This window comes from Manacus vitellinus, unplaced genomic scaffold (genome assembly GCF_001715985.3).
Source record: "Manacus vitellinus isolate BGI_N305 unplaced genomic scaffold, ASM171598v3 scaffold_1_pilon, whole genome shotgun sequence".
In the NCBI taxonomy this organism is placed as follows: Eukaryota; Metazoa; Chordata; class Aves; order Passeriformes; family Pipridae; genus Manacus; species Manacus vitellinus.
Genome location: NW_021939396.1, coordinates 34247698 through 34318513, shown reverse-complemented (window position 1 = coordinate 34318513; position 70816 = coordinate 34247698). Strand labels below are relative to the sequence as shown.

At 42.9% G+C, this 70816-nt stretch overlaps 1 protein-coding gene and 17 non-coding genes across 18 annotated transcripts; 3 read left to right on the top strand and 15 right to left on the bottom strand.

Annotated features, from left to right (window-relative positions):
- Positions 1 to 18489: 18489 nt before the first annotated feature.
- DNAJC5B (DnaJ heat shock protein family (Hsp40) member C5 beta) lies at positions 18490 to 50642 on the top strand. Its single transcript, XM_029959409.1, has 4 exons — positions 18490 to 18596; positions 40036 to 40249; positions 44363 to 44537; positions 50548 to 50642. The coding sequence occupies exons 1-4, from the start codon at positions 18490 to 18492 to the stop codon at positions 50640 to 50642; spliced, it is 591 nt and encodes a 196-aa protein (XP_029815269.1).
- On the bottom strand, positions 21363 to 21435 carry TRNAA-AGC. The gene has a single exon. It is a non-coding gene; the product is annotated as a tRNA-Ala (tRNA).
- On the bottom strand, positions 21756 to 21844 carry TRNAY-GUA. Its single transcript is given in 2 exon segments — positions 21756 to 21791; positions 21808 to 21844. It is a non-coding gene; the product is annotated as a tRNA-Tyr (tRNA).
- TRNAA-AGC lies at positions 22539 to 22611 on the bottom strand. The gene has a single exon. It is a non-coding gene; the product is annotated as a tRNA-Ala (tRNA).
- TRNAY-GUA lies at positions 22935 to 23023 on the bottom strand. Its single transcript is given in 2 exon segments — positions 22935 to 22970; positions 22987 to 23023. It is a non-coding gene; the product is annotated as a tRNA-Tyr (tRNA).
- Positions 24155 to 24230, bottom strand: TRNAY-GUA. The gene has a single exon. It is a non-coding gene; the product is annotated as a tRNA-Tyr (tRNA).
- On the bottom strand, positions 25603 to 25691 carry TRNAY-GUA. Its single transcript is given in 2 exon segments — positions 25603 to 25638; positions 25655 to 25691. It is a non-coding gene; the product is annotated as a tRNA-Tyr (tRNA).
- TRNAY-GUA lies at positions 28689 to 28777 on the bottom strand. Its single transcript is given in 2 exon segments — positions 28689 to 28724; positions 28741 to 28777. It is a non-coding gene; the product is annotated as a tRNA-Tyr (tRNA).
- On the bottom strand, positions 29950 to 30038 carry TRNAY-GUA. Its single transcript is given in 2 exon segments — positions 29950 to 29985; positions 30002 to 30038. It is a non-coding gene; the product is annotated as a tRNA-Tyr (tRNA).
- On the bottom strand, positions 32092 to 32164 carry TRNAA-AGC. Its single transcript has one exon. It is a non-coding gene; the product is annotated as a tRNA-Ala (tRNA).
- Positions 32478 to 32566, bottom strand: TRNAY-GUA. The gene is given in 2 exon segments: positions 32478 to 32513; positions 32530 to 32566. It is a non-coding gene; the product is annotated as a tRNA-Tyr (tRNA).
- On the bottom strand, positions 35579 to 35667 carry TRNAY-GUA. The gene is given in 2 exon segments: positions 35579 to 35614; positions 35631 to 35667. It is a non-coding gene; the product is annotated as a tRNA-Tyr (tRNA).
- Positions 36370 to 36442, bottom strand: TRNAA-AGC. The gene has a single exon. It is a non-coding gene; the product is annotated as a tRNA-Ala (tRNA).
- Positions 50643 to 55436: 4794 nt separating the features above from the next.
- TRNAY-GUA lies at positions 55437 to 55526 on the bottom strand. Its single transcript is given in 2 exon segments — positions 55437 to 55472; positions 55490 to 55526. It is a non-coding gene; the product is annotated as a tRNA-Tyr (tRNA).
- Positions 55527 to 55798: 272 nt separating this feature from the next.
- TRNAR-ACG lies at positions 55799 to 55871 on the top strand. Its single transcript has one exon. It is a non-coding gene; the product is annotated as a tRNA-Arg (tRNA).
- Positions 55872 to 57502: 1631 nt separating this feature from the next.
- Positions 57503 to 57575, bottom strand: TRNAR-ACG. Its single transcript has one exon. It is a non-coding gene; the product is annotated as a tRNA-Arg (tRNA).
- Positions 57576 to 57777: 202 nt separating this feature from the next.
- TRNAY-GUA lies at positions 57778 to 57866 on the top strand. Its single transcript is given in 2 exon segments — positions 57778 to 57814; positions 57831 to 57866. It is a non-coding gene; the product is annotated as a tRNA-Tyr (tRNA).
- A 2794-nt stretch (positions 57867 to 60660) lies between these two features.
- TRNAR-ACG lies at positions 60661 to 60733 on the bottom strand. The gene has a single exon. It is a non-coding gene; the product is annotated as a tRNA-Arg (tRNA).
- Positions 60734 to 70816: the final 10083 nt, after the last annotated feature.

Below are 70816 nucleotides of genomic sequence, written 5' to 3'. Positions count from 1 at the left end.
CTGATTAACATTACATAAACACCTTTAAGGAAACTGAAAATACATTATTATGAAGTAAGCAGAGGTTTTCCAGGCAGTGGCTGTTTCCATAAGTGTGCTGCTTTCAGGACACAAATTACTGGTTTTTAATAAATACAGAAGTTAATATTAGCCAGGTGTTGATTTCTTGTATAAGCTTACAAGGAAGACTCTTATAGAATCATAGAATGGCTTGGGTTGGAAGGGACATTAAAGATCATCTAGTTCCAACCCCCAATCTTGCCTCTGAATAATAGACAAAGCCTTAAAATTATGATGTAAGTCACATATTTTCAGCCTAAATATGTTTGTTACAAAAAGAATGCATGTTCTGTGACTTATATCCTGTCAGTTCCATCTGCTGTCTTCACCTGCCGCAAGTTAAGAGCTTGTAAAAAAGGCAAGAGGTTTTTATTGATTTGTGTCATAAAACTACAGCAACACCAAAGTGTTCATTCACAGCCTTTTGTTTGAATTAAGTTGTTCTCCTAGTGAACCGTGGAGTTCTTTGAGTACCACAGTGCTGCATGTCTTAAATGCATCATAGGACATCACGAGGTACCACAGTTCAGCTGTGTAAGCCCTGCATATTGTGAATTCTTTCTCATGGCAGATACAGCCATTAATAGAGACTGATTAGAATATTCAAATTTAGGGGGTATTAAAAACATTTCGATGTTTCTTTTCATATTTGCAGTTAATGTCTTTTACACATCATTATAATTTTCAGGGTGCTGTTAGCAAGGAAGAAGCGTTACTGATGGCCAGACTTATCAGAAGGAACAGCACTCACATGAAACTGGAGAGAGGGAAGATCACAAAATCAGAGTTAGTTTAGTTTTCTGGTTACTGTGAAAAGAGGATGAAATCACACAGGCACTCCAGCAAGACATTCTGCTGGGCTAACTGCATGGCACGGAGTGCCTCTCTGGGGCACAGCCAGCTAACACTGTCAGAACTGAACAGTCTGAACAGAAGAGGATGCTTTTCCCATGTTCTCATACAAAATGGAAAATAAGGATCCTCAAAGGCATAACATGTTTGTACTTTGAAAACACCATGAGAACACAGAAAATATTTATTTGTACAGGTAAATGACCAAGACAAGCACAAGAGATTTTAACTTTTCTTCTTACCTGAAGAAGTTATGTGATATAAAAGGCAGGGTTATTTCTGTAGACAAGTAGAAAGTCGCTTTGTTTGTTATGTCCTTGGTAACTGCATTTTTAGACATTGTTTTTGGCATGTGCCATTTCTTTGGCACATAACCAGACATATTTTTTTTTCACCCAGGCTTATTATCTGAGTGAATACTGTGTATTTCCATAGGAATTCCAGACCTCTGGCAGTTCATTTGAAATGTACTTATGTCCCTATTTGATGTGTCCCTTCCCTCTGCCTTGTCCTGGGTCTGTGTTGGGCTTGTTTAAATTTTTGTGGCAATACAACATTCTTGACTCCTACTTTGCTTGCCATCCCCTGCACCCCAGATATTTTCTACAGAACTTTGCACCATCCCCTCAGTGTATTCGTCCTTCCTGAGTGGGATAATTTGCACTTGCCTTTACCTGAGTGTGTTGTGATTTCCTCAACCCATTTTTTTTGTTGGTCAAGAGTAAGTACAAGTCCTGTCCTTCTACTTCCAGACCTTCCTGGCTCTCTGTCATCTGCAAATTTAATAAGCATGCTCTCAAAACAGCTCAGCAGTAAAGATTCTAAGAATGAGTGAGTCTAAGACCTGGAAGAGTTCTGAAGACTAGTGTTTAGTAAACCCTGTCAACCCTTACTAACTCCTCTGGGAATGGTTTTCAATCATTTTTGCACCCATATTGCAGTAGCTTTATCTATTTTATGGCCCAGGTTCATCTTTCCTGGCTTTTGAGGCTTAACCTGGAGACTAGTTGCCTAAGGCTAATTTCATAGTCAATAATTAAGGGAGAGACAGCAGGCCATTCAAGTTGTTCTTTGAAGTTGCCTTTCTCTCCACTGAGAAGCAGCAACACAGCACAACCTTTCTCCTAATTTAGTTGCTTCAGTTTGTGTCTGTGAAGTCGATCAGATGAGGTGGGATATGTGATTTTGTTTATAGTGGTGTCAGGGTGGACTGTGTAGAAGGACAGTGTCAGTAAAGACAAGCTAAGTCATGTGTACCATGTTCCCATTAGCTACAGGTTTTGTCACTCTGCTGGAGAGGCAGATAAAGTCCGTCTGACTTGTCTGGGCAGAGTGGTTGTTTGCTTTACCTTCAGTTTCTGGTATTTTGAATATTATATTGAAAACTGTTGAGAATATTTCCAATATTTGTAATAATAACTTCAGTTTCACTAAACAGACAGTGGCTAATAGAAATGTACCAATTATGCACCAAAACCAGCAAGCTGGAGCAGAAAGCTTAAGAGTGATCCCAGAGGATTTCAAGGTTTTTATTGCTTCCAGCCCTAAGAATTGTCCTTTATGCTTAATTTAAGACTTTAAGTTTTACTGACAATTTATAGTCTTCAGGAGCAGGGACTGACTATGGAAACAGGCTAACAAAAGTCAGTTCTGAGCACAGCTACAGACTGTCAAAACTTTAATATGGATTCAAAGACAACTTTTTCTAACTCCACTGAAGATGTTATTGGAAATAATTATTTCTTAAATGCACTCCTAAAAAACTTTAGCGAGAGTGCACACAGCTTAAATAGTTTCAGCCCCTGAAGCTCTGTTTTCTCAGTGATTATGGTTACCTGGACAAAAATCCTCATACTACAGTTAAAACGAATAAGGGCGTTGGTGTCAGCATGAGCCTGTGGAAAAAGCTTCTCTTTGTGTCATTTTTACATGCATAATAACAGCTGATGCACAGAATATTTTTAATATCAGAGTGGGAGGATATGAGAACCCCAGGTGCAGTTTCAGAGGTGCAGCTTACAAGTTTAATGGTGTTATTAGAAGCTGAAAATTCACAGCCTTTTGTGTTAGTAATGGAGGTGGGTTTGGACCCCTATGAACTGATGTAACAAAAGCATTGCACATTCACCAGCTGAATCACTTCTTAAGGTACCATTCAGTACTTGGTAACCTCCATGATAAGCTATAGAGCATCAATCACCTGTTCTGTCTTTAAAAAAATGTGGTGATTTATTTTTTATTGGGTTTTATAGCTTTTTTTAATACGTTGCCCCAATACCTCATTAAAATTGCATATCCTTTCTAGATTTGTTTACTGGTGTAAATTTTTAGCAGTCTTTACAAGGATTTTTCAAAGCAATTTTGACTTTTATTTTTTAAAATTTTCCCCGTGATTAGGGACTAGAGTTAGGTTTTGATTTGGAAGTTGTCTTTAGGTTCAAAATATTCCTGATGTCCCATCTGATCCTTTATTGACCTATTGATATATGGTAGAGGTGTCTTATAATATTAAAACTGAGACTATCAAATACTGATAGAAATTAAATAATGAGCTAAAGTTCCTGCTAACCAATGAGACTGAAGAACAGTGTCTTATTAATCTCACTGTGTTGTTGTCAAAAACTAAAGGAAAGCAGTTTGTTGTCTAAAGCTCAAAAATGAGACCTTTCTTGGGGTCCTGCCTTCTTCTAGGACATAAGGGACCTTACACTGAATTAATTCTGCAGAGGGTCCTTTGATGAAATGAGCTCATAGGAGAAGCAGCTAATGCAATTCCTATTAAAAAAAAAACCAAACCAAAAAGTATGAGGTTTAACTAGTCCTGGTTTTTATAAGACCAGTGCTGGTAATTACAATAGAATTTTTCAAAGAACATTTTAATTTTGTCTGGTTATATTAAAGATGAGCGCACTCCCTTGTTGAAGTATGATATTTGTATGAAAATGTAAAATAGTTGTCTTTTTATATATGCTAAAATTAGTGGAAGATTTCTAGCAACAAAAGTACACTTTAACAACAGTCTCCCTTTGGTGTTTGAAGCAAACCAGAAATGGGCATTTGAGTAACTTGCAGCATTTGCACATCTGATAATTTGGATGACTACATGCAGGAACCTAGCAGTCCTTATCTTACACCTACGTTCCTCCTGCATTTTGGCTTTTTTACTATTCAATTTCATTTTTATTGAAGTGCTATTTTATGCAATTATTCCCTCACAAAAAGAGTTATGTTGAAATAAATATTAACTACTATTAGAATGAACAATTACATTAATAGAATCACATTAGTAGTAAAAATGTCTACTAATTAGTATTCAAATTATATTCCACGTAGTTATTTTTCTGCCTTCTCTAAAGATACTCAAATATACTACTTCAGTTTCTCGATTAGATTTGAGCTTTCTTCAGAAATTAATGAGGATTTTCATCTTTTTGTTCTTGTTTTTTAGCTAATTGGTGGGACTATCAAAACGTACAGCAGTAGAAGGTAACCCCATTCAGACGAATAGAAGTCAGAGGATTAAATATTTACAGCTACTCTTGGTTTTCCACTATGTAGCATCCTGACATTTCTTTGTGAAGGAAAGAATGTGTTGGAGTTAGCATCAGCATGACTTCTCCTTGCAAGTCTGGAAAAACATCTGTCATTCTGCCAGTCTTCCCATTAACTACCTGAGCAAATGCAGCAAGAAGATTTCATTACTTTCAAGAGACTAGCTCTGCTTTTCTTTAGGTTTGTTCTTTGCTAAATCTTTTGTTTTTAACAATTGCAAAAAGGTAACTGGAATCCTGTCAGATTTACAACTCACTAAATTTCTGTGTGCTTAACCCAATTAAAACTGGAAGGAATATTGCCAATATGTCAACAAAAATGCAACAGGGTGATGATGGGAGAGAGAGTTTACAGAGAGTCCTGAATTCTTTTGTCTTGACCGAATGAACGAGAATTGTTCTTGTAAGACAAGTGCATACTAAAAGGATTAAGTCTGATAAACTTTTATATTCAGACAAAAGACAGTTGAAGTACTAGGAGAACATTTTCTGATCAATTTCTTAAAAGCAGCTTTACATTTAATTAGAGAGGAGTCTCTTGTATAAAAACTGAGTAGGGGGAATAGTGCACTGAAACACAGGCTGAGCCTCTTAATGGTGTGGAGTGCACTGGAACTGTGGTTTTAAAATATGCATTTTGCTAATACACATTGTCCTAAGCTATGTAGCTGTGCAGACAGGCCATGCCCCACCATCTCACTCCTCCTGGCTCTTTGTCCTACCAGTATGGATGCTCAGCTCTAGGGTAAGCCAAGAGAGTTTAGAGAGTTAAACTGGCAAAAAAATTAATCTTAGCTCTGCTGACCCTAGCGAAAAAAACCTCAAAAAACAACAAACAAAAAACAAACTGGGAAAGGCCAAACAGCACAGTTGGTACAAGGTGCAGGTGTGTAACTGGAGATAGGAATGCCCCTTTTAGAATAAGGCCATAATTAGACCACGTCATCTGTATTGTAAAAACTCACATAAGTCATGAGCATTATGTAAGGAGTTACTCAGATACTATATAATTCCATAAGTGGTTCATTTTAGAGAAATCTAGTTTTAAAATCTCACATAAATATATTCATTGCAATATATGTGTAACATATTGAAACATATAACAGGTAAGATTAATATATAACCTATATATGGAATATATAACGTCTGTGGTATATATATGTAATATGACACAAGACAGGCATAACAGAAATTGTGGTGAAAATATGGGTTAATTGGCATAAAGTATTAGTGGTACAAAGCATATCCTTAATTTTATGCATGTTCTTACATGCTTTGCTGAGCTGGGATTATGGAGAGCACCCTCTAGTCGTGTCAGAACATCAGTTAAATCTACATAAATCAATACTATGTCAGCAGTTTTCTAGATTAATTACATGACTAGAAGTTTGAAGAATACTTTTATACAAGTATAGACCTAAGAAAATAAGCAACTTTTATAATGTTTATTGTTAATATAATTCTTTAGTAAACAATTTCATACTAAAATGTATAAAATCTGAATGAATATACTAGTCTGAAACTTGTTCAAAACCTGCAAGATGGCATGTTTTATAGGATATCTAACACCAGGGAAAACCACGACATCTGTTTAGTTCTATGCAGGAGGTTTTACTTATACACTCAAGTTGTGACTATACAAAATAAGTAGAAAACCCATATTCTGTAATATCTATAATTTGTCTAAAAAGACAGAAAGAGTGTAAAACCTCTAAATAAAGATGCTGACACTTTACTGGAGACCACAAAGCATTGAGGCAGGCCCAAAAAGTCTAATTTGGTGATATAGTGCTGTGATCTTGAACTAGGTGATCTGTGGGCAAATGACATCTTACTGCACTTATAGCCAAGCTAATCAATTCCCAGATAATGGGAGAATTGACTTTAATTTGTTAGAAGTCAGAATTAATACTGATACACTTAAGTCAATACTATTTGCATTACCAATGCCTGGTTTTTTGCAAGGTGCAGAAAAAAATGTATGTTGTGAAGCTATACTCTCAAACAACATAGAAATTCAAAGCATAAATTGCCTTATAATTAATTTTCATTTATATTTTTGTTTTCTTGTCACTTTATCATGTCTGTATGCATGAATGTCCATTTGTGGAAACAATTGATGAAATAGATCTTTCTAAACACTACTTGGAAAAAAATTGAACAAATGTTCATCATGAAAACTTATTCATAATTGCTACTTATCAAATGTAGGAACAAACACTGTTTTGTCTGCAATTTCTAACAATACATTAATTTAAATTGTACGTGACTTTCAAATCATCTGTAAATAGGAAAAAGGAAGAATTGGTGAAATACGCTATTGCCGAGCAACAGCAGAGATGTGAAGCAACAGTAGCAGCATATACTGACTATTACCAAGTAATACATAATATGGATTCTTTCTGCTTGGATCTGACGTGCGTTCTGCAGCAAACCATTTCCCCTTTCTATGGTATAGACTCCATGCACACACTGGAAGTCTTTATAATACTGCTACATTCCAGCCAGAGGGTTCTGGTGGCCAATTTCTACTTGCTGTAAGAAGGAGAAGGCTTTTGCCCTGCTTCCCAGAAAAAGCTTCACATCTCCAGGTTTGTGATTTTGGAATAGAATGAACAGTGGAAATCTGGAGAGTTTGCTGTTATTTGATATTCTAGTTCCCAGTTGTTAGAATTGTACAAAGCTTCGTGCATGAGCTGATGCAGGGTTAACTTTGGCTGGGGACCGATGGTGCAGCTGGGCAACAGGAGTTCCCAAGGACTGTACATGCCTTCTTAAGTAGCTTAGGTAGTCTGCTGCTAGGAAACCACAGTTTGGGAATCCTTGGCTAATATTTGTAAATTGTTTTGAAATAATATTTCGAAATAACATGTAAAAATTTGAAGAGTTTTTTTTTAAGGAAAGCAAGAAAATAAAGTACCTCGCTTCCCCTGAAGTGAATCATCCTCCCTCCTACTTGGGAAAAGAAAAAAAAACACTGTAAAATTTAATATGAGTAAACCCCATAAGGTTCCCCAGGCACCTAGAGTAATTTATGGAAAATTTTATAAATGAGAGTTGCAAATGATTGGGTGTTCAATTTCCGCCAATCTCAATTGGGAGTTCTGTTACTGATTTATAGAGGGCTGAGATCTCACCTTCGGAATCAAAAGGACATTAAAAATTATATTGTAGCTTTTATAGCAGCCATAAAATTCTTTATTGAATTCTGTGTGATTTCCATAGAGTCCATAGGACTACTTGATACAATAAATGCCTTGTAATCCATTCATCTGGACTAAGAAGTATGAGTGACGTTAAGGCCTGTGAATATTTCCCTCCAAAGATTGTTTTCAAGTAAAGCATAATTCTTTATTTATTGATAGCAATTACCACTGAATTCTGTGGCCTGAATTTTCTATTGCAATCAATAGATAAATCATAAAGTTGAAAAGTGCAAGATGTTCTTTAGCAGGGAATAAATGCCAGCGCCCTATACCTTTATGGTTATACTGACCTTATTATGGACAAATCAGCCGACTTGGAAATAAGTAAGTACTAAGCAGTGGCCATAATTTTAATACTGTTTTCTTGTTCAGAAGGACAGCCCACGCTCTTGTTGTCACAGCTGCCTAACTGAAGTTTGATCACACAGCTGGATCACTGGTCACGCACCAGTGACCGCTCTGCAGCTTTGGCAGCTCATTGCTGTTACAGTAACTTTTTGTTTCCCAACCTTAAGCAAATTAAAGCAGGCAGCTGCAAAATCATCAATAGGTCAAATTCATTAGCTGTTCTCTCTATGAAATAAACAGGAAAATGAAGCTCTCCTTGGTCTTAATTAGTTCTTATAAAAGTTGGCAGGGAAACAAAGACATTTGTACACTCCTTTATTTTTATAAGAGACTTGCCTGAAAGAAAAACCTCAGACATGTAATTTCCTTTTTTTTTTCCCCTCCCCTGCTTAATGCTCTCAGTCAGAGGCTAACCCAGCACCCTCCCTCTGAGGGTAGAAAGAAAGGTGGTTTGGCAAGGGGTTATGCCTGTGTCTCTTTTGTGCGGATCAGGGCATGTTCTGGGGAGCCTGCACAAGCTGTTTCCACAGTGATAGGCCACACTCTGTATTTACAGTCTCCCATACAGGTAATTCATCTGCAGGAGAAGCTTTAGCTGAATGCTGTGGTTCCACAATCATTACCGCTGGCTCTCGGCCATGCCACATCACCCAGCAGTACAAATTTGATCTGGATCAGGTGTGGGCACATGATTACATTTTTGTCAAATTAGCAGAGTGCTTCGTGAGGATTTTATGCCGCCTGTTTGCTTTTATCCTGGTTGCAGAGGAACATGTGGTGCTGGAACCACAGAGGGTTAGGGCTGTGTGGGGAACCGATGCCTGTTGCAGCACTTATGCCGCCAGGGCAAAGGTGACTATCAGAGTTTTGTTAGAACAAATTGAATTGGCAGAGAGCATTTCAGCAGGAACAGCACCTTATGTCATGCAACCATGGCACTGTAAAGCTGGCAGCAGAAGCCTCCAAAGTATTTAATATACTGTTAAACATTGGCCTATCCTGTAGCCACAGATTAGTCCAGAGGAGTCTTAATTCTCCTTATTTGTGCTATTTTCCACAAAATTTACTTGTGCTTTGCACTTGTGTGGTGTTCTGGCCCCTATATACGTTTTAAGGTGCAGGTTTGTGGTGAGCTGAAAACAATGTAAGGCTTTGCTGCCGCTGAAAAGGTGTGATGTCACCACTTCCATTGCATCAGCTCTAGTAATGATGCCAGTGACAGAGTGAGTCAGACTAGCAAGCTGATTTAACTGAAAACTAAGAAAAGATAATACCAAGAAAAAAAATAGTGAAAGTTTGGACTGCTCCTTCATTGGCAGCCCTCCAATTAACTTGAGCCAATTGTGAGCCCATGTGTTCAGACTTTGAGTTTCAGCTCTGAGTATTTTCCAGCTGAAATGGGGTGAGGGGGAACCCTAAGAACAGTTGTGATCAATGGTTAACCGTGAAGCAACTAATTAACTAAAATGTTAGTCTGTTGAATAATTGTAAAATATTTCCATGGCTTTTTGTATACCTAATATGTGAATAAGAGCATTCATGTTAATGGTTGCTTATTTACTTTCTTGGTGAAATATTTAGGATAATGAAATAATGTTTTTGGAATTTTTGCTTTCTGACAGTAAGTGACATTCAGGAAAATAAAACATCTTTGCCTTCTGTCTTCTCATGCTTTAATCTGTAATTCCTCTATTCCTGGGATTGCTTATTGCTTTAATTCTTTGATTTGTAACTCAACCACTGAGCAGACATTCCTTTCTTGTTCTAGATAAGATAGTTACTGCTCAGCACTTTAAAAAGAATTTATCTTTCTCAACCATCAATTAAGTGAGCATTTCTAAGACAGGGCAATAAATCCAATGTGAGGATTAATGAAGCTTTACAAAGAAATGGCTACTGACTGCTATCTACCTGCTGCATCCCCTCCCTCCTGGGGACTATGTAGGTAAGGAGCTAGCTTGTAGGAATTTTGGAGAGAATAGTTAAGGGGTAGGTGCAGAGTGGAAATAAGGACTATGTAGGGATTTCCAGAAAGAGCGTGCATAGGCAAAGACTGCAGCAGATGTCAGAGAGTGCATTAAGAAAACTATGTGAAGGAGGAACAAGTGGAGAGAATTGTTTGCTGCTGGAGAAAGGTTGTACCGGGTGGGGAGGACTAAAAGGAACGGTTGACTCCTAAAGAGCAAATACTGTGAAGACGTGATACTGCTATTTCCTAATCTGTTTCTGGTAAAATAGCCTGAGAAATAGGTCAAAACACTTATTTATACTGTTCAAGCTAATCTTCCTGATTCTTAACTGTAGCTGATTAGGCTGTGCTAAATGAATAACCCTGCTATCACAAGTGTGAATTTGTTAATCTACAATAAAAAGTTGTAGAATGCTCTCTGAAATCACTACAGCTGCTTGCAAAACAAATTACCAAGGCACTCCCTAAATAAAGAATTAGGAAACTCAGTTCCCTTTTACTTGAAGTTCTAGAAAACTCACTTCTGAGTTGTCAGAGCTAAATAAACTAGGGACTTTCTAGCCTTTGCTTTTCAGAAAGTAATTTAGCTTAAAGCTAGAGATATTATTGAGATTGACATCTTAGTTATGGCTATCTTCGTGACTCTAAATTAAGGAGGATAGACAGAACTTTCTCATATACCACAGATGAAAATAAAATTCCCAGTGTATCTTCCCTGAGTATCTTGTTGGAAAAGTTAAGTATATTACTATTACTTAAAACATAATTTTGGGGGCCTCTAATTTAAGTTCTGTGGAAGAAATGTTTGTATCATGTCACTTAGGTAGTCTGCCAAGCCTTTGAATTGGATTTACTGGAATGAACTAGGAAGTTATAGTTCTGGATTGCTTCTCTGTGTCAAACTGACCATTAAAGGCATGAGCAATTTTGATATGCAACTGACTGTTCATTTAAGGCTCATGCTTCTTGAGTTTGCTACTTTTTTCCTCTACTTCAGTTAAAGATATTAAAAACCCGAGATATATTTAAAGTGAGATATTCTATGTGAATAGTAACAGAAGGTCACAATATGTTGAGAGAATTCAAATATATGAATGTTCTCTTATGAATACTTACTTCTTGTATAGATGGAGTTGCAGATGGGTTACCAGATGGAATACCTTCCTACCAATATAGTTACATGTATTTAAAAATGGATGCAGTGCAATCATATTATTTAAATCAACTCTGTTATTGCTTTTGAAGCCATAATGACAGTAACTATTCTGTAAATATGGCAAGAGGAATGTAATTTCTTGCTGTAGAGTTGTTGGGCTTGACTGAGATCTAAAAAGTCTCTCTTCTCTGAAAAAGGGACCTTAAATCAATTCTCTTTTCTTTAGGAGACTGTGTAAATATCTGACAGCATGCAGTACAGTTCAGGCTGGGCACTAGATGTCCAGGAGCATGTGAAACATGACTGGCTAAAAAGAAATGACAAGAAGAACATTTTGGGACATAGCTGACTCAGAAGAACTCTTCCCTTCTTTACAAAAATCAATCCCCATGCCTGAGCCAGAGGCCTAGCACATCTTGGCAGAAGCATTCTTTTCCACTTGTTCAGTCTTTTGCCCTTTGATTAGCTTGCTCAGCTGAGTGTTATTAATGTTGACATCACCATAGCATAATATTAAAAAATAAAACCAAAGAGAGATCCTACCCAGAGAGTGGAAAACCAGTACACACTACTCCTGTAAACACCCTTTTTCAATGCACATTTTCTCTCATCAGCCTACCTTACTTCACTTATATCCTCATGCTTTACTTGTGTTGGGTCTTTCTTTTCAGACTGCCACGCATTCACCTGTGAAAAGTCATCAGCTAGCAAGAGCTCTTGTTCAATCTCCTCACCAACCTTCTTTCTCTTGTTGCTTCTGGTCAGTCACCAGTATAAATTCCAACATACTTATGAACAGTCTTACCACTTTTTTGCAGAAGAAGGCACAGAAATTAGTGATAATAATACTAGGGAAGTTTCAAGGAAAGTAAACAGGGCCACCTAGAACCAGTTGCCCAGAACTATGTCCAGATGGCTTTTGAATATTTCCAAGGACAAAGACTCCACAACCTCTCTGGGCAACTTATACCAGTTCTTGGTCACCATTATGGTGAAACAGTCTTTCCTCATGTTGAGAGGGAACTTCCTGGGTTTCAGTTTGTGCCATTGCCTCTGGTCCTGGCACTGGGCACCACTGAAAAGAGCCTGGCTCCATCCCCTTGGCACACTCCCTGCAGGTATTTATTTATATACATTGATGAGTTTCCCCACCAAGCCTTCTCCAGGCTGACAGTCCCAGCTCTCTCAGCCTTTCGTCATAGGAGAGATGCTCCAGTCTCTTCATCATCCTTGTGGCCATTCTTTGGACTCTCTTCAGTATGTCCATGTTTCTCTTGCACTGATCTGGACCCAGCACTCCAGATGTGACCTTACCAGCACTGAGTGGAGGGGAAGGATCATCTCCCTTAACCTACTGGCTTTACTGAAGCATATCAGCGAGATAGTTAATTTCAGTCTCCAAAATACTCAAAGTGAAGTCTGAGATTTTCTTTCCCTGCCACAATTAGAAGAAAGATTCAGAAGCTGTAGGTTCTCCATAAAGGTCAAAGTGCTCTATCTGATCATTTGTATCTCCTACATTCTTTGATGTTATCAATTAACACTACCAGATCCAACAAACTAAGAAAATAATTCAGCTTTAAAAATTGTCTTTCCTTGCCTTGGAAGCTAAAAATTCACACCACTGTTGAGCAATGATGCCAGTCCCTTCATGCGTGTATATCTTTCAGCTCCAGGCTTTTAGTTCTTGAACTCACTATGAGCCAGGAAAAGAAGGGAGTGGTAGGAGGAAGGACTGGAGTGACTCAGAGTTCTTCAGTCCTTACCTCTGGTTGTGTGTAACTGGAGGCTTCTGAAGCAACCCCGGACCTCCTGTTCTGTCTGGGCCATGTTTCAAATTTTTTATAGTCTGATATTCAACTTTGAATTTCCAGACATGTTCTGATTTGTCTGTTTTGAAATACATGTGACATATAAATGAAATGTAAAGTATAAGTCAGACTTCTAGATATAGGGTCCTTTGGGAGTAGGACTGTCATTTAGTTTTGCACTGCCTACCACAGCAGTGTCACGGTACAGTGTCACAGCAGTGTCACAATACAAAAAAATAAAACTTAATGAGAAGAGTGAACAGGTATTAAATTATCTGGCTCTTCTTCTAAATTGCATAGCTGATCTGTCAGAAGAGTTGTGACAATTCAGCAAAGTTTGAGTCTTTTAAAGATTCTTTAGAATGTGTTTAGGATACAGATTCCTCAAAGGAAAAAACCATAAATTTCCTGGGATTGTGTTCGTTTCCTTCAAAGAAATAAGGAGTGCTTAGAAGAAAAGCAAGGCAGGTTGCAGAGTGGTGTCGGGTTTGCGCGGCAGAGGGAGCTGTATCCACACGGAATGGCAAGTCACGGTGTGTGCTAGGAATGTAGAGCAGGGATCTTGTACTTGGTAATGGGATGTTTATAAATAAAGAGGATTTGAGCCTGGAAGTGATTTTATTTTCTGCATGGTTTTTTTCCCCCTTAATTTCTTCTTACCATTTAAAAGTGTACATTTTGTTTTGTTTTGTTTTGCAAGAATGATAAAATAATTTCAAAGGTAGAGATCAAGCACACTGATTGAATAATCTGGTTTATTGTGTTCATACAATGTAGTAGAATTAGCTGTGACTACTCCGTTGTTATTGTCCTGGAAAAGATATTTTGACTGTGCTACTTAGACTTCTCATAACTATGAAAAACACATTTTAGGTTGAAATGTGCCTTGCCCTGTCCCCAAAGAAAACTGGAATTTGAGGGAATGTTTGAAAGGAAAGAATATACCTAAGAACAAGAGAAATGTTAAAATCATATTCTTCACATTAAAAACCATCCACTTAACAGGTTTTTTTATCAGCTGTTGTTTTATTTCTTTATTTTTTACAAATAGTGGGGGTTTATTATCATAATAACACTTTATTTTTTTAAAAAAACCCATTGATTTATAGTTCCAGTCCTGCAGTAGAATTCAAGAACAAACTCACTGACTCTAAGGTAGATTTACCTGGGTGATGGGGCTCCATAAATCCACCTGCAGAACTTTACATAAAAGTGAAATGGGTGTCCATGACAAGACATAGGTAGCAGTGCACTGTAGGGAACCCCTGTGGCAGGAGGTAAGGACTGGATACAGCCAGCTCCACAACAGACACAGGACACAGGTAAGCCCATCAGCCAAGCTAGTGAGAAACAGCCTTGTGAACACCAAGGTCAGAGAAGAATAAGAAGGAGGAGGTGTTCCAGGCACCAGAGCAGAGACTCCAAGATTCCCCTGCAGTGTGTGGAGAGGACCATGCTGGAGCAGGTATTTCCATTCTATCTGTGAAGAGGACCACAGTGGAGCAGATATTTTACTGCAGCCCATCCACCCCTTGCCAGAGAAGGTGAATATTTCCTGAAGGACCTGTAGTTCGTGGAGAGGAGCTATGTAGGAACAAGTTCTCCTGACAGGAAACATGGCATATGGAGGACTCCCACTGGAACAGTTCATGAAGGACTGCAGCCTGTGGAAGGACTCATACTGGAGCTGGAGAAAAATGTGAGGAGCAAGGAGTGGCAGAAAGGAATTGTTAAGAACTCACCACAACCCACCATTTCCATCCTCCTGGCTCTGCTCATGGGTGATGGAGAAGAGATGAGTTGCAAATGAAGGAATGAATTTGAGCCTGGAAACAAGGTGGTGAGGGGAAGGTGTTGTTTTAATTTTTGTCCTTGTTTCTCACCATCCAAATCTATTTTAATTGACATTGAATTAAATTAATTTTCCCCAAGTTGAGTCTGTTTTTCCCAAGACAGTAAGGGGTAAGGTATCACCGTATTTTTATCTTATCTGTGAGCTTTTTAGCTTGTTCTCTATTCCCATTCTGTTGAGAGGTGATAATGTGAGAGTGGATGGGAAGAGGTCTGACGACCAGCCGAGGTCAACCCATACAAAAAGATATAATTTTTAACTGGGTGATCTAGGAACTTTTTAAATTCAAAGGATGAACTATTTGGTTCCAAGGATGATATATCAAGAAAAATTAGAGGTTTTAATCTCTGGCATTTATAGTCTCCTGTATTCCAAATGGAAAGGAATGGTATAGCTTTTCATGGTATAATTCAGAGGAGAAACTTCATCAGAATAAGAGAAGACATCCCGCACCTTCTTTTTTGATATAAAAATTTACTAGAACTCAGGAGGAGTCCTAAAGGGACTTCTTCAGTTAATCCTGTTCTGGAAGACACTATGTAGTAAACCTAAGCCATGATGAGTCTTAAAGAAGTGAAATTTTCAGCAAGACTGTTGTATACTTAAAAATATTTGATACATTTGCATGGGGAAAAAGAGACAAACTCAAGACCCCGTCAAGAGTAAACACAGAGAACAACTAACTGAATACGCAGGCGTCCCATATTTTTCGGTGTCATTAACTTTTGGATACAGCAGCCTTTAGGCTCATGAATGTTTTATTCGTTCTTTCATAGATCTTCCTGAGAGATAACCAACTGGATACTGGACAAACAAACAAAAGGAGTAATCAGACTCCACTGACCTGTTTACCTTGATTGTGAAGGATGAAAAACAGCAGCTGCTTTCTGTGGAACCAGGCTTCTGGTGGCACTTGCTTCTTTCCTTTTGGATGATATTGGCATAAAGATATCAAGATATCGAACTGATAATGTTGTGAGTTTATACATGCCAGACTGTGTTCCACCACTTTCGAAGCAGGTATGTTATTTGAGTAACTTTGCCTTATTTTTCAGCACAAATCCAAATGGACTATGGGTATTGTAAGAAAAAAAAGTCATATTATTACAACCCCTGTATAAGATATTTAATCCTGGATAATATAAAATTTACGCAAAACCAGCTGAAGTTAACTGGGGTCCCATCCTCTTAGGAGATGTGGAATTATTACCAGAATTTGGATTGTCTTTTAATATGTTTCATTGTCATTCAAGGAAGGAAGCAACATTTTCTTGACTTTGTTCTACTGGAACAAAAATACATAGCTTGAAAACAGGATTCTGACGTAGTTTCAGCCATCAGGACTGTATCTAGCACTAAAATTGTGATTGTTGCATCCTCTTTAATAAGGAGAGTGTAACTTTTTCTAGAATAGTATTGTCTCATTGCAGTTTTAGTATTTTATAGGACTGCTTTAAATGAATAAGAAATAATTTTGAGTAGCTAGACCTTAAAGGTGATTAATCACTAGAAAACTGAACAGGCTAGTGAGTTTAAATTTCCATAGCTGATTGGGTTATTAAAATTATTTTATGACAAAGTACAAATTACATAACATTTTAGTTCTTCAGAATTAAATCCATTGTAACTTTAATTTTGGTTTATGCTTCAGAGTTGCCATGTAGCTGATCAGCACTATGTAAAAGATTTTTAACTAATGCTGTCTATCTGTGACTTCACATGGTTGCCCACCATTATCTGGTGCATTAACAGGGTTGATGTGCTTTGCTTGATTCCAGTGTGATCAAGATAGATCCCAGGATTATGTTAAATATGCTCAAAGCATACCATTATTAACAAAATAACATGGTAACTACTGCAGGTGGTAAAGTAATATCTAGATGCTCATATGCAATTTCATTCTTAATTATTAACATAAAAACTGAGGTTCAGTCCATTTAGTTGATGGATTGTGTACAACACTTAAAAGTAGAGAGGAATTTTTTTTCAGCTGATCACAGGACCCTAAATTGTGTGCTAGATGATCAGAAAAAAAAAGTCATAGTAAATATGCATAAATTTAGGTCTTTTAGTAAATCAATTACAATGTACCAGAATTACTCAGTAGATTATATTTCTCTGTGTACTTACATGGTATTTGATTTTCTTTTCCATATTGAACAAAGCTGAAGAACTTGAAAGTGTTACATGGCTGGTTCTGAACCAAAATGTGGCCTAGTAAATAATATATGAATAATGGCATGATAGTGTTTCTTGGTCAGCATTGAGAAGAGTGTAATAGCAGAGAGGGTAGTCTTGTCTAACAAAACCAGTTCTCAAAATTTTTTCTTATGGCTGGGGTTACAGCTCACTTTTAGGCTTTTTCTGTGATCACTTTTCAACATTTGGAGATGGGTGCAACGTTCAAAGAACTAAAGAAGTTGTGGTAAGGGTTTTGTTGTGGCAAGTCTACCATTAAAGATTTGCAGCTTTCTCTCATGAATCGTAGGTATCTTCATCTTGTGTTTTAAATTATGGTTTATATAGAATCATTTAGGTTGGAAGGGTCCTTCAGGATTATCTGGTTACAAATCCCCTGCCATGGGCAGGGACACCTTCCTTAGACCAGGTTGCTCAGAGCCTCATCCAGTCTGGCTTTGAACACTTCCAGGGATGGGGCATCCACAGCTTCTCTGGACAACCTGTTCCAGTGTCTCACCACCCTCACAGTTAAGAATTTCTTCTTAATATCTTAAGATATAGCCATTCCCCCTCTGACCTTGTCAAAGGTCCCTCTTCAGCTCTCTTGTAGGCCCTCCAGGTACTGGAAAGCTGCTAGAAGGAGTTTCTGCTGCATGAGTTTCTTTGTGTCACCGCCTAGCAATAGCTAGGCCTGGGTTAAAAGCATTTGGTTCTTCAAATACAAGAGAATGAACTGTGAAGTGCAGGAAGGTAGTCGAATCCACTCAGTGGAGAATCACTGGTTTGTCTGCTTCTCTTCTGTGCTGAAAGAAGGAACAAAAGATAGATCTGAAGTGGACTTAACCTGTCGGTCTGTGCGTAGCCTTTGCTTGAACTATACTGTAAAGGTACCTTGTTAAATCTATCACAAGCTCATGAATTCAGCCCAAAATCTTGTATCTCAAATAAGGTAGGACCCTGATTGATGTCAGTATTTCACATGCAGAATGTTGTGATAAAGTTACTTTTATAATGCGAAGGTCAATTCTTGGTATCTAGTTTCATTACCCAGGTCCAGATTCATTCCACCTGTCCTCAGACTTGTGAGTTAGGAATGCAGTCATAGTGAGCACACTATAGAGTTAATAGAGAGAGACATAAACAATCACAGATAAAACTAGGTGGGAATATAATGTTCAGTTATTAATGCTGAAGCAAATTTAGGCAATCAATTCAGTGACAGCAACATCAAGCCTTTAGTATGAACAGTGGTACTAAAACAAAAGCTTCTGTTCTTTGGCTTTTCCATTTTCTCATGTTTTTCTAGTTGTAAAATATCTCAAAGGACAGAGGATAATTAAGAGGAGATTTTATTCTAGATTCACTTTCATGTATTTTTAGCCAGTTACTGCCTCATAAAAAGCTATTAAAATGAATGATAAGAAATACTATCCATATATACTTGCAGTCCCTGGTGTTTTAAATTATATTTTACATTGGCAGCTTTGGTAATGCACTGCCAACATGGCTGAACAAAGGCAACGTGCTTTGTCAACATCAGGTGAAGCATTATATGAAATCCTGGCACTAGAAAAAGGAGCAACACATGATGAGATTAAGAAGTCCTACAGGTACGTAAAGTGTGCTTTGCAACAGGTCTAAAAATGCTTATGTGTCTGGCATGATTATACCAGGTAACTCTTTGAATTACCTGTGCTGTAGACATTCATTGCAACAATCTTTTCTTTTTTACCTGTGAGCCTGAAAAGAATCCATGATGATGCAATGTGAATCTATTGATTTCATCCCACAAGCAATCTGTGCTTCATCTGAAATGTTTTAATCTAACTGCATGAGAGGTCAGACTGTTAGGATAAACTAACACAGGCTGTGCTTGTGAAGCACAGTCTTCGAATACTGCACCCAGTTCTTGCTTTATAACAGCTTTTTCCTGAAGTATGTTGAAACGTAAAGCCAATGCAAAAAAGTGCTATAATGATAATTTGAGAAGTAGAGTCAGAGATATAAAGAGTTCAATTCATTTATCTTGTCAGAAAAAAAAAAAGAAGACCAACAGATTATTTGATTATAGCATGCAATATCCTTGAAAGGGAAAATTGCTAAGTGTAAGAGGGTTCTTCACTTTATGAAGGCAGGCATAACCAAAACCAATGCTTGGAATTTGAAAATTATTTGAGCTGAAAAAGGTACATGGTTTTAATTGTGAGTGTAACCAACTACAGAAAAATATGGCACAGAAAACGGTAGTTTCTCTATTGAAAAAGAAGAGAGGACATGAAGACAAGTTTTACCCAAAGACAAGTTACCAAAATGGTGAAAAATATTTTAGTGGTGAAATGTAACAAGACCTAGAAGTAAGACCAGAAGATTTTATGGGTCATTTTGCTCCTAAATCTGTTTGGCTGCTGTTGAAAGAGAAAGAACTTTAAATGTCATGAGTGAAATAAATTGTATTGGCAGTGAAATATATCAGACATGTACTTTCAGGTTTAAGAAATATTGTAAAGCTTTTATTACAGCATCATTCTGGGTGTTGTTGGTTGCACTGTATTGCCAGTTAAACTTTAATGTGGCTTGCTTTTCCTATGAAGTGTAAGAATATATTTGAACTCAGAAAGGGGTTATGAAATAGGTCTACTTGTGTCATTGCTTAGCTTGAATTTTGCCAGAACTCTGTCCTCCATGTTTTTGAACAAATTCATTTCTCCCCTTTTGTTCCTTTCTGCCCATGGAGGCAGAAGTAGTGACTGTCCAAACTTTTCACACAATGGAAGGAAAACTGTTGACATCCCATTGTTCTGTTGTCTTGCATAATCATACCACTGGGGAAAAAGCTTACTACATTATCAAATTCACTCATGACTTGCACCTTCTGTGTCCTTGTAGTATAGCCTGGCTGCAGAAACTATATTTTGTAACAAACCTCATGTCTTCCTGTTGCTTTTACATCTAATTTTCTGTAGAGGAGGCCTTCTTTAATCCCCAATGGAGAGAGTTGTCATGGAAGAACGTAGAAAGGAATTAACTTTATTTAGTGCTGAACATGAATACAGATGATTTACATAGTGATCTATGGCAAAACTGACAGTGGTGCTTTCTCCATCTCTATTAGTAATTAGAGAAAAAAAAAGGCTGCTTCTGACTAAAGTGGAAATGTCAGAGGGATTCACTTTTAATGAAGTAGCTGTAAATATTTGCAAGATAAAATGATGAGTCAGTCTCATAGATTTGCTTTAATTATCTTTTAATTTATGCTAATCCAAAAATCTGCTACTGAACTGGTATTCTTTAGTACAAGGTATAAAACCAGCAATACCTGATTCTGAGTTTCCTGCCATTATTAATTAAGTCACTATTAATCACACTACTACAGCCCGGGGCAAAATTTACTTTTTAATAAACATGACAGATGTACCTCTCTGTGCTTTTATTTGGAGTTTGACACAATCTAATTTATCAAAGAGTAAAGCTAATAGGCTTCTAATCAGCAGAATTTCAAAGGAGGTCTGTTTATCTTCAATACCATACAAAAATAATCTTTAGAATCTTTTTTTGGCATAATAACTTGAACTGTACTTTGACTTCTGGTTTCCAGTCTGACAGTGAAGTAATATGCATAAAGATACTGAATTTCTTTTCTTCAGAAGTTTCAAACATCCTGTTTTATAGACTATTTACAAAAAAAATCATAGAGTGATTTGGGTTGGAAGGGACCTTAAATATCATCTAGTTCCATTCCTCTGTCCTGGGTAGGGACACCTTTCACTAGACCAGGTTGCTCAGAGCCTCATCCAGTCTGGCTTTGAACACTTCCAGGGACGGGGCATCCACAGCTTCTCTGGGCAACCTGTTCCGGTGTCTCACCACCCTCACAGTTAAGAATTTCTTCCTAATATCTAATCTAAACTTAGCCTCTTTCAGTCTGTAGCCATTCCCCCTTGTCCTATCACTGCATGCCCTTGTCAAAGGTCTGTCTCTCTTCAGCTCTCTTGTAGGCCCTCTAGGTACTGGAAGATCCCAGTTAGGTCACCCTGAAAGCTTGTCTTTTACAGGCTGAATAATACTGGTTCTCTTAACCTTTCCTCATAGGAGAGGAGCTCCATTCCTCTCATTATCTTGGTGTCCCTCCTATGGACTTGCTCCAACAGGTTGATACCTCTGTGACAGAGTATAATGGTGATTAAGAAATTTATTAGGAAATATCTGAAGTACTCTGAATGGCATTTAATTACTGCCAAACAAGGAGGGATAATGTTTTGCCTATGCCAATGACTTATGCTACTCCTGATGCAGTCTTTGGGTATAACAAAGGCTCCCCACAGACCCAAGAGGACAAAGGACACTTATGTGTCCAGGTAATGGGAATTAAAAAGCACTGGAGAATGCGGGCATCGATCCCGCTCCCTCTCGCATGCTAAGCGAGCGCTCTACCACTTGAGCTAATTCCCCATCCTGCAGCTCTGCCAGAGGTCCTCTCCCCTCCCATGCAGACACCCCTGATTAAGGATGCCCTGCACCCAAAGCCTGGGCCTCCCCCTGGCATTGCTCTCACACCACACCACCCCCCTCACTTTCCTGCTGGAGGTGCAGACAACCCTGGTGGTCAGGACCAACATCTCCTGCCCAGGGTTCACTCCACACTGCTTGTCCAGTTTTATTCCTAAACTGAGGCAAGAGCTCAAGGCTGGGCAACCATTGAAGAGGAGCCACTTGGGCAGGGCCAAAAACACAGCAGTGCCACAGGATCTGGGCCAGAGCCAAAAGGACACTCCTTCGAGCCGGAGTTGAACCAGCGACCTAAGGATGGCCGTGGAAGGGAGCCTACAGTCCTCCGCTCTACCAGCTGAGCTATCGAAGGAAGCACAGGGCCATACCCACTGCCTCACCCATCACACACTCAGCCAGCACTTCCACAGCCATGGCACAGCATCATGCCTCTGTTACAACATCCTGCTTCAGACAGACTCAACTCCAACATCACAACACCTTGCTCAATCCCTTTAGCCCATCAATCATGCAAGCCACTAACAGAAACACTCCCTGCTTCCTTGGACATCAGTGATAGCTGGACTCTCCTCACTACCACACACAGCTTACCCATATCCTTCTGCAACTTCCCTTCATTCCCTTTCACTGTGCTGTCTTCTGCCCTCTGGTCAAGCATCAGACTAAGCAAAACTGTTCCATAACCTACACCTAAGCAATAGAAGGTCATGTGCAAGTCCTCTGAATCTCTCTTTCTCCAAGCTGAATATGCTCACTCTCCTCAGCCCATCCTTAAAGAGAAATCTCCATTCCTTGAGATCCTTGGTGGCCCTCCACTGAGGTTGCTCCATTTCATGGATTTGTTTTCTGTACTGGGCTTGATATTTGAGAACTGTCAAGCAAAGACAGAGAAAATCAGTTCTTCTGCCCATAGTGCTTTTGATACAGCCCCGGATGTTCTTGTCTTTTGTAAATCTGGGCACACCATAAATCTCCCCACAGCCCCCAGTGGACAGAGGGATCCCCACCAAAGGGCCCTGTGTCCAAGCAGTGGGAATGAAAAGCATTGGAGAATGCGGGCATCGATCCCGCTGCCTCTCACATGCTAAGCGAGCGCTCTACCACTTGAGCTAATTCCCCACCCTGCAGCTCTGCCTGAGAGCCTCACCTCTCAGAGACATCCACCACTGATTCAGGAGGCCCTGCACCCACATTGGCACTGCTCTCAGACCACCACCAGCTCATCCACTCACTTTTCTGTTTGAGGTGCCCCTTACAACCTTAGTGCTCAGAAGCACCATCCCCATCCTACAGTTCACCCCAAAACTTCCTTGGTTGGTCATCTTCCTAAACTCAGGCAAGAGCTCACAGCTGAGTAGCCTTTGAAGGGAATTCGCCTGGAAAGAGCCAAAAAGGCAGTGGCACAGCAGGATCTGGGCCAAAAGGACCCTCCAAAAGGACATTCCTTCGAGCCAGAGTTGAACCAGCAACCTAAGGATGGCTGTGCAGGAGAGCCTACAGTCCTCCGCTCTACCAGCTGAGCTATCAAAGGAAACACAGGGCCCTGCCCACTACCTCACCCATCACACACTCATCCAGCACTTCCCTCACCACTGCACACCATCTTGCTTCTATTCTAACATCCTGCTTCAAATTTCAAACAGCCCCAGCTCCAACATCACAACACCTTACTCAATCCCTTTTGCATGTCAAATCATGCAAACCACAAACAGAAAGCTCCACAAGCTCCTTGGATATCTTCTACAGCTGAACTTTCCTCACAGCCAAATAGAGCTTATCCATAACCTGCTACAACTTCCCTCCATTCCCTTTCACTGCGCAGTCTTTTGCCCTCTGGTCAAGTACCACATGAAAGGAGAGTCATTGCTTTATTCCTACAAACTGGAGGTCATGTGTAAGCCCTCCAAACCTTTCTTTCCCCAGGCTGAACATTCCCATTGTCCTTAACCCATCCACCTAGAGGAATCCCTCCATTCCTTGAGATTCTTGGTGGTCCTCTTCTGAAGTTGCTCCATTTCATTAATGTCTTTCCAGTACACAGGATCTCAAAACTGGACACATTAATTGAGATGACATTTTACATCTATCAAGGAAAGTGGGAGAAAACAAGGTTCCCTGTTAGATTGGCCATGCTGCTATTAATGCAGAATTGGATGTTCTCCTACTCTTTGTATTGTGGGTAGGCTGCAAGCACTCAAGGCCCCAAGAGGACGCAGGACCCCTGGAAAAGGACCTTGTGTCTAGGCAATGGGACACATGAAAATGGAGCACTGGAGAATGTGAGCATCAATCCCGCTCCCTCTCGCATGCTAAGTGAGCACTCTACCACTTGAGCTAATTCCCCATCCCGCAGCTCTGCCTGAGGGTCCTCTCCCCTCCCAGACACCTACCCCTGATTCGGGATGCCCTGCACCCAAAGCCTGGGCCTTCCATCATCCTACTCTCATACCACCAACAACATTCCTTCTATATGTGACCCCAAATAAACTCAGTGGTCAAGACCACAACTCCCTGACCAGAGTTCTCCCCCAAAATATCTTGTCTGGTTGTCTTCACGACTAAAGATCAGAGCTCAGCAGTGGACAGCTCTTGAAAAGAGGCCGCTTTGGCAGGGCCAGAAGTCAGCGGTACCGCAGGACCTAGGCCAGAGCCAAAAAGACATTTCTTCGAGCCGGAATTGAACTAGCAATCTAAGGATGGCCTACAGTCCTCCGCTCTACCAGCTGAGCTATCGAAGGAAGCACAGGGCCATGACCACTACCACTACCACTACCATCACACACTCATCCAGCACTTCCACAGCCACAGCACGGCTTTAGGCACAGCATCATGCCTCTATTACAACATCCTGCTTCAAACAGACTCGGTTCCAACATCACAACACCTTGCTCAATCCCTTTAGCCCATCAAATCATGCAAAACCCACAAAAAGAAACACTCCACAAGCTTCTTGGACATCATCTTCTACAGCTAGACTCTCCTCACGGCCAAACAGATCTTACCCATATCCTGCTGCGACTTTCCTTTATTCCCTTTCACTGTGCTGTCTTTAGCTCTACAGTCAAGAACCAGACAAATATACAGACACTCCTCTACTTGTGTATGCTGGAGGGTGATGAACAAGACCTCTGATTCTCTCTTTCTCCAAGTTGAACTTTCTCACTCTCCTCAGCCCATCCTCAAAGAGAAATCTCTCCATTCCTTGAGATACTTGGTGGCCCTCCACTGAAGTTCCTCCACTTCATTGGTGTCTTTTACAGTACTGGGGATGAAATTTGGAAAAGGCCACAAGTTGCACCAGAAGAGGTTTAGATTAGGAAAAAATTTTCATGGAAACAGTTGTAAAGTATTGCAACAGTCTGCCCAGGGAATTGGTGGAGTCACCATCCCTGCAAGTGTTAAAAAACATGTCACCATGGCACTTGAAGACATGATTTAATGATGAATCAGGTGGTAGTGCGGGGTTGATGGTTGGACTTGATTATCTTAAAGGTCATTTTCAACCTTAGCTATTCTATGATTCTGTGATCTGTCAAGCAAAGGCAGAGAAAGTCAGTTCCATTGTTGAACTGCTGTAGTGCTCTTGACACAGCCCTGGATGTCCTTGTCCTCTGTAAATCCAGGGCACATCATAAATCTCCCACATCTCCCAGGGGACATGGGACTCCCACCAAAGGGCACTGTCTCCAGGCAAGGGGAAGGAAAAGTTTTGGAGAATGTGGGCATCGATCCCACTGCCTCTCACATGCTAAGCGAGCGCTCTACCACTTGAGCTAATTCCCCATCCTGCAGCTCTGCCTGAGGGCCTCTCCCCTCACAGGTATCCACCCTGATTAAGGATGCCCTGCACCCAAAGCCTGGGCCTCCCATTTGCATTGCTCTCACACCACCACCTCCCCACTCACTTTCGTGCTGGAGGTGGCCAGGAACAACCCTAGTGATCAGGACCACTATTGTCCAGCCCAGGGTTCAACCAAGTCTGCCTTGACTGTTTGTCTTCCCAAACTCAGGCAAGAGCTCAAGGCTGGGCAGCCCTTTGAAAGAGAGCCACTAGGGCAGGGCCAAAACCACAGCAGTGCCACAGGATCTGGGCCAGAGCCAAAAGGACACTCCTTCAAGCCGGAGTTGAACCAGCGACCTAAGGATGGCCGTGGAAGGGAGCCTACAGTCCTCCGCTCTACCAGCTGAGCTATCGAAGGAAGCACAGGGCCATGCCCACTACCTCACCCATCACACACTCAGCCAGCACTTCCACAGCCATGGCACAGCATCATGCCTCTGTTACAACATCCTGCTTCAAACTGCCACACCTCCAACATCACAACACCTTGCTCAATCCCTTTAGCCCATCAATCATGCAAGCCACAAACAGAAACACTCCCTGCTTCCTTGGACATCAGCGATAGCTGGACTCTCCTCACTACCACACACAGCTTGCCCATATCCTTCTGCAACTTCCCTTCATTCCCTTTCACTGTGCTGTCTTCTGCCCTCTGGTCAAGCATCAGATAGCACTTCCTTTACTCTGTAATCTCCTACGAGCATGAAGAACATTTGTAAGCCTTCAGATTACTTCTATAGTCTGAACATTCTTACTGTTCTTGGCTCTTCCACAAAGACAAATCCCTCTATTCCTTGAGATTGTTTGTGGCCCTTCACTAACATTTTTCCATTCACTAATGCTTTTCCTGTACATGAGATCACTTGCTCTCAAGTGTCCTGGTGGCCTGGTCACTGCACTTGGTTCATGTGTGTCTTCTACGCAGAGGCACAAAGTTGGGCACTGTCATGTCTTTACTTCACAGGCAGTTAAACATCACACAGTTGCTCCCTCCCTACCTCCCCTGCAGTGGGATGAGGAAGAAAACTGGGGAAAAATAAAAGAGGTAAAATTCATGGATTGAGTAACCACCTCATTTGTGAGTTCTTCCCTTTCCTCCTCCACTTTCAGCAGCTTCCTCTCTTCCTCCTTTTGTTCTTGTAATGGCCCTGCTTTGGAGTAGTCTGCATTGTCCACTTCTTCCTCCTGTTCGCTCCTAGAAGAAGCTCCTTCATCCCTTACTAAAAGACTTGACTTCTACTTCCAATATTTCTTCTTGTGTATAGGGGCAACTGTTATTAGTACAGGTTGGTTCTTCGGTTCACATGCAGTGTCTGTCTCTGGGACTGGGATAGCCAAAGTGCCTGTCATTTTGTTGTCAGATACAAAGACCTTCTCTTCTCCTTGACGTTACTGAATAGTGTTGAACGGGGCTGGCTAGGCCTGAGCCAGGCCCCAGCACATTGCAGCCATTTGTTTCTCTCTGGAATTACCAGGGCAATAGCATCCTTTTCCCAAATATTTTACTAGTTTTTCAGGATTCTGCACTTGTTCAGGAGTGAAATTCCAAAATGTTAGAGATGCCCTCTGTCTTAGGCACTTGTCCATACTATCACACACATCCTGCCACTCGTAACTGTTCAGCCTCAGGGCAGATATCTGACTGGTATTCTTAAATAGTTGTTTGAGCCTAAACAAGGCCTGAAATACAATCAGGAGATCTAACAATAGGAACATACTGGTTTGAACATCCTGACAATATTCAGTTCTCAAGAGCTACTGTAATTAGCCTGAAGGATAAGGGAAGATGGAGGAAGGTGTCTGCCCCATAGGTTGGCTCTCCGGGGCAGAAAGGTAAAGGATGTAATTAGGAATAGTTTCCAACAGATGGCTCTAGAAGTACAGAGAAAACAGCAATGCTTGATTACAAATACCAGATTAGTCTCACAACCATCTATTTTATCATATCATAAGCCAGTGTTACAAAGTACGACAACATGATAACCTTAACCCAGTCCTCAAAGGTGATAAACAGCAAAACAGGGAACATATACAGCAAGTAAGATGCTACATAAGGCAACTCTGAGAACAGATTTAACACCTCTGAAAGCAAATAAATCAGCATTGGGACCAACTACTATTAAACTAAATGATGAATGCTTACAACAAATTTGTTTTAACATACTCTGGTCAGACTTGTCATTATCTAAACCCTTTGACCCCCATGCTGGGCACCAAAAAGAGCTGTCATGGTTTAACCCAGCAGGCAGTTGAACACCACACAGCCGGTCACACGCTCCATCCTGCACGAGAGATGGGAGAGAGAACTGGAAGCAAAAGGAAAATTTGTGGGTTGAGAAAAACAGGACAGAAAAGGAAGGGGGAAATGTCAATAATAATAACAGAATTAGAACATACAAAACAAGTGATGTACAACATAATTTTTCTACACTTGCTGAATGATGCCTAGACAGCCATTTTCCAAGCAGTGGCCCCCAGCCATCTTTCCCTCGAGTTTATATATTGAACATGATATGACATGGTATGGAATATTCACCTGTCTCAGCTGTGCCTCCTAGCTTCTTGTGCCCCCAGTCTCCTCACTGGTGATGTGGTGTCAGAAGCTGGAAAGTCCTTGACTTAGCGTAAACTTTGCTTAGCAACAACTATAACATCAGTGTTTTCAACATTATTCACACTCTAAATCCAAAACATAGGTATTAGGAAGAAAATTTACTCTCTCCCAGACAAAATGTATTTATAACAGGTATACTACTCTAAATGCCATCTATCAGATAATGAGGAAGGCCACAGAATACTTTCCCTCAATCCAGGGGCCTTGATGCTGTCAGAGAAGCCTGGGATGCTGTCATCTACTATGCTGCCCAGGTTTGATGCAAGCTTCCCACAGCCTCCAGAGGACAAGGAAACCTCACCAAAGGACCCTGTGTCTAGGCAAGGGGAAGGAAAAGCATTGGAGAATGCGGGCATCGATCCCCCTGCCTCTCACATGCTAAGCGAGCGCTCTACCACTTGAGCTAATTCCCCACACTGCAGATCTACCTCGGGTTGTCTCCTCTCCCAGGTACCCACCTTTGATTTGGGATGCCCTGCACCCAAAGCCTGGGCCTCCTATTGGCATTGTTCTCACACTACCACCCACTTGCCCTTGACTTTCTTGCTGAAGGTGCCCCCTTACAAGACAAATCTTAGGACCACTATCCCCTGCCCAGGGCTCACCCTGGGCAGCCTTTGCTGGTTGTTTTCTCTTGCAAAAGGAATGTCCCAAAGCTTGGACAGCCATTTGAAGGGGATGCACTGGGCAGGGCCAAAAGTCAGCGGTGCAGCAGTGTCTGGGCCAGAGCCAAAAGGACACTCCTTCGAGCCGGAGTTGAACCAGCGACCTAAGGATGGCCGTGGAAGGGAGCCTACAGTCCTCCGCTCTACCAGCTGAGCTATCGAAGGAAGCACAGGGCCATGCCCACTGCCTCGCCCATCACACACTCAGCCAGCACTTCCACAGCCACGGCACAGCATCATGCCTCTGTTACAACATCCTACTTCGAACAGCCACACCTCCAACATCACAACACCTTGCTCAATCCCTTTAGCCCATCCTATCATGCAAACCACAAACAGAACCATTCCAGAAGTTCCTTGGATTTCATCTTCTACAGCTGGACTCTCCTCAAACAAAGCTTACCTATATCTGGTTGCATCTTCCCTTCATTCCCTTTCACTGTGCTGTCTTTTGCCCTCTGGTCAAGCATCAAACAAATAGATAGCCATTCCTCTATTCCATAACCTTCTGCAAGCCTGAAGGTCATACAGAATGCCATACAGTCATACTTTGAATCTCCTTTTCTCCAGCCTGATCATACCCACTTTCCTCAGTCCATCCACACAGAGAAATCATCCATGCCTTGAGATTCTTGGTGGCCCTCCACTGAGATTGCTGAATTTCATTGATCTTCCCTGTACAGAAAATTCCTGGTGGCCCTCCAGAGGGCCATTTCTAGAGGGCCACATCTATTTCATTGATGTCTTTTCTGCGTAAGGGATCTCAAATTGGACACAGTACTTGAGATGACATTTGATGCCTTCAAGCAAAGAGGGAGAAACCTCTGTTAAACTGCCTATGAAGCTCTTACTGCAGACCTGGATGGTCTCCTACTCTTTGTATTCTGCGTATACTGCGAGCACCCTGGCAAAAGGCCTTGTATGCAGGCAAGGGGAATTAAAAGCGTAGGAGAATGCAGGCATTGATCCTGCTGCCTCTCACATGCTGAGCAAGCGCTCTACCACTTGACCTAATTACCCACTCTGCAGGCTCTGCCTGAAGTCCTCTCCCCTCACAGACACCCACTCTGACTCAAGACGCTGTGCACCCAAAGCTGGGCCCCCAAATGACCTCACTCTCACACCACCAATTCACCCACTCACTTTATTGCTGGAGGTGATCTCTGAAAGTCTCAGTGCTCAGGTTCTACCATCCCCTGCCCAGTGTTAACCCAAAACTGCTTATCTCCCCCATCAAGTGAAACAGTTCAAGGCTGGGCTAACCTTGAACAGGAGCAACCTGGGCAGGGCCAACAGGCAGCTGCGCCACAGGATCTGGGCCAGAGCCAAAAGGACACTCCTTCGAGCCGGAGTTGAACCAGCGACCTAAGGATGGCCGTGGAAGGGAGCCTACAGTCCTCCGCTCTACCAGCTGAGCTATCGAAGGAAACGTGTGATATGGCCACCTCACACACGCATCACACACTCATCCAACCGTTCAGCTCTCACACCACCCCCACATGTCTTCATGACTCTCTTTCACAGGAAATAAGAAAGACTTGCCTTGGATCACATCGTCTGTCAAGCCTACAGCTCCTCACCAGGACAGGCCCAGCCATGGAGGCTCTCTCCAAGTGAGCATCCAGAACAGATGGCGTTATAATCACAGCAAGACAGGGACAGCTGCAAGCAAGGAAGTCACTGCACAGGTCAGAGTGATGACCATGTCCAGTGACTGAGAGTCAGGTCCAGATTGACAAGCCAGGGCTTAGGTCAATGTAGCAGATTCATCTGCACATCAGATCTGGATCCAAGATCTCTCTGGCTTGATATTGCTATGGCTGTGGCCATAACTGAGCTATAAGGAGCACGGAAAGAGAGTGAAGGCCCAGAGGTGAACATAAAGAGAGCTCCTGTGATAATGGGTGGAGGTGAAGACCCCATGTGAGGCAGGTCAGGGCCATTCAGACCTATTCAGGTACTTGATGCCTGGATGAGATATAATGGTTACCATGCAAGAGAACTGGCAGTCCTCCACTCCACCAGCAGAAATTATTGGTGGACCATCAGGGTCCACTCCCTCCTCTCCATCCGTGACTGCATTCTCAAAGCATTCAGCTTGAGTGAGTCCTCAGGGCATCTCAATGTATACCTTCTCCTCCAAGCAGCCCCAGATTAGGGATCTCAGTGTCTTGCTCAAGACTTCAACCACTCAGATCATGCCAACCTCCAAGCATGGAGACTGCACAGGACTCCTGGACAATCTTCTTCTTGTGCCTGGCTGATCTGAGGTCAGCTACTGAGAGGGTCATCTTGGACCACTTGTTCTGGGATAGCCATAAAATGTCAGGTCCCTAGAGAGCAGTCCTGTACTGCTCACTCTGACACAATCAGTGTTCAGGATACCCTTGGGCTAAATTAAGGCAAAACAACTCCAAATGATCAATTACAAAGTTTCATTTATGGCAGCAGCAATTTAAACTTTTCTAAACAGCCCATGGCAGAACAGTGTTTTAAACTTTTCTGAATTAAACTTTTCTGAATAGCACTTGGCAGCAGCAATTTAAACTAGTAAGGAGAGGAAGAGAAGAAGAAGGAAAGACAGGAAGATAGAGATAGAGGAAAAGGTCCGGACCACCACCCAGACTTCCAGCGCTGTCTCTGGTTTGGTTCCTTTGGATGGTGGGTGCACACCCTGCCCCTCTCAGTTGCACTATTATTGACTGTTCCTCTCTCATACACATTTTGTTATTCTCAAGCTTTTCAGAAGGGGGTTAGGGGAGTCTCGTGGTTTTGATCCCCCTCCCCCCTGCCAGAGAGACAAGTGAAATGTTGTCTAAAACTTGGTTTTGGAGATAGTTATCCAAGATAAGGAAGCTGGTCCCAGAAAAGTGCTATCCTGCATCACAAGATGCTAACTACACCTTATCTTGTTAGCATGGAAACACTCCTTTTCTCTTCTGCCAAGTGTCTGAGATATTAGCTTTTTTAGGTTTTCAGTTTCTCATGGGAGAGAAAAAAAATGTGACCTGTCCTGCTTCAACTGTGGCCTGTTGTGTTTTATTCCTCCACCAATAACCACAGTAAAAGGCCTAATTCTTGAATCAATAACTTCTTGATAGGCATTCTGATAAGTGCTTGCTTATCTCCCCCACAGTCCTTTCCTATTCAGGATCTGCACAAGGCCACATTCAATGGCCTCTCCTCAAAGGGCAGGTGCTAACAAGTGTCCTGGTGGTCTTATTCTAAGGCTGTTGCACTTGGTCAATGTCTGTCTTATTCATGGGGGCCCAAAGATGGACACAATATTCTGGATCCCATTGGTCATACTCAGAGGAAAGTGGGAGAATCTGTTCCTTCCAGTCAAAGCCCATGGTGCCATGGCCATAGTCCTGGATGCTGTTCTCCTCTTTGCAGTGCATGACAAGGTCTCACTGCTTCCATATGACATGGGCCCCTGCCAAAAATCCCTGTGTCCAGGCAAGCGGACTGAAAAGCACTGGAGAATGCGGGCATCGATCCCGCTGCCTCTCGCATGCTAAGCGAGCGCTCTACCACTTGAGCTAATTCCCCACCCTGTAGGTTCTCTCTGAGGGCCTCTCCCCTCTCAGACATCCGTCTCTGACTCAGGCTGCCCTGCTCCTGAGGCCTGGACGTTCTGTTGACCTCACTGTTACACCACCATCGACTCACTCACTTTCCTGCTGGATGTGACCCCAGACAATTCCAGGACTCAGAACCACCATCCCTCACCAAGGGCTCAACCAAACATGCCATGGTTGGTCAACTTCCCAAACTTAGGCAAGAGATCAAGGCTGGACTGCCCTCTGAACAGGGCCAAAAACACAGCAGTGCTGCAGGATCTGGGCCAGAGCCAAAAGGACACTCCTTCGAGCCGGAGTTGAACCAGCGACCTAAGGATGGCCGTGGAAGGGAGCCTACAGTCCTCCGCTCTACCAGCTGAGCTATCGAAGGAAGCACAGGCCCATGACTACTACCTCACCCATCACAAACTCACCCAACCATTCAGCTCTCATACCACTTCACACATACCTGCATGACACTGCCCAGAAGGAAAAAAAGAAAGACTTGCCTTAGACCCATGCTGCCCAGAACATCTGAGGTCCACAACACCAAATCAAGACAGACCCAGCCATGGTGGCTCACTCCAGATGAGAGGCCAGAGAAGGCAGCACTGTCACAGCCAGGAAGGGACAACTGCAAACAAGGAAGTCACTGTAGAAGTCAGCGTGATGGTCAAGTCCAGTGAGTGCCAGGCAGGTCCAGACTGACAAGCCAGGGCTGAGGTCAAGCCACAACATCCATCTGCACATCCACATATGCATCAAGGGTCTTTGTGACTGAATATAGCCAAAGCTATGGCCACAACTTAGCTGGAGACCAAGACTCCTGTGGTGTAGCATGGAAAAAGAGCTGAATGTAAGTAGAGCTCCTAGATTAGGGCACAAAGCCACAGATATATGTGAGAGTAGCCATGGCAGGGAGCCTCCAGCCCTCTGCTCCACCAGCAGAGATATTAATGGAAGAGCGGGGCCCCATACGAGCTCCTCCTCTATGACAGAGCAGACAATGCAGTCAGCTTGGGTTCTGCCTCAGGACATATCTATTCAAATCTCCTACAGCAGCCTGAGCTCAGGGATCACTGCAGCTCGTTCAAGGCTTCAGCCAGTCAGCTTACACCAAGCATGGAGACTGCACAGCACTTCAGGGCACCCTTCTTCTCCTGTTTGTCTGACCTGAGGAGGAAAAAAAATGGAACCTGTCCTGCTTCCACTGTGGCCCATTGTGTCTCATTCCTCTTCCCATCACTACAGTAAAAGGCCTAACTGTTGAATCAATAACCTCCTGAGAGGCATTTGAAAGCTTCTTCTTAGCTCACCCAAAGCCTGCAATTTGTCAACATCTGTCTTTTATGTAGTATAATAGAATGTTTTAGGTTGGAAAGGACCTTTACAGCTTGTGTTGGCCAACTTCCCTGCTGTACGCAAGAGCCTCTTTCACTAGGTCAGATTGATTAAAGGTCTGTCCAACCATACCTGAGCTTTTGCAGGGATGGGGTGTCTACAAGTTCTCTGGGAAATCTGTTCCAGTATCTTACTACCCTCATCATAAAGAATTTCTTTTTATGTAATCTAAATCTACCCTCTTTTGTTTAAAACCTTTTCCTCTTGTTCCCTCACTACAAGGCCTGCTAAAAAGCCTCTCTGTCTTTCTTATAAGCCCTCTTTATCAATTGAAAGGCTGCTATAAGGTGTCCCTGAAGAGAAGGTCTCTCTTCTCTTCTCCAGACTGAACAACCCCATCTCTCTCAGCCTGTCTTCACAGGGCAATGTTCCATCCCCTCAATCAATCTTGTGGCCCTGTTCTGGACCAGCTCTAATAGGTCCACATCTTTCCCCATGTGCTGGGGAACCCATGGCTGGACACAGAATTCCAGGTGTGGTCTTACAAGAGTGGAATACAGGAGCAGAATCACCTTCCTCAGCCTGCTGGCCACGCTTCTTTTGATGCAGCCCAGGATATGGTTTACTTTCTGGACTGCAAGGGTACAATGTCAGCTCATGTCCAGTTTTTCATTCACCAGCACCCGCTACTTCTCCACAGAGCTGCTCTCAATCCATTCCTCCCCCAATGTGTATTGATTCTGCTGATTGCCCTCACCCAGGTGCAGGACCTTGCACTTGACCTTGTTTAACTTAATGAAGTTCACGTGGACCCACTCCTCAACTCTTTTAAGGTCCCTCTGGATGGAACCTCTTCCTTCAAGCATTTGAACTCCATCACTCCCCTTGTCATCTGTAACCTTGATGAGAATGCACTCAATCCTGCTCTCTATGTCCTTGACAAAGATATTAAATAGTATTGGTCCCAATACAGACCCTCAAGGGACAACACTTGATACTGGTTTCACCTGGACATTGAGCAACTGACTACAGTTCTTTGGATGTGGCCATCCAGCCCATTCCTTAGTCATTGAACAGTCCATTCATCAAAACCTTATGTCCCCAATTTAGTGACAAGGATGTTGTGTAGGATAACATCAAAGGCCTTAGAGAAGGTAGACGACATCCATAGCTCATCCCTTGGCCACTGATGCAATCGGTCCATTGTAGAAGGCCTATACTAGATAAGGACTGACTACATTAGTCAGTCATAATTTGCCCTTGATGAAGGCATGTTGGTTGTCTCTAAACACCTCCCTGTCTTCACATGTCTTGACATATCTTCCAGAAGGATCTGTTCTGTGAACTGAGCAAGGTGAATCTCACTGCTTGGTGGTTCCCAGAGTCATCCTTTTTACCATATTTAAAAATTAGTTTTATATTTTGCTTTTCTCAATCATTGAGGACTTCACTTGAGGATGCATAAAGATGAGCATGGATATTGATCAAATCCCAAGTAAAGAAGAAAATTAAAGTACCCCAAACCACAGCCCTTTCTGCTCCTGATACAACCCTGGGTGCTGTTGTTTTCTGTGCAGCCCAGGTGCAAATAGCTCCCAAGAGCACCAGAGGGACCCCTGCCAAAGGGCCCTGTGTTCAGGCAAGGGGAATGAAAAGCATTGGAGAATGTGGACATTGATCCCGCTGCCTCTCACATGCTAAGCGAGCGCTCTACCACTTGAGCTAATTCCCCACCCTGCAGCTCTGCCTGAGAGCCTCACCCCTCGCAGGCAGCCACCCCTGACTCAAGATGTCTTACATCCAAAGCCTGGGCTTCTCTTGGCCTCATTCTCACACCACCAACAACTCAACCAATAAGGTTCCTACTGGTAGTGATCCCAGACAACACCAGTGCTCAAACCCACAATTTACTGGGTTCTGGTTCATCCAGAAATGTCTTGTCTGATCGTCTTCCTAAACTGAGGCAAGAGCTCATGTTGGACAGCCCTTTGAAGGGGAGGCATCTGGATAGGGCCAAAAACACAGCAGTGCCACAGGATCTGGACCAGAGCCAAAAGGACACTCCTTCGAGCTGGAGTTGAACCAGCGACCTAAGGATGGCCGTGGAAGGGAGCCTACAGTCCTCCGCTCTACCAGCTGAGCTATCGAAGGAAGCACAGGGCCATGACCACTACCTCACCCATCACACACTCAGCCAGCACTTCCACAGCCATGGCACAGCATCATGCCTCTGTTACAACATCCTGCTTCAAACTGCCACACCTCCAACATCACAACACCTTGCTCAATCCCTTTAGCCCATCAATCATGCAAGCCACAAACAGAAACACTCCCTGCTTCCTTGGACATCAGCGATAGCTGGACTCTCCTCACTACCACACACAGCTTGCCCATATCCTTCTGCAACTTCCCTTCATTCCCTTTCACTGTGCTGTCTTCTGCCCTCTGGTCAAGCATCAGACTAAACAAAACTGTTCCATAACCTACACCTAAGCAATAGAAGGTCATGTGCAAGTCCTCTGAATCTCTCTTTCTCCAAGCTGAATATGCTCACTCTCCTCAGCCCATCCTTAAAGAGAAATCTCCATTCCTTGAGATCCTTGGTGGCCCTCCACTGAGGTTGCTCCATTTCATGGATTTGTTTTCTGTACTGGGCTTGATATTTGAGAACTATCAAGCAAAGACAGAGAAAATCAGTTCTTCTTTCAAACTGCCCGTAGTGCTTTTGATACAGTCCCGGATGTTCTTGTCTTTTATAAATCTGGGCACACCATAAATCTCCCCACAGCCCCCAGTGGACAGAGGGATCCCCACCAAAGGGCCCTGTGTCCAGGCAAGGGGAATGAAAAGCATTGGAGAATGCGGGCATCGATCCCGCTGCCTCTCACATGCTAAGCGAGCGCTCTACCACTTGAGCTAATTCCCCACCCTGCAGCTCTGCCTGAGAGCCTCACCCCTCAGAGACACCCACCACTGATTCAGGAGGCCCCAAAAGCACTGCAGTGTCTGTGCCGGAGCCAAAAGGACACTCCTTTGAACTAGAGTTGAACTAGGAACCTAATGATGGCAATGTCAAGGAACCTGAAGTCACCCACTCTACCAGCTGAGCTGGTGAAGGAAGCATGGAACCTGTTGCTGACTTTCTCTTATCCATAACATTGCAATATTTTACCTTATACAACGTACTTTCTTGTCTTCAAAATATTGCTACCTCCACCCTCATCAGACCTACCCTGGTCTGATCTCACCAGGCTGATCTCTCAGCCTAAGTGTCCCACTGACAGAGATCCTAAGCTTATTTCACTGACTTCATTTCCATGAGTGCCCTATCCATCTTGTCCAATAGCTGTTTTTCTGCTTGTTGTCATTTTTATCTCCCAAATACATCACATTGCTTGCTGCTGTGGAGGGCTGCAGCGGGCAGTGATCCTAAGGTGGTGAAAGAGAATGCCCATTCACCATGAGAAAAATATGAATGGACATAAATCCATGGTTTTGGCGTAGGAAGTAGCCAGCAAACTCCTGTGTTCATTTACTTTCCATTATTTTGTATTCTTCTATTTTTTCATAATGAATGCTGCTTATCACGTAACTAGGAATATCATTTTTCCAGGGACCCACAGGGAAACTTCTTTAGCTGATACTCTATGTCACATAGTTCTTGTCCTTACTTTTATTGTTTCTTCAGTTGTACCTAACAGAATCGTTTTTCTCACTCATACAAATTGCAGTACCAGTATCTAGATCTCTTTCCTGTTACTAAATCATCACCAATTAGTAAATGTTATCTCAGTGTGCAGAGAGTTGGTTTGGTAATGTACTATTTGTAGTCAAGACAGTTTTCCCAAATCAACATAAGAACGTATGACATCTTTTGTTAATTTTTGAAAGTAATCCTGTTAGTAGTCTGAAAACATTCTAAGCAAAGTGAGTGTGCAACTTAGGTTTTTCATCTTTTCAAAGCTACATTCTGTTCAAATTCTTATTTTTTATGAGATTGTTTGAGATATGGGGAGGACAGAAGATGTCTTTGGGTCTGTGGAAAAAGAAAGAAAGGCTGGCAATTGATTATCCAATGCCTGCAACACATATGGGTTTTGAAAGTAATATCTCTTCCTTCCTTTTTTTTTTTGTCCTAATTCTAATTACTGGGGTTTGTTTTCAGCTAAGAAAAACGGGGTAAATTGCATAATTTGCTTAAATACTTGGATGGCACATAATGTCATTAGTTATGCATGATTTAGCTTGCTTTTCCAGTTCTTATGTTTCATGTTTTATTATGTTTAGGGCACATGTTAAACATGACCAAAAATTTAAGTTTAAGGTACAATATGAATGGTATATTAAATATGATTGAATGTGATCCCCTTCATGCTATTAGAGACATGTTTAAGGAGTTATTTATAACCTATGGTTCTATGACTTGAGTTCAGCAGAACTGAAGAGATTGTTGGCAGAGGCTGTTCCCAGGCTCTTATCAGTCTTGATATCAGCAGAATGTCTTCCAGGTGGGAACTGTCATCAGGAGCAAAGCAGTTACATTTTACTGAAGGAATATCCTGTACTGGGAGTTCAGAGGAAAATCAAGTAGGACGCCACTCTGAGGTTAAATTTGTTAGAGGAAGTGTAAGCACACTACCTTCGCACCACAAGTATTTTTGCTCGTAGCAGTCGTGGCTGGCTCCTGAAACACTCAGAGATAATATTTACAAAATGCATCATAGCTTGACTTGTGATTGAATCAGTTTAAAATACTACTACATGACTTTTGAGGCCACTAGAGGTCAGCACTAGTCATTAAATTAATGTCACGGAAAAATCTTATTTCCGATTCTTCAAAGTGAGTGGTGATTTCTGAAAAGATACACTTCTGTTTATGCTTGTTTTGCAAGTGTGTGTCAGCTCACACTGCCAGCGCTTCAATATGGCTGGTAGCAAACTCTTTCTCCTCTATGCTGTGCTTCCTCAGCACTGTGAGCCAACAGTCACACACGGTACCTTTCAAACTATACCTGTCTTTGGATGCCATAGCGCTGAGTACAGTCAGGGGAAAAAGGCAGTATCCAGCCCTGTCCTAGCAAAGGCTTCCCACCAGCATAAACAGCCCAAACTAGTTGACACTATACTCTCATGAGACCTCACATGGAATAGTAGAATCATAGAATCAACCAGGTTGGAAAAGAGCTCCGAGATCAACAAGTCCAGCCCTTGATCCAACACCACTGTGGTTACTAGATCATGGCACTAAGCGCAACATCCAGTTTCATCTTTAAAAGCCTTCAGGGACGGTGAATCCACCACCTCCCTGGAGTACTGCATTTTGCTCTGGGGACCCCAACATAAGAACATGAACCTGCTGGAGCAAGTCCAGAGGAAGGACATGAAGATGATCAGAGGGGCTGGAGTACCTCTCCTATGGAGATAGAGTGAGAGAGTCAGCCTGGAGAAGAGAAGGCTCTGGGGAGACCTTAGAGCACCTTTCAGTACCTAAAGCAAGACAGCTGGAAAGGGACTTTTCACAAGGGCATGTAGTGATAGGACAAGGGCTAATGGCTTTAAATTAAAAGAGAGTATGTTCAGATTAGATATTAGGAAGAAATTCTATACTGTGAGGGTGGTGAGGAACTGAAACAGGTTCCCCAGAGAGTTTGTGGATGCTCCATCCCTGGAAGTGTTCAAAGCCAGGCTGGATGGGGCTTTAAGCAACATGATCTAGTGGAAGATGTCCCTGCTCATCATGGGGGGGCTGGAACTAGGTGATATTTAAGGTCCCTTCCAACCCTGACCATTCTATGATCCTATGACAGTCATCTTCCACAGCTTTAAGGACCAACTCAGAAGTGCAGCAGTGGGAAATTAGGCCTGAAGACAGGCACTTGAAACCAGGGTTAACTCATTATGCTTTTCCACCTTGTGCTTCAGAAAGATGCTTTCCTTCTATTGCAACTCCTAACTGTGTTTTCCATCATCACCGTCTGGGCTTCTGCAAACACAGACACTGTTTACAAAATTTTAATATAGTTATAAATCGGCAATTTAATACAGAATTTTCTTTGCCATAAAGAAAATAATGTTGCCTGGATAAACAGTGTAATCATCATGTTTTTAAACAACCTTTAAAAAATCTTTATCTTTGTTGAAACCTGCTAAATTATGCAAATGAGTTGGCAATCATAATGCAACAAATGCCTGTGAATTATTATCATGCTGCAATCTGTGCTTTCAGCATGTATCACCATCTCCTTTAACACAGTAGCTGACTAGGTATCAATACACAAAGTTCATTCTCAGTGTAATAGAAACACCTCTTTTATCAAAACTTTCATGTTCAATCCCTTTGTGTCACTTTTCTTCCACTGAGTACATCAAAACTGGAAAAAAGAAGCCTGAAGACACTGTTCAGAATTGTTATATCTATATTAAAATATTTTTGATAGGGTTTTGTGTCTGTATATATGCACATATACAGAAGACTTATTTTCCCTCTGTTTTTTTGTTTATTTGTTTTTCATGTTTAAGAAAACTGGCTCTGAAATACCATCCTGACAAGAATCCAGACAATCCAGAGGCTGCAGAAAAATTTAAAGAGATCAACAATGCTCACGCAACCCTGACTGATCTGTCCAAGAGAAATATATATGACAAATATGGATCATTAGGGCTCTATGTGGCGGAACAGTTTGGTGAGGAAAATGTCAACACCTACTTCATGCTCTCAAGCTGGTGGGCAAAGGTAATCTGTTATTTTCTGTTGGAAATCAAATGTTACAATGCACATGGACAATTACATACAAAAGGACCCATTGAAAAACATGGTTTCTCTACAGGCTTAACAAATAATAGGATCAGACTCTAAACTGCTACTAAAAATTTAAAAAAGCAACAACATTATCTGGAAAATCGACAGAGGCAGAATGTAATGTAAGCTTAGACTAGTGCTACTATAGAAAGTCATTTTTTACTTGGTGAATAGTTACAGTACATGTTTTGTAACACTTTTAAACATTCATTAGATTTGAATCTAGTGCTCCAGGATAATTTTGACTTTCTTTTCAGTAATGGCTAAAAAAAAATGACTCATTATCCAAAAACAAGAAGTCTCACTTATATGATAACCACTTAATAAATTATTACCCTACAAATTTAACTGTCTTATTTGCTATATACAGCACACAACATAAGTAAGCAATAATAACACTGTGTTTATGGCATCATGTATGTGTCCTGGTGAGAGAAAGGAACTGGAAGAAAAGCTTGGAAGAATGGAATAGAGGAAGAGAGTAGGAAAGGAAGAGAATGATATATCAAAACCTTGCATATTGCTCAAGGTAAAACAAGGCTGTTCTAGTTATAAAGGAGTTGGGTTCACACGGTCTCATCTTACTGGTGTCCTCTGATGTTTGTATATGTCAAATTCAAGTGCTTCTGCAAATATTGAAATATTACAGATATGGAACAAACAGAATTGCAAATGTGCAAAATCCATGCTGTCCCCACCTGTTTGCAGCAACAGAAGCATAGGAAACAAAAGACTGTAATGGAATACATAGGAAAATGATCTGTACTGTTTGAAGCAAGCACACTATGAGACCTTTTATCTGCAAACTGTGGAACACGGATTCTTGTGTTCAGCATGGATCAGGCCAATGTTGCACTGCTCTGCAGTCCCCTTTCAAACTGGGAAGTCACCTGGGCACTTTGTGGGCCTGAGAAGCCATAATTTGTCTGCTGAATCTATATGAGATGGACACTGCTCAAATGCAGTGAATGAAACCTTTAAATTAAACTTGCAAAGGCTCAGTTGCCCCCTCAGAGACAGGTTGGAGGCTGCCTGCTTGCAGCTACTGTAGCTGACCCTTGCTGCAGGCTGGACATCCCACTATAGCTGCTGAATGGATCATTCCCTCTTTTTTGCTGTCCGCCATCTCTTGCAGCCCTTTTGTCATGTTTTAGGTGCCAGGAAGCATTGCCTTAGTGCTCAGAGAGCAGCAGCGTCTTTAACAGTCCTTTAACAGTCTTTGTAAACAAGATTTTCTTCACTGTTTGCTGCTTTTTTTTTACCTTTTATTTGCTCTTCTACTTACTGATCTTTAATGGAGATGTTATGAAGGATAAAATCCTCTGGGGTTAGAAAATCAGAAACAGAAATAACAACTGTGACTTTGACTTACATGGAGAGCAGTGGAGAGTACAGAGAGAAGTTAATAAGTCCCTAACAGCTAAAGGAGGAATGTGAGTATTGTTTCAAGCAAGCTGTATCCCAGAAGTGAGACAAGATGTGCTGAATAGCAAAAGTAATCAGTGCTTCCCGGGTTTTATGAATTTTGTACAAAATATCCAAAATATGTCTATAGACTCATTTGAGGATTTGAGGATTGTCACTCTCTCTCAACCCAAAATCTTGCCACTTTCAAAGCATAAAGAGGCAACCAAATTGCGCTTTTTTTGAATTATAATACTATTTGAGTCTGATGCATCATCTACAGATAACCGCTGAACCCCTAATTTTCTCCTTTCTGGTAGAAGACAATAGGGACCACAGCCTTCACTTGTTATCTCCCTCTTCAACTGCAAACATTCCCCTTCCCCAGCGTGCTCATACTCATAAAATCTGACAGTTGTGAAGGGGTTTATCATTAGCAGTTAGGAAACCCAATGGAAAGGAGAAATGCAAAATGAAGATTACTTTTTTTTCAGAGTGCCAGACTTCTTAGCAGGCATATTAAACTGGAAACATACAGACATGGGTAAGGGGAAATTGAACTACTTCTTCACTGGCAGGCACAGGGCTTGTTCATTTAAGTATTTTAGCAAAAACCAATTCTCCCTCTACCATGAAGACAGTTTATTAATCACATCAATAAAATGATTCTTGATTTACCACCTGTGATAATATAGGCACAAGAAATCTTGAAACACTAAAGTTATCATTAATAAATTCAAGGGTTTTTCCCCCTCTGTATACTTTTTTATGCCTTTTTTTCATTCTATACATAGTGGTGATTTATTCTCCATTATGGCATAAATGATAAACAGTCAGACAACTTATTTTAGGGATTATGGCATTTAGAACAGTTTTAGGTGTCTATTGGAAGGAAAATATTTTAAAACAAAAAGTCAGTATCCTTTTCATTTAAAACCACTCTAGATACATGCCTATTAATATTAGGCCTATAAATAGTCTTATTACCTTCAAAGATGCTCCAGTCGGCCCCCACTAATGTTGCCTGAGACATGCATACATAACAATGTTATTTACATAGCTCCACTGTCAAAGTTTGACAATATCCTGACATCTGTGCTTATTTTCTCCCTCAGCAGCATGTTGTCTTATGAATATAATGAATAGTCATTAAAGAGCAGACTGTATAACCATAACGCTAAAGTCTGGCTATACCTCCAACCCATATGTACCTGGTGGCCACAAAGCTCTGCTGCTTTTACATACACATTTACAGAATCATAGAATGGTTTGGTTTGGAAGAGACCTTAAAGATCAAGCAGTTCCAAGCCCCTGCCATGGGTGGGGACACCTTCCACTAGAGCAGATTGCTCAGAGCCCCATCCAACCTGGCCTTGAACACTTCCAGGGATGGGGTACTCACAATTTCTCTGGGCAACTGTTCTGGTATCTCACCATCCTCACAGTAAAGAATTTCTTCCTAATATCTAATCTAAGCATATTCTCTTTCTGTTTATTTCTATACATTAGCTTTGATTCGCTTTTCAGGAATGTCACTGGATTTCCTTTGGTCTTATACCACTATGTCCAAGAAGAGATGTGGAGTTTTCTCCTGTGTCACAGACATCTCACTGCAGGCCTGGATCCATCCCAGGTCAGGAGCCAGGCTGCTGTCATGTCCTCATGGAGCACAGAGTGGCAGTGGCAGCCTAAAGGCTCCTCTCCTGAAGGTCCCCCATCCTATTGCTGTGATGCAGCACACACAAAAGCAACTTGCAAGCTGTGCTGTGAGCCTGGGCAGTGACCTGGTCTGGAGGAAGAAAAGCTCTGTAAATTATTTTTTTTCTGGCTCTTGACTCTGACTGAGATCTCTGGTCTTGGCCCCAGGCCATTGTGTTGGCTCTGCTGAAGCCTCTTGCTTTGTGCCACAGGGAAAAGAGTGAGTAAAGGGCCATGTGGGTGGGAACTTCTTGCTGTCTGAGTCCGCAGATCGAGAAACCATAGACTGAGGAGTATAATTTAGGAGATATCACCTGTGTGGTCCTGTACAGGCTAATGTGGAGAAAGAGATACACCCCCAGTGGGCAATTCAAATCCTCATGTGGCTGAATTACCCTCTGGAGGAGTTTTCAACTTCCCTTTGACTATGTGGGGAGCCCACAGGGGCTAATTTGGATGCCTTAGTTCAGTGCCTGAAGTTATGTGGGATGCATCTGGGTCTTTCCTTCTTTTTCTCTCAGCTTTGTTATTGACAAGAATCTGACAGTAAATAAGTGTTTGCAAAAATGATCTTGGGCAAATGAGTCATTTTAAAGATGGAAATGAGTCATTTTAAGGTGGGTGGGGTTTTGCATACTGCCTGGAGGGCTTTTCTGAGGGCCATCAGCTGAAGACAGATTTTCAAAAGCTAAGCATGTGGGGGGCCTGTTGGTTGGTGTCTTCTTTGTGGATGTGGTCCTGAGTGACAAGTAGGAGCTTGGTGGTGATGAGGGCTTTGGGATATCTGGCCCTTGCTCAGGCACTGGGCCAGCAGCTGGACTCCTGAGTGTCAAGTACTTGGGAACCAGAGTTCCTCTGATGATCTGCCTTTATTTGTAAGAGGCTGCCACAATTTTGAGCAAGGTCACTGCTAACAGGTTTTTCGTCCCGCTGTGTTTAACCCAGGGCCTGTTTGCAGTCTGTGGCTTGCTGACGGGCTGCTACCTCTGCTGCTGTCTCTGCTGCTGCTTCAACTGCTGCTGTGGAAAGTGTAAACCCAAGGCACCCGAGGGGGAACAGCAGGAGTTTTGTGTGTCTCCAGAAGATTTGGAAGAGCAAATTAAGAACGACATGGAAAGAGGTGTGTATTGTAGGGGCTTACTGTGTGGCAAGGCTGTTCAAAACAATCTTTAAAGCCTGCAGTCCAGATGTTCTGCTCGCAGTGCTGAGGCTGCTTCCAGACTTCAGTGGAGATGTGCCAATTCACTCTAGCTAAGACCATGACCCAGTGAACTTCCCAAGTTATGTATTAATGCAAAAATAAAATTATGGCACTAACAGCTAAATATCTCCTGTATCTCTTATGAGAGGCTTAAACATTAAAAGTCTCAGGACTTATCATAAGAGGCGATGTTCACCCTGTAGCCCCCATGCCCACATTGCTTCATATCCTAGATCCTGTACTCACACATTAGGCTCTGCTGGAGTGCTGCTTGTCATATCTGATTGGCCTGAATAAGCTGTCGTTTGGGTTCTATTTATGTAATATTTATCCCTGCCTATGATGGACTAACTGTACCCACTCAAGAAGAGGCTTCAAGAAAAGATGCAATGTTTCCAAGTGTAGTTGCACAGTAACCCAAGAGTTTGCATAGAAGCTGCTGTGGTCCTGCCCCTCTCCCATCCAGCCCTCAAGCTGCTCATTCTCTTCTGCACCGGCAGTAGCAATTCTGCTACTTTACCAGGCCCCAGATCTCAGATAAAATCCAGGTGAGAACTAAGCCTCTCAAAAATGTGTGTAGTTCCTGGCCCATTTAATTCCCTGCTGTGCTCCACGGTGGGACAGGCCAAGCACCAATTCAGGAGCAAGAGTACCCAGACAGGAACATGGACCTGGGGAAGATGTTCACAGTAGGTTACCTTCTTTTCTTGATTTTGCTGCATTCCCTCAGCTACATGTTCAGGTTTTGGCTATACCAAGGAATGATGGTGGTGATTTTCTGATTGGCACTAGTGTGGGTTGCATACTTTGAAAAAACAGCCCTGTCCTAATCTGCTGAAGAGAGGCAGAGTTTTGCCTTCATCTTTAGGGGTAGCAGAAACATCTCGAACTGGTTAGCTGTGTACAAGGTGAGACGTACAATGATTCTTGCTCCAGCAATATGAAGCCAAGGTACCAGGGGAGAGGACCTAGGACACTTTTCAGTTGCAAATTTTTACAAATTTAGGATATCAGGATTATGCTTTTTTATGAGGAAGGACCTAAGCAGTCAGCTCACTCTTTCTCTCTTCCATTGTTTTAGAAGATCTTCTACAGTTATATTCTTACATTTATTATGCTTAAATTAGCACTGCCAGATTGCAAATGTCATGTTCCCTTAGCAGGAAAACATTTTTCCCCCCCAACTTTTCACACAAATTTACCCTTCCATAAATATGTAACAAAACACTTGTAGTAGTTGAAACAAATGCTATTTTTATAACTGTTATGCCAATGCGTGGTGGTGTTTTTAAGTTGCTTTTGCCTAGAGGCATATCAAGGTAAATACAGGCAGCTTAAAAATCGATCATACTTGATCAGTCTCTGCAAAGGCGATAAAAACTATTAGTGAAAACTTTATAATCACAATGCATTATTTGAAACAAATCTAATAAACTCTATGTCTTTCAGCACCTGAAAAGTACAAATCTAAAACTGGTCTTGCTCTTCATGACCCTGTGATACCAAAATCAACTTTGAAGTATGAAGATGGAAGATGTTTAAATTCTGACTTTCTTTTTGTTTCTAATTTGGCAGGTATTTTGCTCTCTCTCAAAATCCAGCACAAAATTCCTCAGTGGCAGAAAAAAAATTGCTGCCTCCTTCTGGCACAAGTACCAGGAGGTATTGGTATTCTTTAACTTTAGGCCACCTTGACATCCCTTTACTTCCACCAAGTCTCACTGAGATACCAACTTAAAAAATAATTTAAAATGTTTAGTGAAGTATCAGTCTGAAAAATTAACACAATGTGGAATTATGGTTTTTAAAGTATTTAAAAAACAATATTAAATATATATGTATATATATTTAATATTATATATTTCTTCAGAAAGAACAAAACTAGGTCTTTGCACCTTCTCTTCTCTTCTCTTCTCTTCTCTTCTCTTCTCTTCTCTTCTCTTCTCTTCTCTTCTCTTCTCTTCTCTTCTCTTCTCTTCTCTTCTCTTCTCTTCTCTTCTCTTCTCTTCTCTTCTCTTCTCTTCTCTTCTCTTCTCTTCTCTTCTCTTCTTCTCTTCTCTTCTCTTCTCTTCTCTTCTCTTCTCTTCTCTTCTCTTCTCTTCTCTTCTCTTCTCTTCTCTTCTCTTCTCTTCTCTTCTCTTCTCTTCTCTCTCTTCTCTTCTCTTCTCTTCTCTTCTCTTCTCTTCTCTTCTCTTCTCTTCTCTTCTCTTCTCTTCTCTTCTCTTCTCTTCTCTTCTCTTCTCTTCTCTTTCTTCTCTTCTCTTCTCTTCTCTTCTCTCTCTTCTCTTCTCTTCTCTTCTCTTCTCTTCTCTTCTCTTCTCTTCTCTTCTCTTCTCTTCTCTTCTCTTCTCTTCTCTTCTCTTCTCTTCTCTTCTCTCTTGCTACATTTTCCTCCCAATCAAAATCAGCACTCCTCAGTAGAGTAGAATTCTCTTTATTTCAAAATTATTAGAAGAGAGCAATGTATCAGTAATAAAAATGAAAACTTTATGACAAGGGTAAGATGAGCATCTTTTCTACAGCTGAAGGGAAAACAGATACTGCATTTAGAAAAAACTGAATGACAACCAGATCAAACTGTACTTCCTCCCTTCCTTCTCCCCCAGCTTTAGGGATGCTGGCCAGAAAGATGCACCTGATTTTTAGAATGGAAAGGATTATGCTTTTCCACCTGATATTTTCAAATGCTGGTCCATAGAAATTAATACTCGTGCCTTCTTTTAGGTAAATAATAGAAATGCTCCTGCATGTAATTCAGAGACAAACTGTAATCACTCCTGCAGCAGATTTCATTTTGGAAGAGGAGATCCTATTAGGATCCAAATTCTTTGCATGCCCTCTGCCCACAGACTGAGCATTCTTGCCAGTAATTAATTTCCTTGCTTCCTGCTGTCCCCAGCATCTATATTATTGCTAACCAGAACTTTTTTGCTAAGGTCAAAATGCTCCAGCTAAGATTTTCAAGCTACGCTTCTCAAGCTAAGGCCACACTTAAAGTTATCCACATATTTTGCAGTCACTCATTGCTTTTCTGAGGACAAAACATCACCATTTCTGATGCTAAAACCCTCAGAGAGCGAGTCCCCAGCAGCTGTTGCTGTGGGAGTGGAGATTTAGACTTCATCTATTGAATCAACACAACGATGATAATTTTCAGTCCCTCACATTTGTCATTAACAAAATTGAGGTTTTTAACAGTTGACTTCATTCCTCAAATTAACATACCATAAAACATAATTATTAGTGAAAAAAAAAAATGTGTGGCCAAAAATGAGTGATCCGTTCCCTAAAATGTCAAAGCAAAGTGAGTTGTCACTGAAATCAACACAATCATGTCAAAGGCATCAGTTCTATTGAAATGCTATTTCTCTAGAGAGAATTTCTAGGGGAACTCATACTCCTCTAGATGAAGGTTTTAGTCAAATATTTTAATCAAATACATATATAGTTTTAGTGCTCAGCTAGTACAATATTTCCCTTGAGAGATTCATTTTAGAGCATGCATTTCCATAGGTAGCATGACCATTAAAACTAAAGAAAATTAGGGGTTTGCAAGCCCTGGCACGCACTTAGCTTACAATGATTTCTTCTCCCAACTATTGATTTGTACTAGAAAACTGTGGCCTAATGTACAATGGAAGACCAACAATTAAATGTTATATTTGTATTATTATATTTTAAACATGAAATTTTTTAGGGTTTCAAATCAAACATGACATTAGAAAGGTGCAAGGTAGGGTAATCTGTGGTGTCATGCCATGATGGTAAGGATGGCCTGTGAAAATACACTGGCAGGGGGAAGTGTCACTTGCTCATCTGCTGCACGGACACATGCAATAGTTCATCACTCTCCCACACACACAGGGCAGGTTGACAGATTTTGCTTCCACTGAAGTTGATGGCAAAATTTTTGTTAACTTTTTGTTGTCCCAGAGGAGGTGGCATTGGAATTTGGATTGCCTTTGTACTTCAGACTGTAATGAGGCACTCAAAGCAGTTTGGCAGGTTTGTTCTCTCCTTTTTGGTTATCGTTGTAAGAACAGTGCAAGGCATTTTACAGAAAATGAATTCTGGGAGAGAAAAAAAAAGAAAAAGAATAAAAGAACCTGAATAACAAAATACTTTCCCAACTCAGAAGCAGTAAGTTTTTATCACCTCATTGACTCCTCCGCACTCCATATGATACAAATGTAGGCGAACAGTGAGCAGAAGCTATCTATAGAAAGCAGTTTAAACTGTGAATTCTTCCTCACCTCCATTCTGCAGCTTGCCATTAGCAGACTATATCTGTACAGTTTATTATCCCTGTTCTGATTAAAAAAAACCCATCATAAATCTTAGAAAGGTGTAAGCAACAAAATGCTTGGTGAGAGTGTCAGCTCAGAATTGTCTGCAGATCAGCGGGAGGCAACACGACAAATTCGCACTGGGTCCTGTTCTCCTGTTGCACACCTGGGTATCACAGCAAAATGTACTGCTAGTCTTTGCCCTCCATCAGCGATCTCCCAGCAAATGAACAACTTGGAGGCAGCAGAGGGTGGGAGGGAGTGCTGCTTAGAAAACCAGAAAATACACAGCAACTTAAAAATGGATTGGAACTGCCAAACTAATACTAGCCTGAGCTGAGCTCGAAGCATTAATTACTCATATACTTTTAGAAGTTATGAAACACGTCTGTCTTTGACCTTGTGTCTAAATATGGAATTGCCCATACAGAGAAGCTGCCTGGCATTTAATCATTCTTGCCTTTCACCTTGACAGAGTCAAAGTTGTTCTACCCCCACTGAGGGGAAGCCGTATGGCATGCAATTAGATTCCTACTCTGGGTTAAGTTACTCCTGTACGTTACATCTTTTGCCCATGATTCATCCCGTCAACTGTCATGTAAACAGGAGGAAATGTCAGATGAGGTTTTATTCTGAACATTCGGTCATTTGGAAAAAAAAGTTATAATTTTTATTCAGTTACTGTGAAGGCTCTGTTAGTATCAAGATATAGATAGTCTAGAATTTTTCATGTGAAACACTTCACTAAGATGGCTGAACTTTTAAAAGTCAGTCTCTGAGACCTGAGCCCCTTCCTCCCCACCAAAAAAATGTGGATTGGAAAGGAGCCCAGGAGAAGGGCAACCAAACCTTGTTTATTATCAGAGGGAACACAACAGCCATCAAGGAACTATGTAAAGACTTCACTTTCCTCCACTCAACTTTCTCCACTCTACAACAAATGCATTTTTACAGATATATTGGAAAAGCAAACACAAAACTGTACAGAATGAGAAAGTACACAGTAGTAAGGATTTAGATAGTGATAATATGAGATTTCGGTAGTTCCAAACTCATTAAAATAGTAATTCTCAGAGTCCTATTGTATATATATTACATAAGACTTCAAATTCAATTTAACATTTTTATTTAACTAGCTGACTTTCAGGATATATGTGATTTCTTCCCTGTCAAGTGTATTACTGCTCATGCATTTTTCCCCTTTTAACTCTCTTCATTCTTTACTGTTAACTTCAAGACTCATTTCTGTCCCATTCTCACAAGCACTGCCAAGGTTAGTGCTTGCTGACTCACAACAGTACTCATTATATTCAGACATTTGCAGGAACAAGCACTTGCTATTGGAACAGGCAGGAACCTTGAGCCTGCAATGTCTGCAAAGCACCAGGTACGGCAAATGTCCAGTTTAACAGCAGCAGCAATAGTCACCCAGAAACCTGCCATTATATGAGGACAAGGAGTAAGAGCATTTGTAGACTCGGTGTGGGCATTGCCACCTCTTCAGTAGCCACACAGCTGTCCATGAAACCAAGACTAAGCTGTAACCAGAACCACAGATGAAATGCTGCAGTGCTAACAAGAAATCTGACTTGGTAGCAAGTGGAGGGTTCTTACATTTTTGTTTGTCCTCCTCCCCAATTTAGATGGAGAAACTCCTATCGTGCTTCAGCCAACTAACGTAACGGAGAAGACGCAACTAATTGGGGACAGCCACCGGAGCTATCGCACAGACTCCTAGAGCAGGAGAGTATGACCTGTTGGTGCTGCTCACTGAGTCTCACAGCAAGAAAAAACACGCGATAAGTTCTGCAGCCTGTGTTTGTAGTTGTCTTTAAGCTAATCAAGAGTAAACTGAGAGTTATTTCCTATCAAGGCAGAATCTTCCTCTAGGCCACTTCCAATAGGTTGATAACCTGCACTGTGCATGGAGATATCTATGGCCAGTACAGAGCTCTACAGACCAGCATGCTGGTCTCTCACGGCATCAAACTGCCAGGCTCAACATGGTCTTTCCCTCTAGTAATATTCCCTTTGGTATAGTTGCTCTTCTCCCTGCCCTTAGCTATAGTTTCACCTCCCAGACACAGTCCCGAGTATCTTTCCAGACACACTGGCTCCACCTCTCCCTGTTCCAGGAACTTTCCTTGCATGCAGCAGTTTTGCTGGATGTGAAACATTCCTGTGAGGGAGCCCAGGAAGTGCTCTTTAGCAGACCTCAGGGGGAAAGTTGGTGGCAAGACAGACAGGGCTCTCCTTCCCAGAGGGGAAGTGCTCTTTGGAAAGCAGCTACTGGCTTGCTGGGACCCAGCTCTGGCAATTATAAACCTGAGCCAGGACAAAGTGCTCGGGAACTCTTCTGCTGGTGGTTACTGTTCAGTTCACTCCAAATCCAGGAGCTTCATTGAGAAGTACACACTGGGTCTGTGTCTTCCCCTGCACAAGCTGAAAACCCATGAGACAGGGGGCAAATGCCACATGGAGAGGAAGGCTGGCCCTGGGCTGCCCCAGACCTTCTCTCCTCTTCTCACAGTCCTGTGGCAAAGGTCCCCCATTTGCTTCCCAGCCAACAGCTTTCTGCCAGCTGGCTTATTCCCCATATCCCTGGTTTCTGGCCCCACTGCCCTGCTGGCACTGGGCTGGGAGCCATCACACCAGTGCAGGCACTGGGGCTGTGGGAGCAGTGAGGACTTGGCAGGGAAGGCAAGCAGCAAAGGACTGAGCGTTCTCCTCACCAGCTCATCGGGGCAAGACTGAATCCTCTCCTCTCCCCTAGGCCCAGGGGCTTTAAGAGTACATGACATGATTTTAAATTAAGAGTTAGAGATGAGGTGTGCGTTTAAGTGTACCACTCCACAAGTCGGTGGAGATATATGTGGGTATAGCTAAATCAAGCACAAAGAAATTAGGCCACTGATTTGTAAGAGCTAAAGGAATAGATCTTAAATTTAGCACTTCACTGATTTGACATAGTAGTTTAAGTCCAAGATTTCTCCTTATTGATCATGTTACATCAGTCATTGTCAGTTCTGTGCATATACTATTTTTGTGTGCTGTGGTCTAAAGGGGGTCGCATGTTCCACTAAATTATACAAACCAGGGAATGTATAACTAGTCAAAAGTGTTATTCCCGTGCTTAGAATTGGATCCCACAGTTGTGAAACATTATTATCTTCCTTCTATTCTCACCTTCCACAGCAAATGTCATCCAGCTGCAGCTAAATATATGGGAAAAGAGTGTTTTTTGTAGCACCAGTTGTAATTCCAAAGTCAAGAAATACTACTTTCAACATTTCTTTAAATGTCCCATAACACATGGACATTTTAAAGGCCATTACTTCCAGTTCAGGTTATATATCTGTTCTCTGAGTGCATGCACTGGGGCCAGCCAATGCTCACATTGCCCTCAGAAATGGCCCTGGTATTCTTCTTCACAAAAGAGGGAAGGTCTTGGCATGGCTGAGGCTGCACACAGGCCCTCACTTCCCTCCTACCCATGGGCTATTCTTGGTCCTCACTTGCACATTGCAAATGATTTTGGGGACCACTCATTGGTACATAAATCCAGATCGCCCTCCTGCACCCTGCACCCACTCGGCGCAAACACATCTTTTGGCTTTCTTCACTATTACCCTTTGCAGGGTGTTTGCTCTGGTGTAAGACCTTATCCCTGAATGAAGGAGTAGGGAGACTATGTAGTATATAACAAATCTGCAAGCAAAGAGATTTCCTAAGTTTCATTGTCTGGGAAAGAAATTCACCGTGAAAATGTCCAAATGTTACGTAGTGACTGTTTCCAGCAGAGAGTTAAAAGAGGCATTGGGAGAAAAGTCTGGTGTAAAGCTACATCAAACTATATGTGGAATCCTTTCCAATGTGAAATCCGTCCCCCTGCTCCCATGAAAGTAATTGGAAATTGCACCTTTGATTTCAACAACAGCTACAGAGCAGGCATAAAGCCAAGGAGGAAAGAGTAAATCCCGTAATAACAAAAGCAACTGGAGAATTTTTTCACATGCAATACCTTCAATGTCCCTCAGGAGCCCACTCTATGGGCCAGAGCCAAAGTTCACTGAAATCAAGGAAATGATCTCCATGGGCTTGAGATGTACCACAAGTCATGTGGTTCTTATTTACACTTTTTAAATGAGAGATTTTTCTTGGGAAAGATTTATGATTTGATCTCACAGTGTGATGCAAAGGTGGACAAGCTGCTGCATGTTTGCAAATCCCTTTTACAGACATAGAGATTTGTACAGAAGAGCCACAATGCATTATCTCAGCTAGCAAAAAAACTCAGAATAAATCAGTGACCAAACCTCTGAGTGGGTTGTCCAGGACTTGCAGCTTAAAGATCTGAGTATCTGAACCCATGGCTTAATATCAAACAGCAAACTTAGTTTTTAGAGTACCAGGGCATTTGCCTCTCTCATTGATGTGAAGATCAGCTGTTCTGAGGACACGTAGAGAAAGGGTAAATCAGGATTTCAGGACTTAGCTTTTCAATGAGATTTTGTTTGCTTTTCAGAAAAATTCCTAGCATGAATATATGCTTACATGATCTGTTTCTGCGTACAGTTCAACTGCACACCCAATAATCTTCTCGAAATGTACAGATCCTCAAATTTTTGCTCTGTTTTGCTACATTTATTTATATGTAAAGAACCATGTATTCTAATCTACCTTGGCTGTCAACCACTCTGACTAATAAAGGTTGTATGTATGAATTTATGTAGCACTCTCTTTACCTTTCCACACTAACAACTTCATTCCGGTAACAGCAAGAGAAGCTGTTGAGACAGCTGTCCAAAATTGTGGCTTTGCAAGTGGCAACTCAGGGTTTCCCCGAAGAGGAACTAAGTCCTGGATTGCAGCATCTGTGCCTACCTATGCAAAGCAGCCAGAGCTATAGCTGCACGTTACAAGTCCTTTATCCAATGCAGAAAGCTTGACTACATAAAAAAAAAATCATCAGTGTGACAAAGTGATGTAATACAGCAGTTTTACAGGTATCAGAGCCTCTATGAAACAATTTCCCCAGTGAAGGGTGTGTGCAGAGAGTGAAACCATGATGCTGCTGAGGACAACAGCAGAAGTCCAGAGACATCCAGCATGTCACTCAGGGGTTTTGCACCAGTCCAAGAGCCAGCACAGAGTGCTAGATAAGTGCTACAAGACAGGAATATTTCTCACTAGGATGGTATCCAGTCTCTGTGACCACAGAAGCCCAAGCATTCGAAAAATGGACAAGGGGCAACTGTTTTGGCTGGATGTATTCTCAAATATCCATCCCTTTTTGTGTTTAGATATTAACACATACCCAGATTCACTCAAAATACCAAACAGAAGAGGCATGATAGAAGATTTAGGCATACCACCATGTAACCAGTTATTTATGTAGTTTGTGCATTTTTCTCCCCACAAGTTTGTGAGATAAGCCACTCTGTTTAATCTGAAAAGCTTCAAATATAATTGTATGCAATTTAATTTCATTACTTACCTTCTATTAGAATGAATACTGGTATTATTTCAGTCAAAAAGACTTACATCTCTGCCTCTTTTTAGAATAAAATCTAAAAGAAATCTAAAGAAAAATTAAGAAGTATACAAAACTGAGTACGGTTAAAATTATTGATTTATTTTTCTGTGTTATCATTCCTGTAGAAAAGATGATGTTCATTGTGCTGTTACAAAGCAGGGTGAAAGACCATAGACGACAGCAACCCCCTTCCTTCCCTCCACAAACTAAAGTCAGCTCAGTCATCACATCCGGCTTCTCCTTTTGCTTTGAGAGATGAACAGGTACAGAGTTTCTTACTAGAGGACTCAGTCCTTTGTGCCAATGTCACCTGTCCCAAGGTTGGGAAGGCAGTAATAATGGTAGCAGACACCTACAAGATAATAGAAAGACACTAGTAAAGACACACAATTTCCCACTAAGTGGGAGAGTTAATACATGCTAATCGTAGAATGGTTTGGGTTGGAAAGGACCTTAAAGATCATCTAGTTCCAACCCCACTTCCATGGGCAGGGATGCACCCACCAGGTTGCTCAGAGCCCAGTCCAACCCAGCCCTGAACGCTTCACTGGGCTGAATCTGAAAACGTTGTGGCAGTATGTAAATATACAGATACAGCCCTATTCTGTAAAAGTGGAGTCTAAACATTCGGAAGAGAGGAGGCTTGGAAAAATGACCCTCAGCATTTCAACATCCTAATTAACTGTGATGAGATAAAGGGATCTCAACAGGTATCCTCCTGCACGGGCTTGCTTTGTCGTTAAGTTGAAGTACGAACAACGTACACCCTGTTTTCCTTTAGAAATTCACGGGGTGTTGGCAGTCCCACATCAGGCGCGGCACTCGCAGTTCCCGCAGGAACAGCCGCTCCCGAGAGTCAGCGAGAGGCTCGGTTTGCAATGAGGCCGGATCCCTTCGAGAGAAACAGCCGTATCTGCAAAACGTCAAAGAGAAGATGTGTAAACGCACTTCGAATAACAGGGCGGGGGGAGGAAAAAAAAAGAAAAATTTGGCGTCTCCTTCGAGCCGGAATCGAACCAGCGACCTAAGGATTCCCGCGGGGCGAACCTCTACAGTCCTCCGCTCTACCAGCTGAGCTATCGAAGGGACCTACCACTCACCCCGCCGCCACACTCTAAGAGCGTAGCCCGGATCGCTCCGCGCATGCGCGGGCTGACGGCTCCCAGGCGGACCTTAGCCTGGGCGGCCTTGCTGGAGCGGCCCTGCTTCAGGCCGGGCCTATGCCAGGCGGGGCCTGTGTCGGGCCTGGGGCGCTGCAGGGGCGCCCTGGGGCCCGGCTGGAGGAGGAGTGTGGGGGGGAGGTGTCCCTCCGGTATTGGGCTATAGAGGTCTGTGGAGACAACAGTGATGCTGTGCGGGGGCCAGTGGCGCAATGGATAACGCGTCTGACTACGGATCAGAAGATTGTAGGTTCGACTCCTGCCTGGCTCGCACTTGCTTTTTCTTACTCTCCGGTCACCGCCCCTAGTAACACACGGGGGGGAGGCTGTTGGTTTTTCATCTGATCTCAGCATCCTGACCTTTCATTTTTATCTTTCACTCTCTCAATCTTCTTTTCTCCTCATCTCATCTCACCATGCTGACTTCATCAGGAACTATAGTGGTAGGACAAGGAGTAATGGGTATTAATTGAAAGAGGGGAAATTCAGGTTAGATATTGGGAAGAAATTCTTCACTTTGAGGCTGGTGAGGCACTGGTACAGGTTGCCCAGAGAAGTTGTGGATGTCTCAACCCTGCCAGTGTTCAAGGCCAGGTTGGATAAGGCCTTGAGCAACTTCATCTAGTCCCAGCCTGGCATGGGGGTTGGGACTAGATGATCTTTAAGGTCCCTTCCAACCCCTTAACATTCTATGATTCTCTGATTTAACCCCATCGGTCCACCCAGCATTTCACTGGAGCATTGCATCTCCCAAAGCAAAACACCATTGTAGGCTTAAACTTTTCAAACCCTTTAGAGATACAGCTTGTCAAATGCTTTAACTGTGCCAGCAACTCAACTTGATTAACACACCAACACATTACATGGGGGAAAATCGTTTGGGCCCAAGCAGAGGAGCAGTGTGCTCGGCATTGGCCCGACACACTATGGTCAGTCTTACAAACCACAGCCAAGAAAACAACCAGGGGTCTCTGAAGGCAGCTACAATACTGCTCTGATGAAGACTGATGGATAATGGTTATTATCCAGTAGCCTTGAAAAGGGCAAGAGCACTCTCGTTGTGCAGTTGAATGAAAAGTGTATGATTTTTGCAACAAAACAAACATTTTTGGTGTCTATAAAGACTATGCATGGTATAAAGAACAGCTTGCATTGTCTAAAGCATTGTATGAAGAACAGAAAGGAGAAGCGAGGAAGGCATCCCCCATGTTTAGATTTGAGAGTAGCCATAGTCATTGACTCATAGAATGGTTTGGTTGAAGGGACCTTTAAAGGCCATCAAGTCCAAACCCCTGCAATGAGCAGGGACTCTTCAACTCGATCAGGCTGCCCAACCTGACCCTGAATGTTTTCAGGGATGGGGCATCTACAGCCTCTCTGGGCAACCTGCTCCAGTATTTCACCAATCCCATTGTAAAAAACTGCTTCCTTATATCCAGCCTAAGCCTACCTCTTCCAGTTTAAAGCCATTGCTCTTTGTCCTATTAGTGCACGCCCTTGTATAAAGTCCCTCTCCAGCTCTTTTTGCAGGCCCCCTTTAGGTACTGGAAGGTGCTCTAAGGTCTCCCTGGAGCCTTGTTTTCTCCAGGGTGAACAATCCCAACTCTCTCACCCTGTCTTCATAGGAGAGATGCTCCAGCCTTCTCATCATCTTCATGTTCCTCCTCTGTACTCTCTCCAATAGGCCCACATCTTTCCTGTGCTGAGAACCCCAGAGCTGGACACACCAGTCTGTGGATTGAGCTCGAGTTTCCTGTAAAAAGTGAATGAATAAATAACTGAGTTACAAATAAATAACTGAGGTAGCTCACTAGTGATCTCAGCATTTGGAATCGGTGTGCCGTACACTGCCGCGAAGGGCGCTGGCGACGGTCACGATGCAAGGGGGCACCAAAAGGAACGCGAGCCAGGCAGGAGTCGAACCTACAATCTTCTGATCCGTAGTCAGACGCGTTATCCATTGCGCCACTGGCCCCCGCACGTGAGGTCGAGCGCGGCTGTCGCCCCCTCATGGAGCGCCCCGAGTCCCGCGCTGGGCCCCTGCTCGATGGGGAGCAGGGGCGCATAGCGCGGGGCTCATCCGGGCGGCGGGGCGCCCCCGGGGGGGGCGGGGCCGGGGGGGGGGGCCCGGGGGGGCCCCCCCCCCTCTTGTGCGGCGCTGGGGCGGGCAGCAGGTCCCTTCGATAGCTCAGCTGGTAGAGCGGAGGACTGTAGAGGTTCACCCGCGGGAATCCTTAGGTCGCTGGTTCGATTCCGGCTCGAAGGAGACGCCAAACTTTTTTCCTCCCCGCTTGGGAATTTTTTGGTCCCTCGGTGAGGAACAGGAGGGCGGCTACGCTACCTCTCAGGCGGACGCTCCTAGAGCCGTTTCGACCATGTATGGTACGAAAGCAAGTCACATCTTTTTTTTTTCTTGGGGCGGGGGGGAAACAAACAAAAAAAAATTACTGCAGAGGTGGCAGCCCCGCGGTAAACATTGAAATCCTTGTTGCAGCGATGCTTTGGGAAGTGCTTAGTTTTTTCTCATCATAATATTCATTATTATTATTATTATTGTTATTATTATATTTAATTATACTAACAGATATTATAATTTAATAAGATTTAATTAATGATATTTTATAATAACCACAGCATTTTTAAGGGAAGGGACCTCTAGAGATCATGTAGTCCAACCTCCCTGCCAAGGCAGGGGTACCTAGAGCAGGTTACACAAGAACGCATCCAGGTGGGTTTTGAATATCTCCAGAGAGGGAGACTCCACCACCTCCCTGGGCAGCCTGTTCCAGTGCTCCGCCACTCTCAATGTAGAGAATTTCTTCCTTGTGTTGAGCTGGAACTTCTTATGTTTTAGTTTATGTTCATTGCTCCTTGTCCTGTCAATGGGCACCACTGAAAAGGGTCTTGCACCATCGTCATGGCACCCACCTTTGAGATATTTATATGCATTAATGAGAACCCCTCTCAATCTAATAATGTATACTTGACATCCTCCTATGTGAAGCCAAAAAAATTAAGCATTTTTATCTCAGTCTTAGCTATTTTTGTTAGATCATCTTTTCCAAGGTAGTCCTTAGTGTGCTAGTTCAACTCTGGACAGTCTCTCCTCATTTCGCATGTTGCTTTCCATGCTGCCAAATAATCCTTACTGATTGTGTTTTCTATGATGCCAGACAATTGTTACGAATGAGGGCTGTGAACATTCTGGCTGATAGGAGTGGAAGAAAGTGCTCCACAGTCTCTTGACTTAGCACAACAGACATGATGTTTGGTCCTTTGGTTGTGCCATAAAGGAGGTTGTTCTAGGAGAACATGGAGCAGAGGGAGAGGGGCCATAGAGGTCCTTTATACAGAAGGGATTTAATGCAGACAGGAGTGGGCTTGCTTAGGATATAGTTAATAAGAAAGCCAGCACTCATACTCTGCTTTCCCCCCCTGTTTTCTATTGTTTCCTTTTTCCTTCAAGTCTTCTTTTCCATTACAGGCACTACATAGGGTGCAGAAAAACATGCTTGGCAACAGCTCCTTGCTTGGAGAAAGTAAACATGTCTGAAAGCATCCAAATCTGTCTGCATAGCAGGGGAAGAATGGAAGTGAAGTTTTCTCCTTCAACAGAACGATGACTGAGTCTTCTCTCCTTGTGACAGCGTTTCTCTGGGGTAGATTTCATATATGAGAGCAAAGAAGACCCACTCTCTGTGGGAATAAATTCAAGTAAGATTATCAGCAGGGAAACAGATTTATGAAACTCAGCAGGAGTCAGACCTGCAAGGTGCTCATCTGTAGTTACATGCTTTGTCCCTGGCTCCAGACACCTCTATATTAATTAGTATGGTTTTGTGTCTGTGTATGGACACACACATAGACACCAACAACAATTTTTTCTCCTTTCTCTTCCACCACAGTGCAGTGCATCCCTCTCAGAAACTGGTTCAGGAGAAATCCAGGCATGAAAAACCTGCCCATCAGAGAATAGAGGCACCAAGGTGAGCAAACATTAAGGAAAGACATTTTCTTAGGTTTCTGTTGTCCGTACATATTTGCTCTCACCAGCCATCAAATCTAAATCCAAAATCTAGAAGTGCACCCCTGTGCCACTCCCCAGTGTGGGTCAGGGCACAGACTCCATTCAGGGCCAAAGATTTACTTTTTTCATAAAATTCACCCCTTCCTATATAAACATCTCTGAACTCCTTTGTTCCTTTTCACTGATTCAGTGGAAACTCTTCTCCTAAATGATAAATACAAAATAAAAACACGCTCAGGGTTTCTTCTGGAGAACAGACCATCTCCTTTCCCCCTCCAGCTCCATCTCTAGGACATTTTTTTCCCCTACCCACCCAGAAAGTATTGACACACATGCATTTCTGTGTAGCAGTGTATGTCCCATAAGGGAGAATGAAGTCCAGGAAAGAAAAATAACAAAACCAAAAATGAAAACCCTCGCAAAATGTAGACACTGATCTCAGGATTTACTTTATGCTAAGCAACTACTGTGCCTCTTGAGGAACAGCCTGTTACATTCATGTGACCGCTTAGTTCAGCTTCCCACTCTTCTGGGACATGCTCATGGATCTAAAAGTACTAAACACTTTTTACTCCAGTAACATCCTATTCAGTGCTTAGATGATTGTGTAGCTTGCGAAATATGTCATTTAGGAGCAAGTTATTAGTGACGGTGACCTGCAAGTACTTAATTATTTCCATATCTGGTCTCCAGTAAGGGCAAATAATGAACTCTGTGTGTACACCCTATTCAATCATTTGTATCGCTTAATAATGAATTATGCCAGAGATTATAAAAACCCCATTCATATGCTGAGCAGGATATGGAGGTACCAATAGAACTTCTTCATTTTAAACCAAGCTTTCCTACTTTTTTCCTCCATCCATGCGCAGTGGAGTGGGACTCTCAGGGCAAACCAGGATTAGGAGATGGGGTGGGACTCTCAGGACAAACCAGTACTAGGAGATGGGGTGAGACTCTCGGAGCAAACCAGGATTAGGAATACGAGTTTTGGACAGCTGACAGCAGGCAAGGAGTGAAAAACTAGCAACAGCGAGCCAGGCAGGAGTCGAACCTACAATCTTCTGATCCGTAGTCAGACGCGTTATCCATTGCGCCACTGGCCCCCAGATGTTGGAGTTTCTAAATGAGAGTGGTCCTGGGTCTCTACTCCAGGGCTCCTGCCTGACCCCAAAGGGAAGACCCTGATTTCCAGTATCACCAAAATGCAGAGGTTGCACAGTGAAAATCCCAGTTTCTGTGTCCAAGCTCCATATCTGATGTCGCTCCACTGTGATTAAGAGCTGTGCAAGTGCAAGCTGAGAACAAGTCACATTGTGTCACCTGCTGCAATATCTGTGCTGAAAGGAAAAAAGAAAAACATCCTATCATCCAGTTCCCAAATTCTGGCAGTTGTCTCATGCCAGACACAATACAGACACAGACAGTTGCTCATGGACTCTGTCATGCCCCTGCCTCTAGCAGCCATTTGGGCCAGCAGAGCCTGCCTATTCCCATGGTGTCTGGAGGAGGAATCCCAGTTGGTGGGAGGAGATGGGATCTGCCACTTCTATGATCCTGTGGCAGATGAGCCTTGTAGCCTTCATCCCATGCTTGGTCCTGCCTCCTTGGAAGGATCCCAGAGCAGACAGACAGGGCCTGCAGGGCTGGAGCAGGCTGTGTGGTGCAGTGCAGAGCTGATCTGTTCAGAGGGAAAAGGGCAACTCTGAAGGCAACAAGATAGCATCAGCACCTCGTCTTCCAGGGAACCCCCACGCCACCGTCACACCAATACCTCTCCCATTACAACGTGCCTGACTCAGTCTGCACGTTGGTTCCTGCCCCAGACTCTGAATTATTCTTGGTCTAGGCCCCATAATTTTTTCCTGCAGCTCAGCTGCCAGAGACAATGCTCTTTTGGACTGCCAGAACAGTCTTTGCCTTTGAATTCATACAAAGCATCACACTGGTACTTCACAAAGGAGACCAGCGTCCCCATGACTGTGGTCTTGGTCACTTGATAGGCTCCCCAAAGGCCACAAGATCCCAGAGCTTGTTTTACAGTTTTTACTCATCAATCACATGCAAAATAAGTTTTGCTTTTCCAGGAACAGCCAGGGATTTATAACATTCTGCATGCAATCTCAGGATTTCTTGGTGATGCTTGCTGCCTGCTTTTCTGAGCCCTTTGATTACCTTACAGCAGTCAAATATGTTGACCCAACATTGATAATAACTTGTGTGTCAGTGAGCTGCAAGCTTCTTTCCAATGGTATCCTTTGATTGCTGTTTGATTTCTGGTATGACACCTGTCTATTCAGGCTTTCATAAGCAGGTCTGTACCAGAGAGAGACAGGACACTGGAAACAAACTGCATATTTAGCCCTAGTTTCATTAGGCAAATGAAAAACAAAACAAAGCAGTTAAGCAGTGCTGAACATTAGGTAGCATGGAAAAACATGAATAGCTCTTTTTTTCATTCCTTAGAAGTAGGATGGGATTCATGCAACCTGCTGCCAGGGAAAATGCCGGGAGCTGTTGGAGACAGACATTAATCACTGTAACCCTATTTGAACATGCATTGCTACTGTGCTTCCCTCAGCAGTGGTGATTTTACCTGACTATATGTGATAAGTGATGGCTTTTGGCTTGATTTGCTTGTGAGTGCTTCTTCAAGTCATGGACTATCCTGTGGGGTACTGAAGATATTATGTTTTGGATAACAATCAAGATGTTGAGGATGAAGTTTGAAAGGAGGATGAGCCTGTTTAGCATCTCCTTGCTACAAAGTAAAGAGGTCCCACTTCTCCTCCCCTCTTCTCCACTGCCCTCAACTACACAACTTGCCTCGTCCTTGCTCTGGCAGTCGATGGTCACTGCAGGTACCTGAGTTAACTTGATAATCCAGTAAAAAAGCGGGTAATTTTCCAAGGGTCAGCCAGGTGAATCAGCTCAGGTGGTGTGCAAATGAGGGGACCAGACCTTGCAGCCAGGGCCAGCACAAGGGGAGGTGAGAGGCCCAGGCTGCCCCATCCTGCTGGCCAGGGCAGCTCAGCCTCCTACAGGTGCTTGCCCAGCTGCAGCCTGGAGGAGGAGTGTTGTGCTGAGATGATGAAGCAGAAGACTTGGAGTGGGAGCCAGGTGTGAGAAGCGGGGAAGGTATCCAGTAGATGTGAGGTAGAGCCACTGTCTGCCTCCAGACAGCTCACTTCAGACCTGTTATTTCCATCATGTTTTCATTCTCATTCTTGCTCACTTTAGCTTTTGCAGGTGCAGGTAGGGTGGGTAGTGAATATGAGGCCAAATTCCTCCTGATTGCCTCAGGCTGGTGCAGAGGGGTAAGCACTGAGGGAAGCAGCTCCTTCATAAGCAGCGACTTACAAACAGTTCTTGTTTTGCAGATGGGTTCTGGGGTTTTTCCCCTGAGTTAGTAATGAAAAACCACAAAGTGAATGAAAGGAGGTAAGCATGTCCATGTTGTATGCTGGTGGGCATACAACAACAGGAAGAATGTAATTGCAAACAGGAGTTCACATGGGTGGAGGTGGTGCTTTTTCTAGTTGGGCATCTTGGACTTGCACCTATTCCTCCTGTTGGCAGCCAGAGAGATGATCAGGCAGGATAGAGGGCTGCCATGTATTAGCTTAGAGGTCCCAGGGATGTTACCCCTACTGTGATGATGGGATGAAGGATGTTGTTAGAAAAGAGTAGTCTCTCAGATTTCCGTGCACTTCTAACAGAATGCTCTGAGCAAACAAGGCCACTCCATTTTGCCTAATGGAGCACGTACAGCATTCAAACATAGCTGTGCTGTGGTGCCTGGCAATTTGGAAAGCAGAACCCAATGAGATGGGTCCTGCTTGAACCAAGGAGAGATCTGCAGCCAAGACTAATAATTTGAGACAAAGGCTTGGTCAAACATCAAACCATCCTAAGGCCTGGAGGAAGCTGGAGCCAGAGCTAGAAAATCAGGCTAGTGGCCCAGGGAGGGAATGAATACAGTTAAAAGCTAGACATGAGAAGGGGTAATACATCTCTAAGAGATGCTTTCTCCTTATCCTGATTATTGGCTGTCCAGGAGGGGGCGGGGGGCTTTAGCTGAAGGAAGGCATATTGCTTTGCATATTTGCACACAATACTTTGGACGTTATGGAGAACAAGCTGGCAATCCAGAGTGCTTCTAAGGTGCCCCAAGCTCTACGTGGAGTTTTACCACATCCTTTGGCAAGTAACAAGTCATTAGTATCCAATTACACTGAAATCATACTTAATAGAAGACAGGTTAAGACAAAAAGCAAATAAAAACATATACTCACAGTTGCCAAGACAGATAAACATATAAAAGAGGTAGGTGGGGAAATGAGAGAAAACCAGGCTTCAGTTACTGGCTTTGAAGATTAAATCAGCAAGGCTATTCCCTCATATCCAGGCATTTTGCCGCAGGCTCTCCTGACACAGTGAGGAGCAAAGAGCCTATCTTACTCCACACCTTACACCTCAGGCTGTGTTGACCAAGAAGTTTTTCCTTGTGGGGGAACAAAGGACCTCTCACGTCCTCCTAAAATTTTTCTCCTAAAACTCCAAATTCTTCCAATCCTGGGAGGTTCACCACCTTAGTATGGAGCTCCTCCTATTTCTTCCCTATTCAGGAGACAGGATGGCCTTTCCTCTTGGCAAAAATAAGAATGATTTCATTCCTTTAGCATTACCTGGCCAGCTAACAATACCTTGGCTCAAGTGCTAAACAAGAGTGCTGTCATGGGAAAGGCGCTGGTTCAGTTTGTGATGTCTCAATGCCATCATTTTCTTTTTATCTTTTTTTTAATTTTTTTTTTCTGTAAAAATGTAAACATCTCTTCTTTGCCCTGCCTGCTATTAATTTTCTGCTGGGCATACAAAAAAGTGTGTGTTCCTAGTCAGGATTGGTTTGGAGGGGATATGTTGTTTCAACCTAGTGCTGGGAATAGAATGAAGGGGAGCCAGTTCCTGCCTGGTCAAGCAGAGGCTTCTCCTTCCTTGGTTAATGGGACTTGTCTTTTCAGGGGGAGGGTAAGACAGTCTGCTCCATTCATGAAAGAGGATAAAGGAGATGAAGGTTGTGGGAAGGAGGAGAAGCAGGTTTCTGCGGTGCAGTGAAGTAGTAGAGGGGGTGGAGGTATTGTGCTGAGCTCAAGAAATCACTTTTAAAGGACTTTTTCAATGCAGAGGACATCCTGAGACTTACCACTGTACAGGCACATGCATTCTCCTTTTTTACCCTGTTGTGTCTTTTTTGCTTTGCATCTTCCTGTTACCTCTGCAAATGTCCTCCTGCCAGTTTTACAAAGTGGCCTCACGTAGGGACCTCACAGAGATGTCCATTGTCTGGCTGGCAGCACAGTTTCCTGCCTAAGCTGGGAGGAAATGGTCCAGTGTCTTTCTTCCCTCCTGCGTGGCTTCTACAGCCTTTAGGACTGAGGGAGGAGTGGAGTCCACACCAGGCCAGGGCTGGAGAGCAGAGGCACTGATCCCACTGCCTCCCACATGCTGGAGAGTCATGCTTCCCTGAGAAAGCTGTAAACCATTGAATCACATGGAATCAATTAGGTTGGAGAAGACCTCTGAGATCATCAAGTCCAGCCTATGACTGAACACCACCATGTCAACTAAACCATGGCACTAAGTGCCACATCCAGTCTTGCCTTAAACACCTCCAGGGAAGGTGACTTCACCACCTCCCTGGACAGTCCATTCCAATGTCTAGTCACCCTTTCTGTGAAAAAATTCTTTCTAATGTCCAACCTAAACCTCCCCTGGTGCACCTTAAGACCATGTCCTCCTGTATTGTCACTAGCTGACTGGGAGAAGAGACCGACCCCCACCTGGCTACAACCTCTTTTCAGACAATTGTAGAGAGTGGTAAGGTCATTCCTGAGCCTCCTCTTCTCCAGGCTAAACAACTCCAGCTTCCTCAGCTACCCTTCACAGGATATACTCCAGACCTTTCAACAGCTTCGTTGCCCTTCTCTGGACAACATGAGGGACAGGATGAAAATGAGAACACCAAGATGGAAAAAGGTGGAGCTTCCTGCTCTGCACATGGGTCTCTTCAGATTCTCTGTTTTTAAATTTCCAGCTTGGTGTATCTTGTGAGGTCAGGTATAAAGAGCATTATTAATGTGGGAACACATTAAGAAGTCACGAGAGAAAGGATGAGAGAGTTGTCACCTTCTTCCTGCCTGACTAGGTGACACCTGGTTCATTAAAGAAACATACTTCCCTGAAAGTGAAGGATAGGTGACTTCAGTTCTGGAAATGAGCAGCCCATCTGAATACATTCCAGGAACCCAAGGAATTGGCTATGAGACCTGAGATACCAAGAGCACCCTAATGAATGCAACATGAGATACGACATGCAGAGGAAGCTTCTAAGGAAGCATTGCACCTTCTCAGGGTGATCACCTCCACAGCTGGTGATGTGTGAGAGATCTTGCCAGTTCAGATGAGCAAGGATAGAAACCTGTGTAGTTTTTGTAAGTATTCTGTAAATATAATCTATTTTGGATGGATATTAATGGATTTTTTCATGGCTAAATTATTTTATTTGAATTTTTTTACTTCATCTCTTCTGGTTTAAGTGGGATTTCAGTGCTACTGATTGCCCATTTACATTGCTTGCTGAAGTTTACAATGAACTATTATCCTGTGGCCACCTAGCTCATGTCAGGCTCCTTGGCATGTTTTCTCTGGAGTACTAAAATTAGTGATAGCCATGCCTGCCCCATTTTGGCTGCAGGAATGTGGTCCCTGGTGAGTACCTCTGGTGGAGGTCAGGGATGGGAGAGGCATCCTCTGCTGGCAGAAGTTACTGTGGGCACTGGTGTGGAATAAAAGATTGGCTCCGGGCTTGACTCTGGAAGTTCCTCATTGTGTCTGTCAGGGATCCAATAAGAAGTTCAGTGATGAGCAGGAATCTTCCTCCCCACACCAAAATCCCCTATTATTTGAGCTGGAATTACAACCAGTGACTAAGGACTACTCTGAAAGCACCACAGCCCTCCACTCTGAGCTATCAAAAGATGGGAGATATGGTCCTGAGAGAAACTCCCATCAGGATCCCACAGCAGTCCCAGTCCTGGCAGCATGATGGCAAGTAGCAAATGCATCACTCTCAGACATAGGGAACCAAAGCCTAAAAGGCACCTTGCATACAGATTTCTGCACAAAACAATGCTGATGCTAAGCTGTTGGCTCGCTGTGAAGTGCTTCATAGCAATGATTATGGATGGAAATAGCAACAAGGCCATACTAGGTGGGTAACTGGAAGAGATGTGATTTGTAGTCTGTTCTTAAATAAATCTATTATCACCCCTCTCATGTTTGCATTGCAATCTTTTAGATTATCAGAAGCAGCAGAAACATGCTGTGTACTGCTCCAGCTTGTCACCTCTCAAGGATTCCCTGAAGTAGTATTGTCTGCACACCTGCAACAGGATAGAGATGAGGGGGAGCTGACCCCATGACATCATAAAAAGAGCAGCACAAGTGACTCAAGGAAAAAAAATTTGCAATAAGTACATCAAACAGAGTCTCTGTCCTTACACCACCTCTCCTTGTTTGTGGACTTTATTTATCAGTGCTGTGATAGTGGAAATGCACAGCAGCTCTGGCATTGATCCAGTGCTCCGCTTTACCACCATATCCTAGCCCTCCCTGTGCCCTGCACATGCCCATCTTCTCCCCTAGTTGCCTTCTCCTGATCCAAAGGGTGGCAGTGGCAGGGGATATGGGGTCAGCAGTGCTCTGTTTTCACAGCTTCTTGAACATAGTGGTGGGACAAGGGAGTGTGTTCAGCTCACAGCAGCACACCTTCCTTTGCATACAATCCTGGAGCAGCCTCCTTCAATGCTAATGATTTGGGTCACAAGAGTCACCCTCTGGGCTGAAGACAGGCTGTGCTTGGCTGGGTGAGGAGGAGGTAAGGGGAGAATTTGGGGTGGGGAGGAAGACAGCCAGCCCAAAACTCTTTGTCTTCTCCCTAGATCATAGTATCAGACTATTATGATGCAGCTTATTCCCCAACCCTGACTGCAGAGGGTAAAACTGCATAGTGAGGGATCTGCATTCTCAGGCAGCTCAGGCAAAACACAAATCTTACTGCAAAGCTGCCCTCTCCATGGCGAGGTCAAAGCCTTTGAAAAGACACACACAGTCTGAGTTATTCTATGGCCAAAGGACTTGCTGTGTACCCTTTCTTCCCTTGTATTCCCTAAACTCTGCCAGAGTCAGAAAAGCTAACTCCTAGGGAACAGCCTGATGGGAGAGGGTGGCAGAACGCCACACATGCAGACGTGGACCGACGTGCATGAGATGCTTCATGAAGTGATAATTCAAAAGGATGTTGATCTAACAGACTGCTGCTTGGTACAATGAGCACGGTGTCACAGTGTCACAGTGGATGGCATTCCTGATCACAGCTAAAAATGCCTTCATTCAACTCCTGCCTGGCTTGAAGGCATTTCCAGCTGTTGTTGTCCTTGCAAATGCCTGCATCTCTCTCCTAAACATTGTGCTCCCCTGTGCTCACATGAATCTCACGTGAAGGAGTGGGGAAAAGAACTTGGCTGGAAAATGGCCAAAAAGGAAACTTGCTCTTCTTATCTGACTTTCAAAAGGAAAAAAAAAACATTGGTACTCAGAAATGAATAGTCATGCTGGTTTTTCCTATATGCCTTAAGAGAATTTTCAGGGCAAAGGAACACATGAAAGGAAAACAAAGGAGTTTGAAAAAACAAAACCAAGGAACCCCTGTCTCCTCTGTCACCTCTGTCACCTTTGTCACCAGTCACATGTTAAACAGGCACTTGAATAGTTCTGGTAGCAACTTACTGTGTGAAAAACTTCCTGCCCCCATACAGAGTATTTTTGTTTAGCTGTAATACCAAAATATTTGATCCTTTTTCTTTGAGCACTGAATCTCTATTCTATCCTGAAGGAATGACCCTCAAGATGGGGATGGATGAAAACATAACCTAGACCACCCTGGGGGGCTGGGATGGAGTCTCAGCACGTCTATGGTGTGGTACAAAGTCATGTACTGAGTATACAATTAAAATCAATCTCCCCTTTGAACTATAGACCTCAGCATTGTCCTGGAAAAAAAAAATACCCTGCTCTGCCAGCTGAGCGATGGAGAGAATACTGAAATAGCATCGAGAGTGGCTTATGTCAAGCAGACCAAGGCTGGGGAGAAATCCGAGACTGGGACAGGGCTGTATCCCTGCGAAGTGATGAGCTGATGCCAGCTGGGAAGTCTGAGCTGGATCTGTGATTTGAAACACAAGTCCATTCTCACTGAACATCACTCTCTTTTCCTACTGGCAAAGCTGGGGTTGCAGCAGCAGGGTTTGAAGCGGAGTGCTATGGCCTGTTAAGTCCAGAGCAGAAATCAAATCTGTCCCCCAGTCAAAATTCCTGCTCTTAGAGCTCTGCAATCCTCTTTTCCTTAGGTTCTGGTATGCTCAGGAGGTCCCCTAGCACTGCCCCTGCTGAGTCACCTCTGCCCATCCTCACTGTCACAGCACCAATTCCTCCGCTGCTAACCCGGCACCAAATACCCCCGTTATTCCACAAAATGCAGGTACTAGGGGAGGAGCTGCCATTCCTTCCTCTCTGCTAGTAGGGGAGACATCTACTCATGATTTACAAACAGGCTCCTATGGGATGCTGTGATAGCAAAGTAGAGGGCAAAGGGTCAGGGGTGCATTTGAAAAGTGGGGGATTGTGTTACAATGGTAAAGCATTTGATCGCTTAATCTCCAAAATGAAAGGGGTATTCTCTCACTTTTCTAACTGGTGTGTCCTCCCATTTTTCTAACTGCTTTTGTTATATTTATATCCTTTCTTCCTTCATGTCTCATTTTCACTGCAGGGCATATTTGGGGGTGTGGAAAAGCAAGCCTGTGCCTGTTATCTGTGAAACTTGTCCCTAGCCCTGGAAAGGACCTATTTTTAGGTAGGCAGTAATGCAGTCCTATTTCTTTCCCACATGCAGTCCTTCCTCCACGAAGTGCTTTGGACATACTTTTATGCCTTGCCTGTGAAATGTGGATCTCTTTCTAGCAGTAATGTGTGGAGGGGATGAGGGTTTGGGAATCTCTGGGCTTGTAAAGTTGTGTGTGGCTCAGGGAGATGCGGTACTGCTCATCTCATGTTTGTTATCCCACAGCCTGTCTTTTCAGGCTCACTGAATTTGAGACTTTAGAGAATACAGATAATTGCAGGGAAGATGATAAACACCTCATGTTAATCACCTTTTGGGGTCACCCTGAAGGGTACAGCCTGACCACCATTTCTCGTCCTGATCTTGAGCACTGTGAGGAAACCAGAATTTTCTTTTGGGAGGGCTTTGTTTCCCTGTGTCCCCTAAAGCTGGGTGACAGGTTCACTCCGGCTTGCTGGCACTGCTGGAGGACAGAAGGAAGCTAAAGGATCCTCCTTCTCCCAGGCAGACAGCTGGGGCAATGACCCATGTCTTGGTATCCCGCTGATGGCAGAGCCACAGCATACAGTAGTGAGTTTGTCCACAGATTCTCCCTGTTTCAGGGTCTTTTAATCCAAATCCCTGAGGTTTGCTTGATATAATTTTTGTTGTTAACACTAATGAATCTGGAACGGAAGTTATTATCTAGTTCATCTACCCTTTCATCCCTTTTTCTGTCTGTTTGCTGAAAACTGTGGAAGTTCCTTGAGCAGGGATAAGCCTAGAGAAGGCTGCTTGTGAGCACGATTAAGCTCAGGTCAGTGTCCATCCCCTGTTCAAAAGAAAAGGGCAGACATCATCCCTCTGGCTGGTCTTTGTAGCTTGTCCCTGAAACCTTTGTCTTGCACGTTTGATGTGCTCCCAGTGACTCACCCTTGGAAAAGCTTTGAGCTTGCCCCTGCTGCTGTGATTTCATATGTGCAAAAGGAAATTTCGAAAGATGTCATTATCTCCTGTGCCGGTCCTTGTTTTTCTGGAGATCTGAAACCATCTCTCAGATTGTTTTTAGAAGGTCTCCAAATACTGACCGCATATGGCCTGTCATCACATATGAGGTACACAAAGACAAATATATATATGTGTTGAGTGGAAAAAATGTCAGTCTCAAATGGCAACTGTTTTTGAAAGCACTTGTCTCTGTTGCAAAGGCTCTCTGCATAAATTGAGTCATGTACAGGGGTAGTTTCGG

What these genes read in the sequence shown, in the direction of transcription:
- DNAJC5B (XM_029959409.1), top strand. Translation starts at nt 18,490, where the DNA reads ATGGCTGAACAAAGGCAACGTGCTTTGTCAACATCAGGTGAAGCATTA. An exon ending in TCTCAAGCTGGTGGGCAAAG is followed by an intron (nt 40,250 to 44,362) that starts GTAATCTGTTAT and finishes TGTTTAACCCAG; the next exon opens with GGCCTGTTTGCAGTCTGTGG. An exon ending in TAAGAACGACATGGAAAGAG is followed by an intron (nt 44,538 to 50,547) that starts GTGTGTATTGTA and finishes TCCCCAATTTAG; the next exon opens with ATGGAGAAACTCCTATCGTG.